The sequence below is a fragment of the Rutidosis leptorrhynchoides genome, chromosome 9, assembly GCF_046630445.1.
Source record: "Rutidosis leptorrhynchoides isolate AG116_Rl617_1_P2 chromosome 9, CSIRO_AGI_Rlap_v1, whole genome shotgun sequence".
In the NCBI taxonomy this organism is placed as follows: Eukaryota; Viridiplantae; Streptophyta; class Magnoliopsida; order Asterales; family Asteraceae; genus Rutidosis; species Rutidosis leptorrhynchoides.
Window position 1 is genome coordinate 161,167,330 of NC_092341.1, and position 72,089 is coordinate 161,239,418.

The following is a 72,089-nucleotide window of genomic DNA, read 5'->3' on the forward strand; positions in this document are numbered from 1 at the left end:
ACCGTCTGATATTACTGGAATTTAAGATAGCACACAATCCAACGATACTTCACTCTTCTTTGACTTAACGCCCTTGTGTTTCTGATAATCGGTCAATTATTATGCAACCCCGAACTATACAACTACGTGTACTATCTCGTTTCTCTTTCAGACTTCAACTTTTGACAACTAGAGGCACGTTATGGCAACCTCGAGATGTAAGCTCATCCTATTCAAAGTCCTCATTTCACTCCCATCCTCATCGCTCGCATTTCCGTTTAAGGAAACTCCTGGTAACATTTCTCCATGGATAGATAAACTCCTCATATTACATTAGTATTCGCCACGAGGGTGAATAGTCCTAACGAACATTTTCAACCCCTAACTGACTTGTTCAAACATATCTTAAGAGATTCTATTCCAACACGGTGTATCTTCGTCATTTATCCTGTATCGAAATACTCGTTTCACTTCTAGTTTTACAAGAAACCTTGGGAACCTGCTTAGACATGAGTACCGCGTACCACCCACAAACAGACGAACCGAACAAACGAACGATTCACGTCTTCAAAAGACATGTTTCAAACTTGCATGGTCGCTTTTAGTAGATCCCTCTTACAACAGTAGTTACCACTCGTGTGTTCACACGCACTTTCCGAAACCCTATATGACCGCTAATGTCATACCCCTATTCGTTGGACCAAAGCATGTGGCAAACAAAACACCGAATCTTAACTCATCCAAGAAACAACAATTGAGATAATCCAAGTCCGAGAAGGGCTCGAGACAACCCATTGTCGCCAGAAGAGTTATACCAAACTTAGAGGAGAACCTCACAAATCCCAGTGTGTAACCGCGTAATATTGAGAACCCGCACCTTGGAAGGGTGTAATCCGTTTCGGGAATCAGGAAAAGTTAAACCCACGACATGTTAACCCTTTTGAAACCTTGGGACGTATTGGAACCGCTCCCTACCGTTTAGAACTTCCGACTCAATTAAGTTTCCGTTTACCCTACATTTCGTGTAACAAACTTAGAAACGTGTCCTGCGGAACAGGAACGTGCAATCCTGCTGGATACATCAACTATCGATGACAAACTTCTCTTCATAGGAAAACCAGTTGAAACTGGGGATCGTAAAAACCGAACCTTAATGCAACGTAAAACCCTGACTATCCAAATTCATGAGAACCCTCAAGAACGTACTTTCACTTATTCATAGCATTGACAACGTAAAGTCTCGAGTAAGAGATATCGACTACTACTTCCAACTAAATTTCGGGACGAAATTTCTTTTGAGTTGTGGATAATGTAACATCCCGCGTTTTTCCGTTAAATTATTTTAACGCCCGTCTTTTTCTTTTTAAATAATACCCTTCGTATCTAGATTCGTATCCTTTGTTATGTAACGTTTTAAATATTCTCGTTATCGGATTTCAATATCTCCCGTACTCCCGTGTAACTTAAAATATTCGATCGGTTAAATCCCGCACCCGCTTTGAAACTCGAGGGACCGGAGTTGCCAAATGGGCAAACTAGTTGACTAGGTCAACTAGTCAACCCATTTCTCATTCCATCATCTCCCTCACCTCTTTTCTCTCCATCTCAAGAACACACACACAAACCCATTCCATTCATTCATCATCTAAATTCAATCTTGGAAGCTCACAACAAATCCGATTACATTTTCGTGATCCTCTCTTCATTCTCTACGATTTGATACTAACTTCATCGATTTTGGGTAACATTTCTAAAACTCTAGATTTCTCAAATTCGTGTTTTAGACTTGATATGTTGATAGTTAGTGTCTATGGCTCGTGTATAACATGAATATATGATTTGTATGCTCGATCTTGATGTTTAGGTGTAACTAGCTTGATAATGAAAAGTGTATGCTTAATCTTTGATTTTGGATGATGAAATGTGTTTAGATGTTAATGTTTGTGTGTTCAAAGTGTTAGTTACTTCAATAGCTTCGTTGTGGTGTGTTGATTGACATGAAAACCTTACATTAACATGATTAGTGATTTTGAGGTTTGGTTAGGGTTTGACAACTCTTAAAACGAACTTTTGATGCGTTGAAAGCTTGTTAATGTTATTGATAAGTGTTTAGTTGTATTACACATTTCATTACCTTCAAAACGGCATATCATATGTATAAATTGGATTCCCGAAACTTGAATTTCAATTGATGAACTTGAAACCTTGTTTTGGAACATTTAACGAACTTTCGACGAGATTTTTGTTGTCTAAAATGATAAATTTGATTTAGGAAATGTATCTAGTTGTGTTCCTTGTCGAAAGAGCTTTCCGGTGATATAAAATACATGTCTTAATTGTTTGCGGATCATAAACTAGGATCGATAGAAGTTTGGCTCGTGTCTTGTGTTTTCTGCAAACAGAGCCTGGAAACCCCCTTGGACGCCGTCTAGCACCTCAGGACGCCGTCCCACCTTTTGAAACGGGACGCCGTCTAGCTCATCAGGACGCCGTCCCACATTTAAAACCTGGACGCCGTCCAGCTATATGGGACGCCGTCCCGTTTGCCTAAAACTGGCTGTTTGCTTTGGTCATTTGACATGAAAATGTTTGCTATGCTACGGACCTCCGATTAACATGAAACTTGGCCTACATGCTCATATATGATTATATAACTTAGAAAAATTGTCGGATATCCAACCCGACCCCGTTGACTTTTCTGTTGACTTTGACCCGACCAAGTTGACTTTTAATCAAACTTAACCAAATAATTGTGCAATCGTTCTAACATGTTTCTATACTTGTACCGTGCATGAAACATGACCATTTGATTCACATGCTATTAGGATCGAGTCTTAACGAGCCATAGGACTAATTGAACATCTTTGACCTATCGTGTTTACCGTTATTGATACAACCTATTTGTTTAGGTCAAGACTAGCATTGTTCTTGCACACATTTACTTGTTGAAGTACTTTACTACTCGTGCATTCAAGGTGAGATCATAGTCCCACCTTTTCAATAACTGTTATTCTTTTAAATCGTGGGCTGAGAAACATATACATTACATATTTATATACATTTCACATGTATATATACTTTTCATACTTTTATACTTTGAACACAAATACGAATACAAAGATACAGACGAGTTAGAACAAAAGTCCTCAATCCAATTATCATTAGTTCCACTTGCAGGGTGTAAGTGTAAGCGAGTGATTATGTTGTGTGGCCATACGGGTTTAACGAACCCTCATTCAGACGGTTCGCTACCGTTAGTGGATGAAATGTAATTTCAACGTGCATAGTGTATGTTCTAACACTATATTCAAAATTCAGAGGGAAGATTCAGTTAAGTTTTGGTAATTGGGTGCTCGTGATACAGACAACATCTTTTGGGATGTATACGCTTGAAATTCACTTTATACTAAATCTTATGGTTTACAAACACATCTTTAGAGATGTATACGCCTTGATACTAAACCTTGTGATTCAAAATATACTTTTACAAATACATTTATGATCTCACCAACGTTTTTCGTTGACAGTTTTCTACATGTTTTCTCAGGTTCATACTTGGCTACTTGATACATGCTTCCGCTCATTAATTGATACTTGCATTGGATGTCGAGTATACATGCATTTCATGGAGCGTCTTTTGACTTTACTTTAACCGTGTCGCCTAGATTTCATTTGTACTTATAATCTTGTAACTTAACTTTTGGTTGAACAATTCTTGTAAACTTTGGAAACAATCTTTATTTTGAAATGAAGGCGACATATTTTGGTCAAACGTTGTCATAAAGACTTATGACCAGGTAAAGGGACCCACGTAGATGACGCCGTCACTTGACGATTTTTCGGGGTCGCTACATGAAGTCATGTACATGGCTCATGGTGGTGTTTAGGTTGATCGAGTCTAACCACCATCACGTGTCATTAGAACTTTGGCATGAATTACCGTAATATAACCACGTTGATCGAGTGTCGTTATATTACGCTAACTCATACCTCCATTCCCACATCACTCCATAGATTCAAGTTCGTGTCATCGTGAAGACCTAAAATGAACAAAATGTAACGATGTCTCAAACGTGACTCGTATTAAATCGAAAGAATTTCTGCAACTCTAAGGAAGCGTTCCCCGAGAGAAGTGTATAAATGATTATTCACGTCAATGCGGTTTGAGTCAGACAAAAATGTACTTAGGTATGAAAAGAGTAACGAGTCATGATAACGAGTAGTACGCAACCGTAGTGATAAATAGTGATGACGATACTCATCTAGAGTAGTGGTGGTAACTTTACAACACTTGTGGATAGTAAGCTGAGACGGGGTGGATAACAACCAAGGAGTCAGAATTCCCGAACTAGAGTGACTAACGAAGTCGTGGTCATCCGTACGCGTATAAACCTTGAATTCACGTGTGTTACCAAAAAGTGGCGGAATACGAGTTCGTATGATGAAGGTTGGGTACCATTAAAAGGTTTGCCTAAGAATGATTCAAGTATAATGCACAAGTAGTCAAGTAAGTGCTATCTATAGCAAATGTATGTCAGAATGTAAATGCTAACTATCCGATTGTAGTCTAGACTCACTAATGCGTCCTAACGACTCTGTTAGACACACTAATGCACGTCCTAGTTCCCTACAACCAACGCTCTGATACCACTTGTAACGACCCGACCAAAACCGTTATTGACGGTGTCGTTAACTTAGGTCCCGTTGCGTGGTCGTAGTCCCTATATGAGACTCGTTTGACCAAAATTATGTCGCGTTCATTTGAAAGGTACAAAGTTTAGTTTAACAAACGGATCGACAAGTTTAAGTTTACAAAGTTATAAAGTATGAATGAAATAACTTGCGACATAATTAGTTTAAAAACACAGTTGCTATAAATAGCGTAAGTATGTAAACAATATGTTTGAATCCAAAGGTGCTATCACTAGCGTATGTATGTATGTATCTTGACTCCAAGCAAATAATCAGAGTGTATGCATGTATGCTTGACCCCAAGCAAGTATGAGTGAACGCGGAAGCATATATCAAAAAGCCAAGTATGAACCTGAGAAAACATAGAAGAATCTGTCAACGAAAACGTTGGTGAAATCATAGGTGTTTGTAATAAACGTTGTTTTTGAACCACAAGATTTAGTATTCCCATAACGTTGATTATCATAATCGTTTGCATTCCAAAAGTATTGTTCGCGAGCACCCAATTATCAAGACTTAACGTTTCCTTCCATAGAACCCCATCACAATAGTGTTAGAACATACACTGTTTCTCGAAAATATATTTCATCCGTAGACGGTAGCGAACCGTCCGTAAGGAGGGTTTGTCAAACCCGTATGGCCACACAATATAAGTTCTCGCTTACACCCTGCAAGTGTAACTAATGATAATCGAATTGAGGATTTTTGTTCTAACTCGCTGTGGAATGTTTGTTTTCCTTGTACTTGTGTTCAAAGTATAAAAGTAAGTAGTACAAAATGTAACAAAGTATATGTTTCTCAGCCCACAAGTTAAAAGTATAAAAAGTTGTTGAAAAGGTGGGACTATGATCTCACCTCGAGTGCACGAGTATAAAAGTACTTCAAAAAGTAACGTATGCATGAAAGTTGCTTAGCCTTGACCTAAACAAGTAAGTTATATCAATTAACCGGTTACGACACAAGGTCGGGCGAAATGTGTTCAATTAGTCCTATGGCTCGTTACGACTCGATTAAGTATAGCATGTGAATCACGTTGTCAAGTTTCATACAAGAAACAAGTATAAAAGCATGTTAGAATGATTGTATAAAAGTTTGGTTAAGTTTGACTAAAAGTCAAACTTGGTCAAAGTCAACGAAAAAGTCAACATGTTCGGGTCGGGTCCCGGACAAATTTTCTATGCTAATTATTCATATACAAGTATATTAAAACAAGTTTCATGTGAATCGGAGGTCGGTAGCTAGTCAAACATTTCACGTGAAATGGGTCCAAGAGGTCAGAATCTGGCCAGGTGATTCTGCGCGCCGCGCGGGGATGTGGCGCGCCGCGCCACTACCTGGGCAGAGAATCCTGGTCAGTTTTTCCAAGTGTGCACGAACCAAAACCTTTTCCAACCCAATTCTTGACCCGCAAACACCCAAAACATGTGTCTTATATCGTTGGAAAGGTATTTTAACAAGGAATACAACTAAACACTTTTCATAGATCATAACCGACAATTTCCAACTCGAAAACATCATCAAAGTTCATCATTTTCAACCAAAAATCAAAGAAACGCATTTTATGATTCGGGAACTTTTAACATACAAATGATATGCCGTTTTGAAGGTAATAACGCATACATTGCAACTAGACGCATATTCCAAGTTTCAATAAACATTTACTACATCAAAATCACTAGTCACGTTGTCGTTTCAAAATCAATTTCGACACAAATGAGACTTATGATTCACTAATCAAACGCTAGCATACATCACACCATTTCGAAGCTATTTACGCATACAATTTAACTAGTTAACTAGCATACATTCAAACAAGTGTCTCAACTAGCATTCAACCGCATCAAGTTCCTACCAAAACGATAATCGATTCACCAAAAACACATTTCATGTTATTGAGCTAGTTTTTCATCATCCAACATATCAAAACGAAGCTAATGAAGTAACTAACACTTTTAACACATACACTTTAACAATCTAACAACATTAACTCATCCAAAATCAAGGATTTAGCACACCCATTTCAAAGTTCATACTAGTTACTCCCAATCAACAAATCGAGCAAACAAAACATATATTCATGTTACACACGAGCCATAGACACTAACTAACACAATTTCAAGTATATAAAACGAATTTAGAGAAATTTAGTGCTTTAGAAATGTTACCCAAACTTGATGAAATTGGTATCAAAATGTAGAGGATGAAGAGAGGATCACGAATATGTAATTTGTTTTGAAGTTTGCTTCCCGATCCGAATTTAGATGATGAATGTTTGAATTGGGTGTTTGTGTGTGTGTTCTTGCTAGAGAGAAAGAGAGAGAGATGGAGGTGATTGAATGGTGAGGAAGGTGGGGAGGTGGTGACTAGTTGCCCCAATTTGGCCAAGTGACGAGATTGGTCCCTCAAGTTTCAACGCGGGTGCGGTAATTAACCAAACGAATATTTTAAAACGCTCGAGTAAACGGGTGATGTCAAAATTAAATAGCGGGAATATAATGAACGTTACTCACGGAAACTATTAATTTAAATACGAAAGATTATGTTTTAAAAAAAAAGACGGTGTTAAAATTAAATTTAACGGAAAAACGCGGGATGTTACAATATTCACAAAAGATAGCTATATTTGAATTCTCGTTCCGTTTCCTCAAGATTTCTATACGTATATCTAGGGTATATGTACCCGTATCATACCCAGCTTCTATACGTATTTACTATTGGTATATACACATCAAATCAACATCCTAATCAACATTATTACTGCCCTAGATATGAGGTAACTAGAATTTGTCAAGTAGTATGAATTATTAGTAAGAAAACAAAATTAGGAATCCTTTTCTTTCTTTATAAACTAAAAACATTTTTATAAATGAACACCATTTCTTCACTCCATTTTCTCATACCTACACCCTCATTTCTCTCTCAAAATACTCCTAACTTCATACTTGATCATCTCCAAGCATTTCCCCCATCATTTAGCTTCAATTACAAGCCTTGAATACCATAATAAAACTCTTTCAAGAACACATCAAAATAACCACCCATTTGAAGAAGTTTACTTCCAACCTTTTGATCTAACTCCACCATTCTTTGATTCCAAAATTATTTCTTATCTTTTGCAGTAACTTTGTCCAAGTAACTTGAGGTAGTAACCTTATTCATAATCTTATTCAATTCATATTCATATAGCTATCTTATTTTGTGGTATAAAATTTTAACAACAAGAACATAGTTTGAATGATTTCAAACTTGTTCGCAAACTAAATAGATCCTTCTAACTTGACTTTTAAAACACTTCAAGACCTGTAATATATTATAATGATATGCTAACCTAACAAGATATAACTTGGTTTTACAAAGAACATCTTAAAAACTGAATCTACGTCGTCGGAGTGCAACCGGGGGCTGTTTTGGGTTGGATAATTAAAAACCATCTTGAACTTTGAATTGGAAGTTCATGTTCTGGAAAAATGATATTTCTTATGAATATGTTAAAACATAAAAATTTCATGGTTTAACTCAAAGTGTAAGTATATTTAGAAAAATGATCATTAAATGTTGTTTTTATGATGAAAAATGATCACTTTCATAAGTTTCACCAAAGTTTGACCTATAACCTATGATTTCGAATACAAACTAAGGTATTTTCAGTTCATATTCTTAAAATTTGACTTGATCCAAGGAAGTGGCAAGTTGAACCAACAAAAACGGAGTTGTAATGAAGAAACTACGACTAAAACAAGATTGGGTATCCGAAGCTAGTTTAGCTACGAAAATATTTGGAGAAAAAGTAAATTAATCATATCTTTCCTAATTAATATGATATTTTATATATAATTACTTATGATTTGATTTTATATATTTCAGGACCACCCGTAAACAACACGAGAAGATTAATCATAAGACCTCATGATTGTACGCAACACGTCATTTGACAACACGGTACTTTATGTACGCAACACGTCATTTGACAACATGGTACCATGGGTTGATATTAATTCTGATCAATATGAATATGATGGGGTCTTTATTTATTTTATTTAAACAACTAATTGTGGACCACTAACATCGGACTGCTAACTACGGACTAAGAAAATATTAAAAGTATTAAAAGTATATATATATGTAACGATTACTTAAAAAGAAAATATGTTGATATATTATATATATGGTTAGGTTCGTGATATCTATCGGAGACCAAGTCGAATTAAATACCTTCAAGGCAAAATGTGAGTTTCATTTGCTCCCTTTTATACATATTTTTGGGACTGAGAATACATGCGCTGTTTTTATAAATGTTTTACGAAATAGACACTAGTACTAAAACTAATTCTACGTGGGTATAAACCAGAAATATACCCTTAGCTTGGTAACATTAAACTACTTGTCTATGTACGGTAGGCGCGAATCCTAAAGATAGATCTATTGGGCCTGACAAACCCCATCCTGAAAGGATCCGAAACTAATCATCCGGACGTTGTCCATATTGATTACAAATGAATTACAATAGTTGATAACATTGCGAGGTACTTGCCCTCTATATGATACATCTTACAAACGTTGCATTTATTCTTAAAAGGCAATCTATAGTTACATCCAGAATTAACATAATCGCCTGACATTTCATAATATTCAAATGACATAAACCGCCATTTACTTAATAATAGTCTCTATGAACTTCAATGACTCGAATGCAACGCCTTATGATATAAGTCCTTAATAGCCTCAAGTAGTATCCTTAGTACGAGCTAATGCACAGCGGAAGACTTAATTCATACCTGAGAATAACATGCTTTAAAATGTCAACATAAAGTTGGTGAGATATAGGTTTAATGCCGGCAGCGATATATATATATATATATATATAGACCACAAGATTTCATATATAAACATTTTCATAAAAATATTCTAAGTGGTTGAGCACTTGGTAACCATACTTAACATTCAATCACGTCGCATATTCCCTTTAATATGAAATCTTACTACACCGTACCAAGTGTAGTCACAAAACGAAGTACTGTGCAACCGTTGAATACTGGTCGTCCAGTCCGGTTGGGGTTGTCAGGCCCGATAGATCTATCAACAGGATTCGCGTTTACAATACCGCTGTAAATATTAGTTACCAAGCTACAGGGAAGTATGCCAGTGGTACAACTCAACGTAGAATATATTTTTCAGTTACTTGTGTCCATAACGTAAATCATTTATAAAAACAGCGCATGTATTCTCAGCCCAAAAATATTTAGAGTTTAAAAGGGACTATATACTCACTTTCGTCTTGAAGATATATATATTTTGACTTGGTCTCCGGTTGATATCACGAACCTATCCATATATAATATATCAATACCTTTTCTTTTTAAACAAACGTCACATATATATACTTGTTATACTTTTAATACTTTTAATAATTCCTTAGTCCGTAGTTAGCAGTTCGATGTTAGTAATTCAATTTTAATGGTTCATTTTTAGATGTTTAATAAACCCCCAACGAAATAATAAAACCCCCATCGTATATGTATTGGTCGAGATTAATCTTGACCCACGGTACCGGTGTTGTCAAATGACGTGTTGCGTACAATCATGGGATCTTATGATTAATCTTCTCGTGTTGTTTACGGGTAATCCTGAACCATATAAAATTGAATTATAAGTACATATATATAAAATATCATGTTATCTTAAAAAGATGTGATTTATTTAATTTTTCCCAATTATTTTCGTGGCTAAACTAGTCTTGGATATCCGATTTTGTTTCGGTCATAGTTTCTTCGTTACAACTCCGTTTTCGTTGATTCAACTTGCCATCTCCTTGGATCGAGTCCCTCTTTAAGACTATGAACTGTAAATACCTTAGTTTGTATTCAAAATCACACGGAATAGGTGAAACTTTAGTGAAACTTATGAAGTTAAACATTTTTGTTACAAAAAATATCATTTAATGACCATTTTTCTAAAAATACTTATACTTTGAATTAAATCATGAAATTTTTATGTGTTAACATATTTATAGTAAAAATCATTTTTCCAGAGAATAAACTTCCAATTCAAAGTTTAAGATGGTTTTTAATTATCCAACCCAAAACAGCCCCCGGTTGCACTCCGACGTCGTAAAAACAGTTTTTAGGGTGTTCTTTGAAAAACCAAGTTATACCTTGTTAAATTAGAATATAATTAAGTTGTATTACAGGTCTTGAAGTATTTTAAAAGTTAATTTAGAAGGATCTATTTAGTTTGCAAACAAGTTTGAAAACTTTCAAACTATGTTCTTGTTGTTAAAATTGTATACCACAAAATATGATAGCTATATATATATGAATCGAATAAAGTTATGAACATAGTTACTACCTCAAGTTCCTTGGACAAGGTTGCTATAAAAGAGGAGTAAAAAGCTAGAACCAAAAGGGTGATGGAATTGGATGAAAGATTGGAAGTAAATTTGTGTTCTTGGAAGGATTTCTTGAAGTGTTTTTGTAAGGTTTTCTTATGAGGTTTAAGTGTTGTTTTTGAAGCTAAATGATGGGGAAAATGCTTAGAGATGATCAAGTATGAAGTTAAGAGTATTTTGAGAGAGAAATGGAAGTGTAAGTATGAGAAAATGGGGTGAAGAAATGGTGTGCATGCATAAAAACGTTTTTAGGTTATAAAGGAAAAAAAAATACCTAACTTTGTTTTCTTGCTAAATAATTCATGCTACTTGACAAATGGTTGGTTCCACATGTTTCTTAATCATTTAAGGCTGCTAAGGAGCAGATTTTTATTGGTATATACCAATAGTAAATACATCTAGAAGCTGCGTATGATACGGGTACATATACCCTAGGTATACGTATAAAAATCTTTGAGAAAACGGAACGAGGATTCAAATATAGCTATCTTTTGTAAATATACTTATATTGTTTTATGTATTTAAGTCTTTAAAAGTGATTAAATACATTACTTATACGATATATGTATAAACATTATAGGTCATAAGTATTTAAGTCAAATAACGTTACGTATGGTTATCGTTTTGAAAACTTAAGTTAGTAGTTTCAAAATATACTTATAACTTATTGTTATTAATACAAAATGAGATATTAAAACATTCTTAGATCATGTTAAATATGTATATATACATATATATACACAAACGTATAATTATCATATATTGTATAGTTCGTGATATCATCGGTCAAACTAGACGGTCAAACGTTGTGTAAAACTCTTTTCGAAAACATAAGTCTCAACAATTTAGATTACTTATCATGTTGGTAAGGTTTAATTTATGTAAATATTAATCTTATAAGTATAGAACGATCGAAAAAGTGCGGGTCAACTTTAGGGTTTTTGCTTATCGTGTCGGAACCATATAGAGATTAGAGTTTAAATTTGGTCGGAAATTTCCGGGTCGTTACAGTACCCACCCGTTAAAGAAATTTCGTCCTCGAAATTTGGTAGAGGTTGTCATAAATAACAATAGGAATGTTTTCATGACGAATATGAGGTAATAATGAAATTTTATCATTATTGAAAGATTTAGATAAAACGATTCGGTTATGTGAGACGCACGAGCGAAGCTATCACAAAAGAGTGAAATGAGTAAATATAGAATTGTTGTAACCGATGACGTGATTAGCATTGATTTCCGGAATTTATGGAAAATCTTACGTAATAAGATTTGGTTCTTTGGCGATCAAGATCTTCTTTGATTTAGTGCGGCGATCTGTTTCGATTTCTTTGTCGAATATTTTGCTATAAATACATTTCCTTCTCTTCCTTATTTCCACAACTCACATCTTCTATCCTCTCTCCTTCAACTCATACCTTAAAGTATTCTTTTAAATGCTCCATCCCGTTCTAATTCTTGTTATACTTCTAACTTTCATATCTTTCATTCTTCTCTTTCATTTATCGCCAGAAGAATCTATTTACTTCTATCCTTTCCTCGGAATTATAATATTTTTAATTCTCCCGTGTCTTTACGTTGCAATACGTATTGATATACACGGTTTGTAAATCCTGGGTGATTTTCGGCCTTTGTATTCTTCATTATTTTTCAAAGCTTCATACTTTCGTTTTCTCTTCCTGACTTCGAGTCAAGCGAGTAATGGTCCGGAATTTGTAGATATGAGATTCGAAATGAGTATAGCTAATGCTCTAAGAAAGAAATGGTAATAGGACAAATTTTGATTTGTCAAATTACCAGAATACCCCGAAAAAGATAGAACTGTCAGGATGACATGTTCCTATTATGTTTGAGAATTGGATAGAATGTAAGAGCCGTGTAACATGGCACATGATGATGGTACTGTGAATCATCACATTTCATTAGAAACTTAACATGACTTACTGTAATATAATGAAGTTGATCAAGTTTCATTATATTATACTAATTCATGCATCAGTTCCCAACACTGCTTCAGAACATTCCTATTTTAAACTTGAAGGTTTTAGAACTTAGAAACTAACACAGTTTCTTTTATGTTGTAACGCAGATATTACGGAGAGATAAATATTCTCAGATAAGAATAGTTGTGAAAATATTTCCAGAAATATGGAGAATATGTATAACGGAAGATATGAAGATATCTTATAATATCTAGGATAAGATGATGATGAAGAATATCATCGGGAAAGGTTTAGGATAAGGGGTAGGGTTTTTACTAATGGTTTCAGCAGGCACTGAATCGTTTGAATCCTTTGAAAGCAGATTCAGTTCTTGTGATTTATCTACATCCTCCTTCATACTTTGCTCAATCCGTTTTCCAGTTCCAACTCTCCTCTTTTTCTAAGCTTTACCAACACAATGTACTTCATCATTAAACTTTTGACTGTTAAAGTCGTTTACAGTTTTTGCTGCTTCTTCAGCATTTCAAGAACTACTTCATAGTCCAGGATTTTTTTTCAGAACTTCACATTCGAAATATGTAATTCTTAGGGATAGTCGTTCTCGGTATAATTGGGAGAATTTCTACGAGATTTTCAAAATACTGATTGCGGATCTCGCCAAAGAGATAACGAGTTGCTGGTACGTCTGCTGATGATGTTGTGAAAAAGGTTCTCCGGTAACAACGGCGAAAGGACAAAGTATAAATATCGAGATTATAATAGGAGTAGTCTCACTGAGAAGTCGAAGTGGAGCTGTGACAAAATTAGCTTCTTGAAAAGGAATCGTATGATTGTTTTTGATAATGAATGATAAGGAATTCGACGCGGATACGTTTTAACTATAACTTCGGTTTCGAAAATTTTTTAGGTGCATCACTGTATGCATAAATCTTTCTTCCGTAAACGAGGTGCGGCTGGTTCAACTTCTCGATCGAGGTGTTTTCAAGAATCATGAAAAGATTTGAATGAGGATTATAATTGTCGAAGTACAAATGAGGTTTAGGATGAAATCAAGTGGCAAACTTGAAGAATTATTTAGTTTCATATGTTATAATCAATATTTTAATTTAATTCATTTTAATTGTCCAAAGTTAGCAGTCCAATAGTCCGATGGTTCAATGATTCATATATAATTTAATATATAATATTCGAATTAAATAATACGTATCGTGACCCGTATACCGGTCTCGGTGTCGATCACAACTCAAAGTATATATATATTTTGAAATCAACTCCGACCCTGTATAGCCAACTCCCGCTTTCACATATAGAGTGTCTACGGTTGTTCCGAAATATATATATAGATGGGTCGATATGATAAGTCGAAACCTTGCATACGTGTCCCGTTATTTAAAGTGCGTAAAAGTAAATAACAGAAATTAAATGATGATAAATAAAATTGCGAGAATGTAAATTGCGATAAATTAAATGTTAATCAGTTAACTGGGAACAGTTAGCCGGAACAGTTAGCGTGAAATCCTATCACAATTTCAATTAATTAATTCGTTTGTTTCTAACACTTTTTATTTTTGTCCAATGTTTTCTTCATTATGCCACTTGTTGGATTCTGATAGATCAAAATCCAAATATGAAATTTGAATAGAAATGGTTATTCTGTGGTGAACGGATACGTATATCGGTAGTTGTAAGTAGGATAGTAAATGATCGTTGAATCAGATTTAGAGAATGTACAACGTAACTTATTAATGTGAATTCTAAATATTCCTCGGGTACTACCCACCCGTTAAAATATTTTCATCATTAACAGTTTGTACGAAAGAATTTTTAATTACAATCTTTATAAAAATATACTTGCATATATATTTTCTTCAGATGTAATCATAGATTCAATGAGTCAATGAAGTATTAAACTCATTTGATTTATCGTTAATACTAGATTACATAACTTCTAAAGCATTAGAGATTACATAATCGCCAGGTCGAACGAAGATAAATGAGGTAAAACGATACGTAAAGCGAAGATAATCGATGTAGAACGATATATAGAACGAAGATCATACTCGAAGTTCCGATGAGGTTTTTGAGGTATGTGATGTTGATATCCGAGATACAGTTTGTGATGTTGAGATTTTGGGGGTGACAAAAGTACTGTCGGCGTTGTTGATAGTGATACAGATTATGCTGCTGGTGCTGCTGCTGGTGTTTGTAACCTTCGCACCGTATTTTCTAAAGCCACTACCCGAGCGCGAAGCTCGTTGACTTCTTCTATTATACCGGGATGATTGACAGTTGGAACGAGCGAATGAACAAGATTCGAAATATGGGATAGTATGTAATCATGACGAGATACTCTAGAAATGAGCGAGAAAATGGTGTTTCGAATAGGTTCGCCGGTAAGTGCTTCAGGTTCATCGTTAAGAGGACAATTTGGTGGATGGAATGGATCACCTTCTTCTTGTCTCCAGAGATTTAGTATATTACGAACCCATCCCCAATTCATCCAAAATAGATGATGGGAAATTGGTTGATCCATTCCGGTGACGCTGTTCTCGGAGCTCGAATGGAAATCCATATCGGCGTAGCTATCGAAGTCGGAGGAATTCGAACTGGATGAAGAATCCATCTTGTATAGTCGGAGAAATGAATTTTTGGTTTGGAATAGATTATAGGAGTTGGGTTTGGTACTCTTCAATACATAATTTACATATGTATATATAATATCAAAATCCCATGAATTACGGAGAATCTTTGAAATACGTCAGGCAATGTCTATAGTAACAGATACGCTAAGATATGAATTTTGTCTATACACTATCGATGCACTAAATGCAGTAAGACGTGTCTAGACTTAAGAATGATAAGCAGGCAGTTCCCTAAGGATGATAAGCAGATGATTTCCGACTAGGATTGATAAGCAAAACTTTTGACAGGCAGACACGGTCAAAGTCCAGACTCACTTAATGTATCCTAACAACTACTAGTTAGACACACTAATGCAAAGCCTGGTTCGCTAAGACCAACGCTCTGATACCAACTGAAAGGATCCGAAACTAATCATCCGGACGTTGTCCATATTGATTACAAACGAATTACAATAGTTGATAACATTGCGAGGTACTTGCCCTCTATATGATACATCTTACAAACGTTGCATTTATTCTTAAAAGGCAATCTATAGTTACATCCAGAATTAACATAATCGCCTGACATTTCATAATATTCAAATGACATAAACCGCCATTTACTTAATAATAGTCTCTATGAACTTCAATGACTCGAATGCAACGCCTTATGATATAAGTCCTTAATAGCCTCAAGTAGTATCCTTAGTACGAGCTAATGCACAGCGGAAGACTTAATTCATACCTGAGAATAACATGCTTTAAAATGTCAACATAAAGTTGGTGAGATATAGGTTTAATGCCGGCAGCGATATATATATATATATAGACCACAAGATTTCATATATAAACATTTTCATAAAAATATTCTAAGTGGTTGAGCACTTGGTAACCATACTTAACATTCAATCACGTCGCATATTCCCTTTAATATGAAATCTTACTACACCGTACCAAGTGTAGTCACAAAACGAAGTACTGTGCAACCGTTGAATACTGGTCGTCCAGTCCGGTTGGGGTTGTCAGGCCCGATAGATCTATCAACAGGATTCGCGTTTACAATACCGCTGTAAATATTAGTTACCAAGCTACAGGGAAGTATGCCAGTGGTACAACTCAACGTAGAATATATTTTTCAGTTACTTGTGTCCATAACGTAAATCATTTATAAAAACAGCGCATGTATTCTCAGCCCAAAAATATTTAGAGTTTAAAAGGGACTATATACTCACTTTCGTCTTGAAGATATATATATTTTGACTTGGTCTCCGGTTGATATCACGAACCTATCCATATATAATATATCAATACCTTTTCTTTTTAAACAAACGTCACATATATATACTTGTTATACTTTTAATACTTTTAATAATTCCTTAGTCCGTAGTTAGCAGTTCGATGTTAGTAATTCAATTTTAATGGTTCATTTTTAGATGTTTAATAAACCCCCAACGAAATAATAAAACCCCCATCGTATATGTATTGGTCGAGATTAATCTTGACCCACGGTACCGGTGTTGTCAAATGACGTGTTGCGTACAATCATGGGATCTTATGATTAATCTTCTCGTGTTGTTTACGGGTAATCCTGAACCATATAAAATTGAATTATAAGTACATATATATAAAATATCATGTTATCTTAAAAAGATGTGATTTATTTAATTTTTCCCAATTATTTTCGTGGCTAAACTAGTCTTGGATATCCGATTTTGTTTCGGTCATAGTTTCTTCGTTACAACTCCGTTTTCGTTGATTCAACTTGCCATCTCCTTGGATCGAGTCCCTCTTTAAGACTATGAACTGTAAATACCTTAGTTTGTATTCAAAATCACACGGAATAGGTGAAACTTTAGTGAAACTTATGAAGTTAAACATTTTTGTTACAAAAAATATCATTTAATGACCATTTTTCTAAAAATACTTATACTTTGAATTAAATCATGAAATTTTTATGTGTTAACATATTTATAGTAAAAATCATTTTTCCAGAGAATAAACTTCCAATTCAAAGTTTAAGATGGTTTTTAATTATCCAACCCAAAACAGCCCCCGGTTGCACTCCGACGTCGTAAAAACAGTTTTTAAGGTGTTCTTTGAAAAACCAAGTTATACCTTGTTAAATTAGCATATACTTAAGTTATATTACAGGTCTTGAAGTATTTTAAAAGTTAAGTTAGAAGGATCTATTTAGTTTGCAAACAAGTTTGAAAACTTTCAAACTATGTTCTTGTTGTTAAAATTGTATACCACAAAATATGATAGCTATATATATATGAATCGAATAAAGTTATGAACATAGTTACTACCTCAAGTTCCTTGGACAAGGTTGCTGTAAAAGAGGAGTAAAAAGCTAGAACCAAAAGGGTGATGGAATTGGATGAAAGATTGGAAGTAAGTTTGTGTTCTTGGAAGGATTTCTTGAAGTGTTTTTGTAAGGTTTTCTTATGAGGTTTAAGTGTTGTTTTTGAAGCTAAATGATGGAAAAAATGCTTAGAGATGATCAAGTATGAAGTTAAGAGTATTTTGAGAGAGAAATGGAAGTGTAAGTATGAGAAAATGGGGTGAAGAAATGGTGTGCATGCATAAAAACGTTTTTAGGTTATAAAGGAAAAAAAATACCTAACTTTGTTTTCTTGCTAAATAATTCATGCTACTTGACAAACGGTTGGTTCCACATGTTTCTTAATCATTTAAGGCTGCTAAGGAGCAGATTTTTATTGGTATATACCAATAGTAAATACATCTAGAAGCTGCGTATGATACGGGTACATATACCCTAGGTATACGTATAAAAATCTTTGAGAAAACGGAACGAGGATTCAAATATAGCTATCTTTTGTAAATATACTTATATTGTTTTATGTATTTAAGTCTTTAAAAGTGATTAAATACATTACTTATACGATATATGTATAAACATTATAGGTCATAAGTATTTAAGTCAAATAACGTTACGTATGGTTATCGTTTTGAAAACTTAAGTTAGTAGTTTCAAAATATACTTATAACTTATTGTTATTAATACAAAATGAGATATTAAAACATTCTTAGATCATGTTAAATATGTATATATACATATATATACACAAACGTATAATTATCATATATTGTATAGTTCGTGATATCATCGGTCAAACTAGACGGTCAAACGTTGTGTAAAACTCTTTTCGAAAACATAAGTCTCAACAATTTGGATTACTTATCATGTTGGTAAGGTTTAATTTATGTAAATATTAATCTTATAAGTATAGAACGATCGAAAAAGTGCGGGTCAACTTTAGGGTTTTTGCTTATCGTGTCGGAACCATATAGAGATTAGAGTTTAAATTTGGTCGGAAATTTCCGGGTCGTTACACATCCTGACTATGGGATGCTTTAGTACTTCGAGGTTATTTTAAACACACCTGATCTGGTGTACTTCAGAGGGTAAAACATGAACGTTAAGGCTTGTTACTGGGTGCCTACAACTTATAGAATACTTTTATACACTTGCGAGTGTACATATATTTATAAACGGAAATCTTGTGGTCTATTAATATATTGAAATGATTGTTATGATAAACCTATGAACTCACTAACCTTTTGGTTGACACTTTAAAGCATGTTTATTCTCAGGTATTAAAGAAATCTTCCGCTGTGCATTAGCTCATTTTAAGGATATTACTTGGAGTCATTCATGGCATATATTGAAAGACGTTGCATTCGAGTCATTGAGTTCATCAAGATTATTATTAAGCCAATTATAGTTGGATGTATTATGAAATGGTGTGCATGGCGTCAACTTTCGTTGTAAAGAAAGTTTGTCATTTAAAAACGAATGCAATGTTTGTAAAATGTATCATATAGAGGTCAAATACCTCGCGATGTAATCAACTATTGTGAATCGTTTATAATGTATATGAACGGGTCCTTTCATTACTACGAAGCAGAAAATTGTCAACGTCCATTAATTTAACCACTTAAATAATTTTTCTTTCCGTTTGAGATATTAGATAAGAAATAGAGAAAATTTCTAAGTCCTAAAAACTAAAGCGTCGAGAAATAAGAAAGAAAAAGAATGCGCGTCGAAAAATAAAAATAAGAAAGTAGCGAGTCGTGACTTAAAAGGCACTAAAATTTTAAAATCGTCGCAAAATTCTAAAGCACCTAAATCTTAGTCTAAAGAAATAGCACTTAAAGGATTTAACGGAAAAGCCTAAAAATCTAAAAATAAAAATAAGCTACGGCAAAATACTAGAACTTAAAACTAGCTACGAACGATAAAGATACAAATATTACACTAAAAAAAATACAAAATATAAAAATAAACTTAAAGTTGTAAAAAGTATAATTTTTATAAAAATATTATTTTTATATTTATATTTTATAAAAGTATTAATTTTTATATATAATAAAACTAATTAAAACTAATTATTACAAATTTAATTAAAACTAAAAATTAAATATTAAATTAATTAAACCTAATTAGGGTTTTAAAATAATAATAATTAATATTATTCCGTAATAAATGCGAAGTAGGGTTCCTGGGTGCGCCTGTCAGGGTGGCTCCGCGAGTCGTGGAGTTTTAAGCCTGCAAACTCCGCGAGTCGTGGAGTTTGAAAAACGTTTTTTTTTTAAATTTTATATTGTTTTTCTAAAAATATATATAAATATATTTATAAAAAAATAAATTAAAAATATAGTGTTTCGCCGAGTTCCCCGGCAGCGGCGCCAAAAACTTGATGTGGTAGCGTGGGGGTACGTGATAGTACTATATTTTACTACGAAATACGTTACAAATTACACAAGTTTTAATTATTTATTTACAAATGGGATATACCTAAACCTTGCTATAACACTATAGGCAGTGTACCTAATCGTACAGTAGTGTAGTTTTTAGTAAGTCCGGTTCATTCCACAGGGAGCGGGCTTATTGCACACTATATTTTTAAACAATTATATTTGTACAAAATATATTATATTAATAATATATAAAAGGGGGTTTTTACCGTTTAATGACCGGTTTGTCGATTTTAAAACTTTAGTCGCAGTTAAAACCGAATGTAAAATAAATATAACTTAATTTAAAACGTAAAATAAATAACAATAATGAAATTTCGATAAATAAAAGTGCGATAATTAAAAAGTACGATAATTAAAAGTGCAATTAAATACAATAACAATAAATAAAAGTACGATAATTAGAAGTGCAATTAAATATAAAAATAAAGGAATTATGCTTATTTAAACTTCCATAATCATGATATTTGACGTGTTGATTTTAGTTTTATGCCCATGGGTTAATTGTCCTTTGTCCTGGATTATTTAATATGTCCATACGGATTTGTCCATAATAGTCAATCAGTCATAAATATAAAGAGCGAAAGCCTTCATCAAATTATTCTTATTCCCGAAGTCAAATATTCCAACTAATTGGGGATTCGAATTGTAACAAGGTTTTAATACTTTGTTTAATGAATACACCAGGTTATCGACTGCGTGTAAACCAAGGTTTTACTACTTTGTTAACAATTACACCAATTACCCTTGAATGTTATTCACCCCTGTTTCAACAAGTCTAGTAACTATTAATCCAGTTCCGTGTCCGATAAAATGAATAATTATTGGTATTTATAGATATCCCGCCCACCGTACCCAGTCAAGTGTATGTGGTTATATATAAATACGTCAAATTATAAGTTTGTATATTAAATTAACAAGGTATTGTTTAGTTAATATAAAACCCATTAATAGCCCATAGTCTAATTTCCACAATTGTTGTTCTTTTATCCAAACCCCAATTATGGTATAATGCCCAATTACCCAATTTTAATATTTTTAGCCCAACATCATGATTATTTCGGTATTAAATAAGCATAATAATAACTTAAGTACGAGACATTAATTTAAAAAGGAGAACATAACTTACATTGAGTATTTATCGCGTAGTGTTACACGGACAGAATTTTGACTTAAAAAACCCATAAAATAACCTTTACATAACCCGAACTAATCTAATATAAAACTACCCTATACTATATATATATATATATATATATATATATATATATATATATATATATATATATATATATATATATATATATATATATATATATATATATATATATATATATATATATATATATATATATATATTATATATTTATTTATTATTTATTACAGAGTATTATTATTATTATTTATTATATTTTTACTCGGCAGAATGCATGGCCTTTTATAGGCGTTTTGATTTCTGACAGCTCCGCGAGTCGTGGAGTTTTAAGCCTGCAAACTCCGCGAGTCGTGGAGTTTGAAAATCCAGCTCACATAATTTTGGAACCTTGCTTGTCGACATAATTTATATATAAATATAAAATATAAATAATTAATATAATTATTTATATATTATATTATATTCTTGTGCATAGTAGACTTGTAATTTTTAGTCCGTTGCGTCGGGCGTTAATAGTTGACTCATGTCCCGATTCTGGATTTTCAAACGTCCTTGCGTACTATTTTATATCGTGTACTTTGCGTTTTGTAACTTGTACTCTTGTCATTTTTAGATGTTTCTCATCAATAAATTGAACCTTTTGAATTGTATCTTGTACATTTGAGCTTTTTGGACGTTTGTGTCTTCAAATCTTCGTTTTCGCCTTTTGTCTTCGCACTTATTTAATATAAACGATTACAACTTACAATAGGAAAATTACAACTAAATAATTTACATATTGGGAGGATATTGCTACTAAATATATGTTCATTTGGAGCACTATCAGGGAAACCTAATACCCGGAGAAGAACGCCGAAGATTGTATTAGGAGCGGCATGGAGTCTTGAAGTTGTCACTTTTGTATTCGGAACTCATTTAATCTACTGGTACTTCTATCCCTTATCTTTATATAATGTCTTCTATCATTATGTTCTATGATATTGTTGCCATGATTAGCGAGTTGTTATCTTTAGTGTATGCTATGATGTAAGCAGTTATAATGCCAAAATAATGTTATGGTATGTGTATGCTGTTGAAATGCTTTTCGATTATGCTTTAAACTCAATCGCTTTTCAAACTAATAGAACGTAGTTATCCGCTCTATTATTGGGAAGTTGCGAACCCCGATTCAGAGTACACTATCTGTGTCACCCCTTGGTAAAAGAAGTCTATCAGATATAAGATCGACTGAGGCACACCGGTTGTAGTAAGTCTATCGAGCTTTGGATTCCAACTGAGGACTCTTTCGTAGTGAAACATCTGACTAGACCCTTAGTACATTGTCGGTCCCATACCATGCTAGTGTAGTCACCAAGCATATAAACTTCGTACGTGCACGCTGAAGCACAGCGGTTGTTGTAAGCTGTACCTCTGCTAAGTAAGGCCATGGAACCCGGTTAGTGTTGATTAGTACACTGCACCATAACGCGGTCTAAAGCATTGCACCCTGCTTGAGGGATTCTTAGATAATTAAGGAACTGTTTGTTTACACACATAAAGGATTGGACCGTTAGGATAACCAAACGTGTTCATGGAAGTCAGTTTGACTTGCCCATGATGTTCTTTATGGTTGAATTCTTTTTAAGTGCCTAACTATCTTTTAAAACCAATCATTAACGAAAGAATTGAAACACATCACGTCTCTCGAATATGGTAAACCATGTATTCTATTATGCTTAAGAAAGTTTAGACCATTGTGGAATGTTAATACGTCACCCAACCGAGTCGCTCAATTGGATGAGCCGTCTGAACGTGTATGCCTGTAGTCAGACTGCACGGGCGTCGGGGGTAAGGGACGTTGCTGTCTATTCAGAATCTTAAAGCCTAACGCAGTACCCAGTGACATGTCTTATGACAGGGGCATTTAGGACCAGTGTAATGAATACAAGGCCTCTGCCTATTCATGAGTCAGCATTCCATAATCTCGGCAGAATAACTTATGAAGTCATAGTATGCACTCACTTTAACCTTATCTAAAATATGAATTTTATCGCATTTACTTTATCTGTCTTGTAAATTAGAAAATCCTAAAATTAAGTAACCACTACTACTTCCTAACTACCTAAGGCTTAAATATAGGTTCGATTCTACTGATATCTCAAAAATACAAATCTAGGTCATACTTCCCTTACTCATACTAAGGAGTAGTACGATTTAGGCACCGCTAAATATAAATTTAAAACAGTACCAACCCCCTTGGTGGTTGATTCTGACGCGATACGGCCCGACGACACCGCACAAACAAAACCGTTCGTTTCGCTCGTATCAAGGGGGCGTCTAGTTTTTGACGCGCGCTGCTGGGGAACTGGTATCAGGCCATACTACTCTTTATCAAACTTATTCACAAGCATTTAGTGGTGTCTAAGAAAGACAATTATACACGGACTTGGTTGTTGGATTTTCCAAATAGTCGCCAATTATATTGGGATCAAAAGGATCCTGCCTCTCCGTAGTCAGCCTGGCCACTTGGTTTGTTGAATAGTTCTTGCGGAGCTCTGTTATCGAAATACCAGGGAATCGGTAGCCAGAACCAAAAACATATTCAACCATAGGATAGTTAGTTAATTAAATTAGATTGCTTTAAATTAGATTGCTTAGATTAGACTACCTTCGACTAGTTTAGTTTACCCTAGATTACTTTAGAAATTTAGTTTATTTACTAAAAATTAAAAACAAAAAGGCATACCCAGTGTATGACCCAAACCCGATCTAGACCAGGGCCGTTGTTATTCGTACCTGATCCAGACGCAATAATCTCTAAAGCACGCAAGGAAGCACGAATCAAAAATCGAATGGCTTTACGCATCACTTTAGCAGAAAATACCAAACACTCGATTGAAGGTCAAGGAGGACCGATCAGATTTCCGGAGATTCAAGGACACTCTTTCGAGTTAAAACATCACATCATCCAGCTCATTCAGAATAGCTTTCAGTTTCATGGATTACCGAATGACGATCCTAATTCTCACCTTGATAAATTCATATCTCTTTTGAACTCCTACAAACAGCCAGGGATAGGACAAGATATAGTTTGGCTATACTTGTTTCCCTATTCTCTCACTCATCATGCTCAAACCTGGTTCGAAGGACTGGAAAAAGATTCCATCACGTCATGGACGGAGAAGGGTACTAAATTCGTAACTAAATATTTTCCTCCTTCTAAACACACCAAGCTTAAGAATGACATCATTAACTTCAAACAAAGTTATGATGAATCTCTTTACACTGCATGGGAGCGATTTAAAACCCTGCTGAAGAAATACCCTAATCAACAGTTAGAATGGTTAGCCCAGATCTGTACCTTTTACAATGGTCTTACGGTAAATCATAGGACGACGATCGATGCAGCAGCTCAAGGGAATCTAATGAACCAAACCGCGGACGAAGCATGGGAATTGCTCGAGAACATGACAATGCATCATCATGACTGGAACAGTGGTGAAACAACTTCATCATATGCCCCACTCTCTGCACTTAACAATCAAACAGAGACCATCAAATCCTTCACAGATAATATGGAATCTCTTGCTAAACAACTCGGAGAACTAAAGACGCAGCCGCAGCAGGTCAACCAAGCTCAGGCTTGTGTTAATTGAACCAACCCGCAACCTACTGAAGAATATCAAGTTAAGTACGAAAACCCTGACAGTTCAGTCTGTTACGTTCAATACCCAGCTAGTCTACCAAATCCCGGATTCAATCAACAACCTAGGGTTAATCAATTTCAGCGAAGCAATCAACCTTTTCGCTATTGTTATCCACCTTATCCAGCCCAACAATCTCAATTGACCTACGATCAACCACTTCCACTCACTGGTACACCAGTTAAGGAAAATTCCCCTACCACCCAGATTACAAAAGCAACTAACCCCACTCTCAGAGCTGATGATCAGTTGACTTAGTTCATTCAAGGACAACAACAACTAAATCAGAGAACTGCAGCCATGCAAGATCAGACAGAGATACTAATGAGAAATCAATTGGCTCTACTCAAAAGTCTAGAGACGCAGCTCGAACAGTTATCACAACGCCTTGAAACCCGACCGCAGGGAAGGTTACCAAGTAATACTATCCAAAATCCCCACATAGAAGAAGCAAAGCAAATAGATTATGTAATTCCAGAAGAAGAACCACGGAGAAGGTCAACTAGGCTCAAGAACAAATCCACATATACTCAGAAGCTGACCATTAAAACTCCAGTTTGTGTACCCTATCCTGGAAGGCTACAAGAGGAACCATACAAGCTTGATTCCTTCAAACTTGATGGAAGTTTCCTGGACACTATGTCCAAAGTCCCCAACCAGAAGAGATACATCCGAAGGCTTCTCTCTACAAAGGAAAGGATACCAGATTCTAAAAAAATTCCACTGAGTGAAGAATGCTCTGCATTACTCAGGAACTCTCTACCCCAGAAGCTAGGAGATACGGGCCGATTTGTATTTCCTTGTTCAATCTACCAATCTGGAACCATTCATGCACTAGCAGATTTAGGAGCAAGTATCAAAATAATCCCCTACTCTCTCTACAAGAGATTAGAGTTAGGAGACTTGTCACCAACTAAAATGACAATCCAACACGCCGATCATACAATTCGATATCCTAAGGGCATAGTTGAGAACATCTTAGTGAAAGTCGACAAATTCTTGTATCCTACGGATTTCGTAGTAATGGATATTAAGGAAGACCTACACACACCATTAGTGTTAGGAAGACCTTTCATGAATATGGCTAGGACTGTCATTGATGTGTACAATCAAACCTTGATCTTACGATCACATGGGGAGAGCTTTATCTTCAAAATTGATCGACCAACTGATCTTTCTGGACAAGCAGGGATGTTTGCTATTTCCACCAGACGGATCACTTCCGATGACGAGTCTTCACCACCGGCCAATGATATCAAGATGGGTGTCGAATCACAGTCTGTAGACGACCCAGAAATGGAAGAAGAGGATCCCAGCGAAGAAATAGAGGAAGAGGAGGAATCTGAAGAGGAAGAGAAAATGGAAGACGTAAAAGAAACTGCGACAATACCCGCTCTAAGCACTAAGCGTCATGATGAATTAATGAGGCTTGAGACGGAAGATCACAGTTTAATCATTCGCTTCAAGAAGAAGACCGACAAGGCTGATGTGACGACCCGGAGATTTCGGACCAAATTTAAACTTAATCTTTATATGACTTCGACACGATAAGCAAAGTATGTAATGTTGAACCTCGAAAATTTTGAAACTATATTCATGTAGTTAATTACCCTTCGACCATCCCCGACGATTCGCGAACCACTATCTGTAAATAAATACATGATATTACTATAGATCTATATATATGAAAAGTATATTGAACATATATGAAAAGTATATTGAACATATATGATTTAGAATTTATTTAATAAACGACAGTAACACTCAATTGTCATTCAATTAATATTAAGCAAGTTAAAATTCAAACTTAAATGATTTTAAAATAAACAGTGATTCGAAAATGAGTTCTATAAACTTTAGGCTTACTAAAAATGTATCTAGGACCTAGTTATTAAATTTTAAAACTTTTTATATTTTACTTGGGGCTGGGAGTAAATAATTAGTGTAATTTTTATTTAATAGTTAATGATCGAATTTCATACCATAATGACCAAAATAAATAAATATAGTTAATTTTAAAATATGAGATTTTTCTGAACACTTTTATTCGCCACTGATTTTGCACGATACACAGTCCGTGAAAACTATCGGTAACTAAATTTCAAGTTTTGTGGCTGCTTACTATTCTTTTCTGTTTCATAATGATTCCAGTGATTGATTACGATTATTATTTTATTATTATATTACTTGTGCACGTTTCTACTGAACTAATCTATCTATTACTATATTTACTTTATCAAACTTTCTGTAATTAAATATACATATACATATCATAGGATGTAAGGATTCAAGCATCAACTATCATCTCCTACTTCCCATTTCTATCTCCTTCTATCACCATGAACGACCACCAAAAATCACCACTTAACCATCCCCAAGAATATCTTTTGGTACTCATCCTGTTCGACCACATAAATCTAGACCTGCTACTATTTTGTATTCTTATTACTAACAAGAACCACCAAGTAATCACCATGCTCAAACAACCTTCTTCAACACCACAACCGAGACCACCACTACCCTACAACCGATGGCCATCTCCTAATCACCATCCTCTAGCCGCCACACGCTTTCTACATTTTTTCATGAATCTTAACAAAACCATCATGCCACTAGTGCTTGATCCAGTTATTGTTCGGTTGCAACTCCAAGTATCATCACCTATCTTCTCTTCATATACATACATACATATACACCGCATATTAAGTTGAAACTTAATCACCACGTTTGTGTGATTATGTTACCAACCCAGAACACCCATTTAAATCACCTCTCCCTCTCATCATCTTCCTCTCCCTCTATATCTCTTTTTCTTTTCTTCTTGAATGATAACCCAAATCAACAATCGCCATTCGAAAAAAACCATCATAAACCGATTGTAACTCACCATTTAACCACATCACCTTCTCCTAACTCCTTCTTACTTGTCGAATTCATCTTCAACAAACTCAAAACCACCACCTCTACACCACCTTACTCTCTCTTTTCTCTCTCTCTTCATTTTTTTTCATTACTTCATGAACAAACAAACTACGACACCATCATACAACCATCATTAAGACTCAAACATCACCACCATAGTCACTATCTTCAACCTTCACGAAACTATCCAACACCTTAGCTCGACATCACTACAAACACAACATTTTCTTTCTTCGATAGAGCAAAGTAACGAAGTAAAAGAAAGATGATATGTCCGCAAATTTAAGTTACAAATGGGATATTATTGATAACCTTATATAATACTTTATCAACCTACCATATAATCAAAATGGTGGGACAGATTTGTATTGACAATTGGGAACAAATGGATTAATGATAGTATGATTTTAGGGATGTTAGTTGAGTAAAAAAAAAACAAATATATGATTGGCTTCCACCTACTGTTTCGAATTCTAAGTTCACATGGGTACCAGCTATTATATTTTGTATTTAAACAAATTTCATTTCGTTCTATACTACTGACCAATTTCCACGTACCAAGTGGGGACTACTCTATATAGAATTCGATTTTTATGTTGGGCCAACATCGAATCATGGGAGGTACACGCGCGTCTGCTAGTTTACCCTATTATGCTTCTAAGGAAGAACACTCAATTAATATAGGGTATTTACAAGAACCGAACTCTCTTATTATATTGCAACATGGGCCACTACGAGACCTATAATCACTGATTATTGCTGCTATATCTATATATTATGTTGAAGATGATCAAAGTTAAAGGGCCGTGATGATTATGATTCACGATAAGAATGATGATGGATAACGATACATGGTGATGATGATGATAGAGGTTACGATGATGATAATACTGGTTTAATGATAATAGATGAGAAAGAAAACTCGCTGCCATGATCTTTTTTGTACTCTAGTCTATTTGTTATGAGGAGAAGAAGAGGGAGAACAGAAATACGGGTTTAAATAAAAATTAAGATTGGAAATAAAATAGAAAATGAGCAGCAGTTCAGATGGTTAAGGGAGTAAGCGGGTGAGCGAGAGGTCTTGGGTTCGAGTCCCGTCTGGAGCACTTTTTTTTAGACAAAAGCTTTAAGGGTATACACAATTACTTTTATTATTATTATTATTATTATTATTATATTATTATTATTATTATTATTATTATTATTATTATTATTATTATTATTATTACTAGTATTATGTGTATTATTGATTATTGCTGTGATTATGATTATTATTATTATGATTGTTAGAATTATAATTATTATTACTAATGTCATATTTATATTTATTAAAGATGTTATTATCATTAGTATTTTTTTAAGTATTATTAAAAATTATTATTAATCTTATCATTTAAGTATTATTATTATTATTATTATGATCATGCTTATTAATGTTATCATTATTTTAATTAATATTAGTATTAGTATCATTTTTTAAACAATAGTATTATTAACCTATTTATAATTAATATTACTAAACTTTTCATTTAAAAACTGTTATTATCATTATAAGATTTATTAATAAAACTATCATTAATATTATTATTATGAGAATCATTAATATTATTATCATTATTATTAATACTAGTATTATCATTATTATCATTATAATCACTACTAATATTATTCTAGTATTGTTATAATTACTATTTAAACAAACAAATGAAATATATATATATATATATATAACACTTAATACATATGATATAACAAAATTCACATTTTTATATAAATATAAATGATGTTAAAGCGAAGGGGTATAAAATACTATTAATTTTTACAAGAAAATACTATTAAATACGATACAATTTTACACAAGTTATTTATTTATTTATAGAGTGGATATACCTAAACATTGCTACAACACTTATAGGCAGTGTACCTAATCGTACAGTAGTGTAGTTTTTAGTAAGTCCGGTTCGTCCACAGGGAACTCTAGCCAAGCTTAACGCTATATTTGTAACTTATAATTGTAAAAATACAAAAATATATAAAACTAGTATTATTATTATAAAAGGGGTTTTTACCGTTTAATGACCGGTTTGTCGATTTTAAAACTTTAGTCGCAGTTAAAACCTAATGTAAAATATTAAATATATAAAAGACTTAATTTAAAGCGTAAAGTAAATAACGATAATGAAATTACGATAAATAAAATTGCGATAAATAAAATGACAATAAATAAAAGTGCGATAATTAAAAGTGTAATTAAATATGAAATAAAGGAAATTAAATATGAAATAAAGGAATTATGCTTATTTAAACTTCCGTAATCATGATGTTTGACGTGTTGATTTTAGTTTTATTACCCTGGGTTAATTGTACTTTGTCCTGGATTATTCGATATGTCCATACGGATTTGTCCATAATAGTCCATCAGTCATAATCATAAAGTGTGAAAGTCTTCGTCAAATTATTCTTATTCCTGAAGTCAAATATTCCAACTAATTGGGGATTCGAATTGTAACAAGGTCTTAATACTTTATTTAATGAATACACGAGGTTATCGACTGCGTGTAAACCAAGGTTTTAATACTTTGTTAACAATTACACCAATTACCCTTGAATGTAATCCACCCCTGTTTCAACAAGTCTATTAACTATTAATCCAGTTCCGTGTCCGGTCAAATGAATAATTATTAGTATTTATAGATATCCCGCCCACCGTACCCAGTCAAGCGTATGTGGTTATATATAAATACGTCAAATTATAAGTCTATATATTAAATTAACGAGCTATCATTTAGTTAATATAAAGCCCATTAATAGCCCATAGTCTAATTTCCACAAGTGTCGTTCTTTTATCCAAACCCCAATTATGGTACAAAGCCCAATTACCCAATTTTAATATTTAACCCAACATCACGATTACTTCGGCATTAAATAAGCATAATAATAACTTAGCTACGAGACATTAAATTAAAAAGGTTGAACATAACTTACAATGATTAAAAATAGCGTAGCGTTACACGGACAGAATTTCGACTTACACCCTTACAACATTCACTAACATACCCTTATTATTAGAATTAAAATTAAAATTAAAATTATAATATTATATAAATATATATATATATATATATATATATATATATATATATATATATATATATATATATATATATATATATATATATATATATATATATATATATATATATATATATATATATATCGTTGAGTGATGGAAGAGAAAAAGATGTTATATGATCAACCAAAATTGCGAAATTTATAAGCATGTGGCCACAAAAAGTGGCCCATGCGATCGCATGGAAAACAAGCCTATAGGCCATGCGATTGCATGGAGGTAGGTACCAGCTCACATATTTTTGCTTTCAAGCTTGTCGACGTTTTAATAAATAAATATAATATATAAATAATTTTAAGAATTATTTAAATATTATATTATATTTATGTGCATAGTTGACTTGTAATTTTTAGTCCGTTGCGTCGAGCGTTGAGAGTTGACTCTGGTCCCGGTTTCGGATTTTCGAACGTCCTTGCGTACAATTTAATATCTTGTATTTTGCGTTTCGCGTCTTGTACTCTTGTAATTTTGAGACTTTTCTCATCAATAATTTGAACCACTTTGATTGTACTTTGTACTTTTGAGCTTTTTGGTCATTTGCATCTTCAATTCGTCGAATCTGTCTTTTGTCTTCACCTTTTATTATTTAAACGAATATCACTTGTAAATAGAACAATTGCAACTAAATGCTTGTCTTTCTTGAGGGATAATACTATGAAATATTTGTTCGTTTTTAGCATTATCAAATATTCCCACACTTGAGCCTTGCTTGTCCTCAAGCAATATAGTCTTGAAATAAAAACATACTAGAATCACTTCTTTATTCTTCACACTTTGTACATCAGTGATTTCTATACGGCGGTATGAACAATGGTAGTAACCATGTGGTTTACAGTCCCACATGACTATAAAAATTTAGATCCTTAAGGAAATTGGATCTTTATGAAAACATTTGATATTTTTGAAAATTAAATCTAGCTTTTACCCTAGATAAGTTTTCCGGAATAACCCTTCACCGGTGTTTGCAAAATGTTTTTGTGGGTTTGGTGGGTTTTAGAATTGAAAATTTTAGCTCAAAACTTATGGTTTTGTGTCACCCACTTGCTAACCTTGTATTAGGAAAGCAACACGTCCGGTTGTAAAGGAAAGCGATGAACAAGCAACTGTTAAGGCAATGTCTAATGACATGCTTTTGATTATGGTCTATATCATGTCGGATGCAATCACTATCCTTTGTAGGAGCAATAGTAAAGATCACCCTATAGTTTTTCGGTCTGGCACAAGGTCCTGTCTTCGACCATGCTATGAAACCATCGTTCTTACGGTTGACACCCGATTTGGTTTAGGTGACCTAATGAATTTCAGGTGAATTCCTAGGATTTTACGTTCAATGGCAATGAACGCATTAAAAATGAGTTTTCAGAAAACAAATAGGTTTGTAATTTGATCAAAATATTTTCTCGTTCAAGCTCGAGTTTAGATATCATCGAATTTCATGAGTTTGTAATTCTCAATCTTTAAAGTCAATCTCTAGGATTGAGTAATATCAGGCTTAAAAGCTGATTTTTGATCTTTAAGGAGATTATCCTTTTCTGGGGGTCTGATTCATTAGTCTTATCAAGCTAATTTGCATGGCGCCCTCCCCATTTTACGAGACAGATCCTCTCATGGTTAGGAAAAGTCTGACCACTTGGCGACCCTGTTTGATGCTGAGGTCCGTGGATTTCCTGCTGATTTTAGAGATGACTTTTCTAGATTTTTCGTCAACCTATAGCTGGTCTGGAAGACAACTTCTTGACCTAAATCAAGAAGCGCGTGTCTTTTTCAGAAGACTTTACTTCCTTATAATGATGGAATTGATTCGTTGTGTAGATCCATCTTTCTTTCAAAAGTATTACAATAAATAGAGTAAAACTGATTAGTTTAGTCCAAAACAAAAGTACCTGCAATAAGCTTGTACAGATATGTGATATATGTTTTAAAGAACTTGGTGAATTCTTCCCACACTCAGCTTTTATTTATTTCTTTCTTTGCCTTTTTATTCTCCTCTATTTCATTTTAAATGAATTCAAGCATTTTGGGTTGTTTCTCAATTTATGTCCTTTCCAAGGTAACAATAATTTCGGTAGTATCACCTAGTTTTATCGTTCATAAATATGTATAAACATGATTTTGAATTCATTTAGTTGAAAATTTTTCAAATTTTCACAAAATTTGGCAATTAAACCAAGCGTAAACCCGAGAGAATTTATAACCCTTCCCCACACTTGAGATCTTGCAATGCCCTCATTTGCAAGAAATTAGTAAAAATTTAAATTCATGAGGGTGATTAGTGTAGAAAAATGATTAAAAATACCGAGTTTGCAAACATACTGTTTTATATCATATTTGATATTTTACGTCTTATTGTTAAAATTAGTAGCTTTTGATGAACTTAATGTCAGTCTTTGAAAGTGCGATGTTTTACCCTGTTTTGTACATAAGATAAACTACAAACATATATATACATATTTTTTTATTTATAACAACCTTAACTTAATAAAACAAATAATTGAGTAATTTAAAATTTTGTTTTCCTTTTTATTTAGGAGGATGTTGTTTCGGTACGTTTACCTAGTCCGTCCCTCGACAAAATTTTTAAAATTTGTCATTTTAAAGCGATTGTTTTAAAAGCAAAGATTTTGGTTTTTTTTTTATGTTTTTGGTATACTTTAATTCAATAAGATTAAAAATAATGATTATAAAATTTCTCGTCCCTCCCTTGGGTAGAGCAATTTCGGTTCAACGACCTAGTCTTCAATTCACGAAGAATTTTAGAAATTATATTTTTAACTTAATGATCTAAAGTAAATTTTGTTTTTAAATTCACACCAAACTTAAATTTAAAATGCATAAAATTAAAAATTCATATTAATATTATTAATATTTTCATATTTTAGTTTTACAAACCTATTTTAAAAATATTAGTTTTTCAAATATTTACAAACTTAAATATATTGATTTTGAAAGCTCACAATAATAATTTAATATTAATATATTAATTTTAAAAACAAAGTATTAATTTTAAAAACAAAGTAAAAATAAAATTAAAAATATTTTTGGTTTTTTATCCCACTTTAATCAATCAAATATTATCAAAAATAAACGCCTCTCTTTTCGGTAAAGTAATTTTGGCTATATTACCTAGTTTTACTCCTGACGAATTTTTAAAATATTTTGAGTTGATTGATTAAATATATTTATACCTTAAGAATAAACGGTAAATTTCGCAGTGATGTAATAAATTTTTGTATGATATCAATAATTTCGGTTACGCATACCTAATTTTATTGAATACCAATTTAATACTTTATAGCGAACAATTTAGCGTTTATTATCAAAAGGTTAAAAGCAATAAAATAAAAATAAAAACTGTACATACTTACCTGTAAGATAGAATTCTCAGTGACCTGCTTTAGCCCACTCATAAGATAGTCGGACTAATTGGTTTTCCGTAGCTACATAGGCATAACCTCGAGCATTCAACGATTTTTCTTCAAACATATGAACGGTCCTTCTCTGCATAAAGTAACAAACTTGGTATTGGAATATGTCTGATTCGTCGAGCATTTTCCTTTGTGTGACCATTTTCCGCATTTGTGACATCTTTCAAGGTGTCGTGCTCTTCTTTTTACTGCGGATTTTGATTTTCCTTTACCAAAAAGTAACTTATTATGATCGTTCCTGAGTTCTTTTCTTACTCCGTCCAATTTGGCTCTTATTACTGATACCAGGTCACTCGGGAGTGTATCATTATTACGTTTAGTGATCAAAGCGTGTAGCATTAGACCATGGTTTAGTTCACAGGAATTCTTCAACTCATAAAACCTAAAAAAAATAAAAATTCAGAATGGGGGGAGAAGACTAGTTCTTTAGGGTCTGATAGGGAAAGACCATTCGGATTCCATTCTCGAGAACTACACGAAAACATAAATCTAACTCTAACAGAAATATATATTACCCTAAAAAGATTCGAACCTCCCCACACTTAGTTAGCTGTGGTGTTGAAATTGTGATTAACTTCGTTGTCAACTTCCATCGGATCATGTACGTAATGTTTAACTCTGTGACCATTAACTTTAAATTCAATCCCATTTGAATTTATTAACTCTATTGTTCCATATGGGAAAACTCTTTTGACTATGAATGGTCCAGACCATCTTGATTTCAATTTTCCAGGAAATAGCTTGAATCGTGAATTGAAAAGAAGAACTCGGTCTCCTTCCTTAAATTCTTTTGAACTTCTGATTCTTTTATCATGCCATTTCTTCGTTCTTTCTTTATAGATTAACGAATTTTCGTATGCTTCATGTCTTAATTCTTCTAATTCGTTTAGTTGACTTAATCGTAGACGTCCAGCATCATGTAAATCAAGATTACATGTCTTCAAAGCCCAAAATATTTTGTGTTCAATTTCTACTGGAAGATGACATGCTTTTTCGTAAACGAGTTTAAAAGGTGTTGTTCCAATTGGAGTTTTGTAGACTGTTCTAAAAGCCCAGAGTGCATCCTCCAATTTCATGGACCATTCCTTCGGATTTAATCCTACGGTTTTCTCTAGAATACGTTTTAATGCTCGGTTGGTATTTTCAACTTGTCCACTTGTTTGTGGATGATAAGCAGTGGAGATTTTATGAGTTACTCCATATCTTTTAAGAACTTTCTCAAGTTGATTGTTATAAAAATGAGTACCCTGATCACTTATTAAAGCTTTCGGTGTTCCGAACCTTGCAAAAAGACGTTTTAAAAAGTTGACTACAACTCATGCATTGTTAGTTGGGAGAGCTTGTGCTTCCGCCCATTTAGATACATAATCAATGGCAACGAGAATGTAGAGATTATTATGAGATTTTGGTAATGGACCCATAAAGTTAATACCCCAGATGTCAAATACTTCACATACTTAAATGACATTTTGTGGCATTTCATCATGTTGACTTATTTTTACGGCCCTTTGACAAGCATCACAGGATTTGCAAAGAAGGTGTGCGTCTTTGAAAATTGTAGGCCAATAGAATCCAGCATCGTAAACTTTTCTTGCTGTGAGCTGAGGCCCATAATGCCCTCCTGTTGGTCATGTGTGACAATGGTTTAAGATTTGACTGGTTTCATCTCTGAATACACATCGGCGTATTATTCCATCGAGACAACTTTTAAACAAATGTGGATCTTCCCAGAAATAGTGTTTTAAATCACTAAAGAATTTCTTTCGTTTTTGGTACGATAATCCTTTTTCAAGGAATCCACATACTAAGTAGTTTGCATAGTCTGCAAGCCATGGAATTTCATTATAATCTATCTTCAATAGATATTCATCAGGAAAGTTGTCTTGTATGGCCGATTCATTTAGAACTTCTAATTCAGGATTTTCAAGACGAGAAAGATGATCAGTGGCGAGATTTTCTGCTCCCTTTTTATCTCGGATTTCAATATCGAACTCTTGTAAGAGTAAGATCCAACGGATTACTTGTGGTTTGGCATCTTGTTTCGAAAATAGGTATCTAAGAGCAGAATGGTCGGTATAGACCACCGTTTTAGCTAGAACGAGATATGAACGAAATTTGTGAAAAGCAAAGACAATAGCAAGGAGTTCTTTTTCAGTAGTTGTGTAATTCATTTGTGCTCCTGGTAACGTCTTACTAGCATAATATATAGGTTGAAATCGTTTTTCAATTCTTTGTCCTAAAACGGCTCCCATTGCAAAATCACTTGCATCGCACATTAGTTCAAATGGTAGATTTCAATTTGGAGTTATCATGATCGGCGCATTAGTGAGTTTTTCTTTAAGAATATTAAAAGATTTGATGCATTCATCTGAAAAGATGAATGGAGCATCCTTTTCTAGGAGTTTATTCATAGGAGTGGCAATTTTAGAAAACTCTTTTATGAAACGTCGGTAAAAACCGGCATGCCCTAGAAAACTCCTAACTCCTCTAACATTGGTGGGATGTGGAAGTTTAGCAATTACATCTACTTTAGCTCTATCCACTTCAATTCCTTCCTTTGAAATTTTATGTCCAAGAACGATGCCTTCTTTAACCATGAAATGGCATTTCTCCCAATTAAGTACTAGATTTGATTGTTCGCATTTAATAAGCATTCGTTCAACATTAACTAGACATGATTCAAATGTATCATCGAAGACTGAAAAGTCATCCATGAAAACTTCCATGCATTCTTTTATCATGTCGTGAAAAATTGCCATCATGCACCTTTGAACGGTTGCAGGGGCGTTGCAAAGTCCAAATGGCATGCGTTTGTAAGAAAAAGTACCATAAGGGCACGTGAATGTGGTTTTCTCTTGATCTTCGGGTGCTATTGGAATTTGAAAATATCCGGAAAAACCATCAAGAAAACAATAGTAACTATTTCCGGCTAATCTTTCTAACATTTGATCAATGAAAGGTAAGGGAAAGTGATCTTTTCTGGTGGCATCATTTAATTTTCTATAATCAATACAAACACGCCATCATGTTACAGTCCTAGTAGGAATAAGCTCATTTTTCTCATTTGTGATGACAGTCATGCCACCTTTCTTAGGTACGCATTGAACTGGGCTTACCCATGGACTATCAGAGATTGAATAAATTAAACCTGCATCTAGAAGTTTAATAATTTCTTTCTTAACAACATCTTGCATATTAGGATTTAATCTTCGTTGGCGTTGTACATACGTTTTATGACCTTTTTCCATAAGGATTTTATGTGTACAATACGAAGGACTTATTCCTTTAATATCATGAATTTTCCATGCAATAGCTGATTTATGAGCTTTTAGCACAGAAATGAGTTGAGATTTTTCATTTTCTGTAAGAGAAGACGATATTATTACAGGTAATTCAGATTCACCATGTAAATAAGCGTATTCCAAATGGTTTGGAAGTGGCTTTAACTCTAATGTCGGTGGTTCTTCTATCGATGATTTATATCGATATTTGTCTTCCTCTTTTAGCATTTGAATTTCTTCTGTTGTTAGTTCATATCCATTAGCCATAAGTGTAGCTAACATTTCAGTTTCATCAATTGGTTCAGTTCCTTCTCCTAAAGAACATTCTCCTGTTTCTTGTAATTCTGGAAATTCTTCTAACAATTCTGCATGTGAATCTATAGTTTGAATATAATAACATGTATCATCTGCAGATTGCGGTTGTTGCATTGCTCTATCAACTGAAAAGGTAACACTCTCGTCCTCTATACTTAGGGTCAGTTTTTTACCAAACACGTCTATTATTGCTTTAGCCGTGTTTAAGAATGGCCTTCCTAATATGAGAGGAACTCGAGAATCTTCTTCCTTGTCCAGAATAATAAAATCTACTGGAAATACTAAAGTACCAACTTTAACTAGCATGTTCTCCATTATCCCTCTAGGATATTTTACTGATCGATCGGCTAGTTGTATGCTTATTCATGTTGGTTTCAATTCTCCAAGGTCTAGTTTAGCGTATAGTGAATACGGCATTAGATTTATACTAGCACCTAAGTCTACCAATGCTTCTATTGAACTAAGACTACCTAGAAAACATGGAATTGTGAAACTTCCCGGATCAGATAATTTTTCTGGTATCTTATTCAATAGTACTGCAGAACAATTTGCATTCATAGTAACAGCTGAGAGTTCTTCCATTTTCTTTCTATTTGTGATTAGATCTTTTAGAAATTTAGCATATCTAGGTATTCCTGAAATTACATCAATGAAAGGAAGATTGACATTTATTTGTTTAAACATATCCAAGAATTTGGATTGCTAGGCTTCAAGTCTCTCTTTTCTCATTTTACTCGGGTAAGGAAGTGGTGGTTGGTATGGTTTAACATAAGGTTTAGCCTTAATTGTGTTATCTTCATTAACCTTTTCAACTAGTGGTTCTATTTCCTTATCTTGCTCAGACTGTGGTTCTTGAGGAGTAGGAATAGCTTCATCAGAAATTACAAGCATTTCAGGTGGTTTAAGTGTAACACCACTTCTTGTGGTAATGGCTTTAGCTATTTCATTCCGGGGGTTAGCATTTGTATCACTAGGTAGACTTCCCGGCTTTCTTTCACCTATCAACCTTGCTAGGTTGCTTACTTCTTGTTCAAGATTTTGAATAGAAGCTTGTTTATTTTTAAATGCTTGAGCATTTTGTTCATTGGTTTATTTCTGAGATGTGAAAAACTAAGTTTGAGATTCAACTAGCTTTGACATCATGTCTTCTAAATTTGGCTTTTTATCATCGGTTTGTGGTGGTTTATTTTGAAAATTAGGTCTCTGCTGATTGTAAGTATTATTAGATACTTGTTGGTTGTTAGGACCTTGTTGGTTGTTGTATGGAACATTTCGGTTATAATTTTGATTTTGATTGTAGATTGGCCTTGGCGGTTGATAATTATTCTGATAATTATTTCCAGGCCTTTGGTTTATGTATGAAACATTCTCTCTTTGTTCCATTGTTAGTTCAATACTGATACAATCTTTTGTTAAATGTGGTCCTCCACACTGCTCACAATTAATTCGTATTGAGTGAATATCCTTAGTCATCTTTTCCATTCGTCTCTCGACAACATCTATGTTTGCAGAAATGGAATCGAATTCATGGCTAGAATCGGCTCTAGCTGCTTTAGATGATCTAACGATATCTTTTTCTTGGTGCCACTCATGTGATTGGGAAGCAGTGTTATCAATAATTTTGTAAGCATCAGTTGCATTTTCTTCATAATGGAACCACCAGCTGCTATATCGATGTCTTTCCTTGTAGTGATGTCGCATCCTTGGTAGAATATGTGTACTATTTGACAGGTGTCTAAACCATGTTGCGGACATCCTCTTAATAACTTTCCAAATCTTGTCCACGCCTCATATAGAGTTTCATTTGGCTTTTGTGTGAACGTAACAATTTCTCCTTGAAGTCTTACGGCTTTAGATGCCGGAAAAAATTGTTTAAGAAATTTTTCAACTAAAACGTCCCATGTATCAATCGCCCCTTCAGGTAACGATTCTAACCAATCTTTGGCTTCTCCCTTTAAAGTCCAGGGAAAGAACATGAGATATATCTGTTCATCCTCCACTTCTCGGATTTTAAATAGTGTACAGATCTTATTAAAGGTACGAAGATGTCATTTGGATCTTCCTTTGGTGCACCACTAAATTGGCATTGATTAGTTGCCATGTGTAGGATTTGTCCTTTGATTTCATAATCTGGCACATTAATGTCTGGTTGAGTAATTGCGTGACCTTGGCCAGTGCGTTTAGCTCTCATTCGGTCTTCCATACTTAGAGGTTCCAGATTCTCCATGATTGAATTTATTGAATCTGAATCACAAGATGATTCTGATTTAATGGTTGGTTCCTCAACAATCTCCGTTTGAATGATTGGTGGTTCCGGAGGAAAGATTAATGGTTCAGGATCTCTGAATTGTCCCTGAATATCCTCCGGATTCTCAATTGTGAGGTCTGTGACGACCCGAGAATTTCCGACCAAATTTAAACTTTAATCTTTATATGATTCCGACACGATAAGCAAAGTCTATTAAACCGAGTCTCAAAATGTTGGAACTATTTTTTCATAAATGCATTTGATCTTTAACTATTCCCGCTGATTCACGAACATCGGTGTGTAAATAAATATATATGTTATGAGTAATATTAGTAATATTATTAGATAATTTTATTACCATTACAATTACGAATCATTAATATAAAAGTAATACAATTTGTTTTGATTATCATTAATAATTTCACTTTTAAAATTATTATAAGTAGTGTTATTACTAATACTAGTTATAATATTAGTGATATCATTTTATTATGATTATTATTAAACTTACTAACATCATCATTTTAATATCGTTATTATTTATTATTATTAATTATTATTATTATTATTATTAATATTATCATTATAATTATAAAACTAGTATTGTTATTATTAAGAATATTAAGAATATTATTATTATTAATATACTTATTAATTACAAGAATTAATTAGGATATATATATTAACCAATTATGTAAACGTGTATCTGTTATCCATCATTATTATTTGAGAATTTTTTTTCCTTCTTTACGCTATTCGTTTGTCTCTGATCTTACCAAATCAATTGTACAAATCCGATTCAAAGTCACACTAGCAAACAAATCCGTTAGACATCACAATCATTTGCCATTCTATTTTCCTGAATTTCTGTTGCCTGTGATTGAACGTTGACATATATTGCTATTGCACAGTTGTCACTTTTTTTTTTTTTGTGTCAACATCTTATATCAATCAATCTAATGTATCTATATCTATATACATGAATATATGATACAAGTATTCACAAGAACCACAAACCATTACTTCAATCTGTTTCATATTCGGTACATCACCATTTAACCACCATCTTGTCTTTCTTCTCTAAACCATCGACAACGATCACCCTTTGATCACCGTCACTTCCAATCTTAAGCTTGTTTCTTCTATCAAACGCAAACCCATAAACCCACCATCTTAATTCACTTACATGCTGCAATGATCAACCGTGAACCGCTCAAAATAACATCTTATTGCTTCTACAATTACTTATTACTATCTGTTTTTCTCCATTTCTGTTTCGAACCACAACAAGACCCACCACCATAACATCACCTTGAACCATCATCATGATCACTATAAATTAGCTGCAAAAGTCGAAGAGCAAACGAACACCATCACTTTCTTTCTTCCTCTCTATCTCTCTCTAAATTATGTATATACATATACATAGATATACATCGGATGTAACCACAACAACCACCTCCGGTTACACCTTCACCACCTTCATGACCCACTTTTTGTACTCGATTTCTTCTATTTCTGCTGGAACCCAATTAAACCACCATATGCAACCATCGAATACTCAAATCTACTATAAACAGTCACCACAACCACCACGACCACCCTATATTTCTCCCTCGTTAACAATCCATCATCACCTTCTTTCGCTACCATTAATCACCACTTCACAATCACCTCCATGAATAACACCTTGAGATAACCACTACCGAATTTTGGTTGCTCCGGTTACTGTTGTCTGGTTTCATTTCCAATCGCTAACAAACACCCACACCTATCGAATGTATATTTTTTTTTTTTTGAAAAAGGTTAACATGGAAGGTTATAATAATAAGATGATGGAATAAGTGGGGGACATATTGGCCGACAAAAGAAAAAGGGTAACCAATTGAAGTATCTAACGCCATACTGCAATATTTTTTTCATATATATGATTTCATTTTTTAAACCCCACTTGCGAATAAACTATACTGCAGCTAAAGTTTATCATATTTCTTAATATGTCCCATGCATGTATTTGTATGGTTGGACCGGAGATCACAAAATTTGTTTACTAACGGGCTTGAGTTAATTGTTGGGCCGATTGAAGAATATAATTGGGCCGTGAACCGAAGGCCCGTTTAGGTTCCTGTTTTGGCCGAGAGTCTTGTTCAGGTAGAGCCATGTACGTATATATATTTTTTTTTGATGATGGTGTTAGCGAGATCGTGATAATGGTTAGGATCATAGAAGCATGTGATTATCATGAAGTGTTAGGCCGAGTTCCAATGATTGTTTCCTAATGAACCGAAACCCACCACATGCCCATTTCAAAACTTAGATGAGGAAGATTAGATTATGAGTATGATTAGGATAATCGGGTACAATATGACGATAATGAAGTTAGGATAATAAAATGGTTAACCGTAAGGATGATGATGAATGAGATTAAATGGGTTAGTTTTTGAAGGAGGAGAAACAAAAACAATACGGGTTAAAGATACTTAAATCGGGATATTGATCAGGAAAAGCAAAGATAGAAGGACGGTTCAAGGTGTTTGTGTTATATGAGAGGTCGGGGGTTCGAACCTAGACTTTGACAATTTTTTTGGCAAAAGAATGAGAAGGGGAAACAGTGTTATACAGGTTAAAATAAAATAATATAAGAAGCTAAAACAGAAAAATGAGTTAGATTGAATGGTTTGGTTGTATATTTGGGTAACTAGAGGTCAAGGGTTCGAGACTTGGGAGCAACATTTTTTTTAGAGATATAGTTAAGGCTGGAAAGATGGGTTAAATAAAATAAATATGGGGTTTAAACCAAGATTGAGCTAGTAGTTAAATGGTTAAGGATATTAGTCGGATATCGCGGGTTCAAACCCAGACTTGGGCATCATTTTTAAGGAATACTTATTTGAGGTAGTTATTTATTATTTATTTATTTTTATTATTATTATTTTATTATTATTATCCTTATTATCATTATTATTATCATTATTATTATTATCATTATTATTATTATTATTACCAATAAATAATACCTATATAAAAAGATATATATTTATTTCATATATCATAACTAAATTAATGTTACATACTAATTTTTAAATAAAATGATATTATCTATAAAAAATATGAAATAGTTATAATTAATCTAGTTATTACAATAACATATAAATTATCAAGATAACAAGTATATTAATATTAATAAATAAATTTGTGTGAATATTACATACTAAATTTATATAACTAATATAGGTTCGTGAATCTGAGGCCAACCCTGCATTGTTCAGTTGTTCAATATAGTCATATGTATTTTTACTACAAAATACATTAGGTGAGTTCATTTGATTCCCTTTTTCTCTTTACGTTTTTGGGACTGAGAATACATGCACTGTTTTTATAACTGCTTTATTAAATGCTTTTGAAATATATTTTGAACTGTGATTACATGAAATGCTTTTATAAATGTTTGATGAGATAGGCACAAGCAAAACATTCCTCGAATGAATTATGTGGACATGATAATTGCCACCATTAAATTATGTGGAGTGCCACCATTGAATTATGTGGACATGATAATTGCCACCATTGAATTATGTGGACATGATAATTGCCACCAATTGATGTGAATGTTATGTATCGAGAGAATGATTTTTATACACAGGTTTTGTGTATGATATTTTGTACACGAGATATGTGTACGGATTACTAAGATTTATGAAAAATGTTTTCGTACACGAGAAAGGTGTACTGTATTTAAAAGATATCGTATGTACATTACAGGTGGGTATAGGATTCGGGCCCATTTGTACCATGCTGCATTTAAATCTTGTGGTCTATCAAAATTACAGAATTTTATTATTTTATGATAAACTTATGAACTCACCAACCTTTTGGTTGGCACTTTAAAGCATGTTTATTCTCAAGTATTAAAGAAACCTTCCGCTGTGCATTTGCTCATATTACATGGAGTCGTTCATGGCATATAGAGGTCAGAACCTCGCAATGCGACCAACTGTTGAAGACTTCGTCCAAATGGATTAGGACGGGGCATTTCAGTTGGTATCAGAGCGGTGGTCTTAGCGAACCAGGTCTTGCATTAGTGTGTCTAACTGGTAGTCGTTAGGATGCATTAGAAAGTCTGGACTTCGACCGTGTCTGCATGTCAAAAGTTTTGCTTATCATTTTTGTCGGAAATCATCTGCTTATTATCCTTAGGAGATTACCTGCTCATTATTCTTAGTCTGGACACATTTTACTGCATTGACTGCATGAATAGTGTATAGACAAAAATTCATATCTTAGGGTATCTGTTACTGTAGATCTTGCCTGATATCTCTCGTAAATTTCTCCGCAATTTAAGGGATCCTGGTATTATATATATCTATGCATTTTATGCATTGAGAATACATCCAACTATCAATTGCTGTCACTAAACTCTTCATACCAAAAAAAAAAAATCTTTTCTGTGATCGCGTATGATGGCCTCTACGAATCGACCACATTCCTCTGACTCTGAAGACAGCATGACAGGAGCACACCAACCAATCAACTACCGTGATTACTGGATAAAATGGGGGTGGGTTCGCGACATACTCAACCTATGGAGAAGGGAAGAAGGTACTCCATATCATGAATCGAATCTACCACCTAACCTTGGAGTACTTGACCCGCTCACCGGCGAACCCGTTCGCAACACCGTTTATACCCTATTTGCAACAATTTTTCATCTTGAAGCTACCATTAATGGAACTAGAGAAGATATCCGACCCCTACCTCACACTGATAATCAACCAGTGTTAGTAGAAGAAATTAGAGAACTCCGATCTCGAGTATTAACTTTAGAGAGCACGAAATACAATTTGCAAGCACCAGCAGTATCACCTACACTGGTAACATCACCAGCCTCAGCACCAATGGCACCAGTACCACCAACAACCCAAGTTTCAACAATCCATGCCTCAACATCTCATTCTGTACCTCGAGTATAATCATCGTTCTACGAATCGTTCTACATCGATTATCTTCGTTCTTCATGGCGATTAAGTAATCTCTAAATGTTTTAGAGATTATGTATTCTAGTTCTAATGGTAAACCAAATGATTTTAATATCATATTAACTCAATGAATCCATGATTACGTCTGAAGAAAATATATATATATGTATATATGTTTTCATAAAGATTGTAATTAAAAATTCTTTCGTACAAAGTGTTAATTGTGAAAATATTTTAACGGGTAGGTAATACCCGAGGAATATTCAGATTTCACATTAATAAGTTATAAAGTACATTCTTCGAAGCTGATTCAACAGTCATTTACTATCCTACTTACATCCACCGATATACAAATCCGTTCACCACAGAATAACCATATTCATCCAAATTCATACTTGGATTTTGACCTATCAGAATCCAACAAGTGGCATAATGAAGAAAACATCGGACAAAATAAAATTTATTAGAAACAAACAAATTAACTATGAGAAATTCTGTTAAGAATCCACGATAACAAAATCCTAGCTAACTGTTCCTAGCTAACTGATTACATTTTATTTGTCGCAATTTATTTTATCGCAATTTAATTCTCGCAATTTTATTTATCGTTATTTAATTTCTGTTATTTATTTTACGCACTTTAAATATTGGGACACGTATACAAGGTTTTGACATATCATATCGACGCATCTATATATATTATTTGGAATAACCATAGACACTCTATATGCAGTAATGCAGGAGTTAGCTATACAAGGTTGAGGTTGATTCTACAATAATATATATAGTTTGAGTTGTGATCAAGTCTGAGACATGTACACGGGTCACGATACGTATTAATTAATTCGAATATTATATATTAAACTATATATGAATTATTGGACTAATAATTTGAAATGTCCCGTTCTTATTGATTAAAAACGTTCCATATTAATTGATTTCGTTGCGAGGTTTTGACCTCTATATGAGACGTTTTTCAAAGACTGCATTCATTTTTAAACAAACCATAACCTTTATTTCATCAATAAAGGTTTAAAAAACTTTACGTAGATTATCAAATAATGATAATCTTAAATATCCTGTTTACACACGACCATTACATAATGGTTTACAATACAAATATGTTACAACAAAATAAGTTTCTTGAATGCAGTTTTTACACAATATCATACAAGCATGGACTCCAAATCTTGTCCTTATTTAAGTATGCGACAGCGGAAGCTCTTAATAATCACCTGAGAATAAACATGCTTAAAACGTCAACAAAAATGTTGGTGAGTTATAGGTTTAACCTATATATATCAAATCGTAACAATAGACCACAAGATTTCATATTTCAATACACATCCCATACATAGAGATAAAAATCATTCATATGGTGAACACCTGGTAACCGACAATAACAAGATGCATATATAAGAATATCCCCATCATTCCGGGACACCCTTCGGATATGATATAAATTTCGAAGTACTAAAGCATCCGGTACTTTGGATGGGGTTTGTTAGGCCCAATAGATCTATCTTTAGGATTCGCGTCAATTAGGGTGTCTGTTCCCTAATTCTTAGATTACCAGACTTAATAAAAAGGGGCATATTCGATTTCGATAATTCAACCATAGAATGTAGTTTCACGTACTTGTGTCTATTTTGTAAATCATTTATAAAACCTGCATGTATTCTCATCCCAAAAATATTAGATTTTAAAAGTGGGACTATAACTCACTTTCACATATTTTTACTTCGTCGGGAAGTAAGACTTGGCCACTGGTTGATTCACGAACCTATAACAATATATACATATATATCAAAGTATGTTCAAAATATATTTACAACACTTTTAATATATTTTGATGTTTTAAGTTTATTAAGTCAGCTGTCCTCGTTAGTAACCTACAACTAGTTGTCCACAGTTAGATGTACAGAAATAAATCGATAAATATTATCTTGAATCAATCCACGACCCAGTGTATACGTATCTCAGTATTGATCACAACTCAAACTATATATATTTTGGAATCAACCTCAACCCTGTATAGCTAACTCCAACATTCACATATAGAGTGTCTATGGTTGTTCCGAAATATATATAGATGTGTCGACATGATAGGTCGAAACATTGTATACGTGTCTATGGTATCTCAAGATTACATAATATATAATACAAGTTGATTAAGTTATGGTTGGAATAGATTTGTTACCAATTTTCACGTAGCTAAAATGAGAAAAATTATCCAATCTTGTTTTACCCATAACTTCTTCATTTTAAATCCGTTTTGAGTGAATCAAATTGCTATGGTTTCATATTGAACTCTATTTTATGAATCTAAACAAAAAAAGTATAGGTTTCTAGTCGGAAAAATAAGTTACAAGTCGTTTTTGTAAAGGTAGTCATTTCAGTCGAAAGAACGACGTCTAGATGACCATTTTAGAAAACATACTTCCACTTTGAGTTTAACCATAATTTTTGGATATAGTTTCATGTTCATAATAAAAATCATTTTCTCAGAATAACAACTTTTAAATCAAAGTTTATCATAGTTTTTAATTAACTAACCCAAAACAGCCCGCGGTGTTACTACGACGGCGTAAATCCGGTTTTACGGTGTTTTTCGTGTTTCCAGGTTTTAAATCATTAATTTAGCATATCATATAGATATAGAACATGTGTTTAGTTGATTTTAAAAGTCAAGTTAGAAGGATTAACTTTTGTTTGCGAACAAGTTTAGAATTAACTAAACTATGTTCTAGTGATTACAATTTTAAACCTTCGAATAAGATAGCTTTATATGTATGAATCGAATGATGTTATGAACATCATTACTACCTTAAGTTCCTTGGATGAACCTACTGGAAAAGAGAAAAATGGATCCAGCTTCAATGGATCCTTGGATGGCTCAAAGTTCTTGAAGCAAAATCATGACACGAAAACAAGTTCAAGTAAGATCATCACTTGAAATAAGATTGTTATAGTTATAGAAATTGAACCAAAGTTTGAATATGATTATTACCTTGTATTAGAATAATAACCTACTGTAAGAAACAAAGATTTCTTGAGGTTGGCTGATCACCTTACAAGATTGGAAGTGAGCTAGCAAACTTGAAAGTATTCTTGATTTTATGAAACTAGAACTTTTGGAATTTATGAAGAACACTTAGAACTTGAAGATAGAACTTGAGAGAGTTCAATTAGATGAAGAAAATTGAAGAATGAAAGTGTTTGTAGGTGTTTTTGGTCGTTGGTGTATGGATTAGATATAAAGGATATGTAATTTTGTTTTCATGTAAATAAGTCATGAATGATTACTCATATTTTTGTAATCTTATGAGATATTTCATGCTAGTTGCCAAATGATGGTTCCCACATGTGTTAGGTGACTCACATGGGCTGCTAAGAGCTGATCATTAGAGTGTATATACCAATAGTACATACATCTAAAAGCTGTGTATTGTACGAGTACGAATACGGGTGCATACGAGTAGAATTGTTGATGAAACTGAACGAGAATGTAATTGTAAGAATTTTTGTTAAGTAGAAGTATTTTGATAAGTGTATTGAAGTCTTTCAAAAGTGTATAAATACATATTAAAACACTACATGTATATACATTTTAACTGAGTCGTTAAGTCATCGTTAGTCGTTACATGTAAGTGTTGTTTTGAAACCTTTAGGTTAACGATCTTGTTAAATGTTGTTAACCCAATGTTTATAATATCAAAAGAGATTTTAAATTATTATATTATCATGATATTATGATGTACGAATATCTCTTAATATGATATATATACATTAAATGTCGTTACAACGATAAACGTTACATATACGTCTCGTTTCAAAATCATTAAGTTAGTAGTCTTGTTTTTACATATGTAGTTCATTGTTAATATAATTAATGATATGTTTACTTATCATAATATCATGTTAACTATATATATAACCATATATATGTCATCATATAGTTTTTTTACAAGTTTTAACGTTCGTGAATCACCGGTCAACTTGGGTGGTCAATTGTCTATATGAAACCTATTTCAATTAATCAAGTCTTAACAAGTTTGATTGCTTAACATGTTGGAAACATTTAATCATGTAAACATCAATCTCAATTAATATATATAAACATGGAAAAGTTCGGGTCACTACAGTACCTACCCGTTAAATAAATTTCGTCCCGAAATTTTAAGCTGTTGAAGGTGTTGACGAATCTTCTGGAAATAGATGCGGGTATTTCTTCTTCATCTGATCTTCACGCTCCCAGGTGAACTCGGGTCCTCTACGAGCATTCCATCGAACCTTAACAATTGGTATCTTGTTTTGCTTAAGTCTTTTAACCTCACGATCCATTATTTCGACGGGTTCTTCGATGAATTGGAGTTTTTCGTTGATTTGGATTTCATCTAACGGAATAGTGAGATCTTCTTTAGCAAAACATTTCTTCAAATTCGAGACGTGGAACGTGTTATGTATAGCCGCGAGTTGTTGAGGTAACTCAAGTCGGTAAGCTACTGGTCCGACACGATCAATAATCTTGAATGGTCCAATATACCTTGGATTTAATTTCCCTCGTTTACCAAATCGAACAACGCCTTTCCAAGGTGAAACTTTAAGCATGACCATCTCTCCAATTTCAAATTCTATATCTTTTCTTTTAATGTCAGCGTAGCTCTTTTGTCGACTTTGGGCGGTTTTCAACCGTTGTTGAATTTGGATGATCTTCTCGGTAGTTTCTTGTATAATCTCCGGACCCGTAATCTGTCTATCCCCCACCTCACTCCAACAAATCGGAGACCTGCACTTTCTACCATAAAGTGCTTCAAACGGCGCCATCTCAATGCTTGAATGGTAGCTGTTGTTGTAGGAAAATTCTGCTAACGGTAGATGTCGATCCCAACTGTTTCCGAAATCAATAACACATGCTCGTAGCATGTCTTCAAGCGTTTGTATCGTCCTTTCGCTCTGCCCATCAGTTTGTGGATGATAGGCAGTACTCATGTCTAGACGAGTTCCTAATGCTTGCTGTAATGTCTGCCAGAATCTTGAAATAAATCTGCCATCCCTATCAGAGATAATAGAGATTGGTATTCCATGTCTGGAGACGACTTCCTTCAAATACAGTCGTGCTAACTTCTCCATCTTGTCATCTTCTCTTATTGGTAGGAAGTGTGCTGATTTGGTGAGACGATCAACTATTACCCAAATAGTATCAAAACCACTTGCAGTCCTTGGCAATTTAGTGATGAAATCCATGGTAATGTTTTCCCATTTCCATTCCGGGATTTCGGGTTGTTGAAGTAGACCTGATGGTTTCTGATGCTCAGCTTTGACCTTAGAACACGTCAAACATTCTCCTACGTATTTAGCAACATCGGCTTTCATACCCGGCCACCAAAAATGTTTCTTGAGATCCTTGTACATCTTCCCCGTTCCAGGATGTATTGAGTATCTGGTTTTATGAGCTTCTCTAAGTACCATTTCTCTCATATCTCCAAATTTTGGTACCCAAATCCTTTCAGCCCTATACCGGGTTCCGTCTTCCCGAATATTAAGATGCTTCTCCGATCCTTTGGGTATTTCATCCTTTAAATTTCCCTCTTTTAAAACTCCTTGTTGCGCCTCCTTTATTTGAGTAGTAATGTTATTATGAATCATTATATTCATAGATTTTACTCGAATGGGTTCTCTATCCTTCCTGCTCAAGGCATCGGCTACCACATTTTCCTTCCCCGGGTGGTAACGAATCTCAAAATCGTAATCATTCAATAATTCAATCCACCTACGCTGCCTCATATTCAGTTGTTTCTGATTAAATATGTGTTGAAGACTTTTGTGGTCGGTATATATAATACTTTTGACCCCATATAAGTAGTGCCTCCAAGTCTTTAATGCAAAAACAACCGCGCCTAATTCCAAATCATGCGTCGTATAATTTTGTTCGTGAATCTTCAATTGTCTAGACGAATAAGCAATCACCTTCGTTCGTTGCATTAATACACAACCGAGACCTTGCTTTGATGCGTCACAATAAATCACAAAATCATCATTCCCTTCAGGCAATGACAATATAGGTGCCGTAGTTAGCTTTTTCTTCAATAACTGAAACGCTTTCTCTTGTTCATCATTCCATTCAAATTTCTTCCCTTTATGCGTTAATGCAGTCAAGGGTTTTGCTATTCTGGAAAAGTCTTGGATGAACCTTCTGTAGTAACCAGCTAGTCCTAAAAACTGGCGTATGTGTTTCGGAGTTTTCGGGGTTTCCCACTTTTCAACAGTTTCTATCTTTGCCGGATCCACCTTAATACCTTCTTTGTTCACTATGTGACCGAGGAATTGAACTTCTTCCAACCAAAATGCACACTTTGAAAACTTAGCGTACAATTATTCCTTCCTCAATACTTCTAACACCTTTCTCAAATGTTCACCGTGTTCTTGGTCATTCTTTGAGTAAATAAGTATGTCATCAATGAAAACAATGACAAACTTGTCAAGGTATGGTCCACACACTCGGTTCATAAGGTCCATGAACACAGCTGGTGCATTAGTTAAACCAAACGGCATGACCATAAACTCATAATGACCGTAACGTGTTCTGAAAGCAGTCTTTGGAATATCATCTTCTTTCACCCGCATTTGATGATACCCGGAACGTAAGTCAATCTTTGAATAAACAGACGAGCCTTGTAGTTGATCAAATAAGTCGTCGATTCTCGGTAGTGGGTAGCGGTTCTTGATGGTAAGTTTGTTCAACTCTCGGTAGTCGATACACAACCTGAATGTACCATCTTTCTTCTTGACAAACAAAACAGGAGCTCCCCACGGTGATGTGCTTGGTCGAATGAAACCACGCTCTAAAAGTTCTTGTAATTGGCTTTGCAGTTCTTTCATCTCGCTGGGTGTGAGTCTGTAAGGAGCACGAGCTATTGGTGCAGCTCCTGGTACAAGATCTATTTGAAATTCAACGGATCGATGTGGGGGTAATCCCGGTAATTCTTTCGGAAATACATCGGGAAATTCTTTTGCAATGGGAACATCATTGATGCTCTTTTCTTCAGTTTGTACTTTCTCGACGTGTGCTAGAACAGCATAGCAACCTTTTCTTATTAGTTTTTGTGCCTTCAAATTACTAATAAGATGTAGCTTCGTGTTGCCCTTTTCTCCGTACACCATTAAGGGTTTTCCTTTTTCTCGTATAATGCGAATTGCATTTTTGTAACAAACGATCTCCGCTTTCACTTCTTTCAACCAGTCCATACCGATTATCACATCAAAACTCCCTAACTCTACTGGTATCAAATCAATCTTAAATGTTTCGCTAACCAGTTTAATTTCTCGATTCCGACATATATTATCTGCTGAAATTAATTTACCATTTGCTAATTCGAGTAAAAATTTACTATCCAAAGGCGTCAATGGACAACTTAATTTAGCACAAAAATCTCTACTCATATAGCTTCTATCCGCACCCGAATCAAATAAAACGTAAGCAGATTTATTGTCAATAAGAAACGTACCCGTAACAAGCTCCGGGTCTTCCTGTGCCTCTACCGCATTAATATTGAAAACTCTTCCACGGCCTTGTCCATTCGTGTTCTCCTGGTTCGGGCAATTTCTAATAATGTGGCCTGGTTTTCCACATTTATAACAAACTACATTGGCATAACTTGCTCCGACACTACTTGCTCCTCCATTGCTCGTTCCGACACCATGTGTTCCTTTCGTTCTATTAACCCCTGGTCCGTAGACCTCACACTTCGCCGCGCTATGACCATTTCTTTTACACTTGTTGCAAAATTTGGTGCAGAACCCCGAGTGATTCTTTTCACACCTTTGGCATAGTTGCTTCTGATTGTTGTTGTTGTTGCGGTTATTATTGTTGTTGGGATGATTGTTGTAGTTGCTGTTATTGTTGTTGTTGTTGTTGTTGTTGTTGGGCCATTTGTTGTAGTTGCGATTGATGTTGCGATTGTTGGGATAATTGTTGCGATTATTGTTGTAATTGCTGTTGTTGTTATATTGGTGATTCTTATCACCGTTTTCCTCCCACTTTCTTTTGACTTGCTTCACATTGGCCTCTTCAGCAGTCTGTTCTTTAATTCTTTCTTCAATCTGGTTCACTAGTTTGTGAGCCATTCTACATGCCTGTTGTATGGAGGCGGGCTCGTGTGAACTTATATCTTCTTGGATTCTTTCCGGTAATCCTTTCACAAACGCGTCGATCTTCTCTTCCTCATCTTCGAATCCTCCCGGACACAATAGGCACAATTCTGTGAATCGTCTTTCGTAAGTGGTAATATCAAATCCTTGGGTTCGTAACCCTCTAAGTTCTGTCTTGAGCTTATTGACCTCGGTTCTGGGACGGTACTTCTCATTCATCAAGTGCTTGAATGCTGACCACGGTAGTGCGTACGCATCATCTTGTCCCACTTGCTCTAGATAGGTATTCCACCATGTTAACGCAGAACCTGTGAAGGTATGCGTAGCGTACTTCACTTTGTCCTCTTCAGTACACTTACTTATGGCAAACACCGATTCAACCTTCTCGGTCCACCGTTTCAATCCGATCGGTCCTTCGGTTCCATCAAATTCCAAAGGTTTGCAGGCAGTGAATTCTTTGTAGGTGCATCCTACACGATTTCCTATACTGCTAGATCCAAGGTTATTGTTGGTATGTAGCGCAGCCTGTACTGCGGCTATGTTTGAAGCTAGAAAAGTACGGAATTCCTCTTCATTCATATTCACGGTGTGTCGAGTAGTCGGTGCCATTTCCTTCAAAATAGTTAAATGGAACAAGTTAATCATACAGAATATTAAGAGTAGTTAATAGTATTTCGTAGCATAATATGAACTCATTTATAAAAGCTTTTTCTTCATATTAGCGTTTTATAAGTTTAAATTCGGGTAGTACCTACCCGTTAAGTTCATACTTAGTAGCTAATATACAATTCAACTACTACAATTCTATATGAAAAACTGATTATAATAATATTTCGCGTTCAAACTTTTATACAATATTTTACAAACTTACAATACCGCTTATTTTACATAAAGCATGAAATATAGCACACAATAACTTTGATACAAGATAGTTGTGAAGACAATTCTAGCTAGTACACAAGTCGTTCAGCAAAGGCAATAAAGACACGTAATTCATACGTCCAGAAACAAGTCATGCATTCTGGTTTTACTAGGACTACTTCCCATCCTTGGTCTTGTGCAACATAACCGTTATGGCCGTTGATAAGACAGCGTGTTGTAACGTCATCAAAGGGACGAGGGTTACGTAATGTCCAACAGTCCCGTAATAATCTAAAAACCTCATTTCTTACCCCAATTACCGACTCCGTCACTTGTGGAAACGTTTTGTTTAATAGTTGTAGCCCGATGTTCTTGTTCTCACTTTGGTGAGAAGCGAACATTACTAATCCGTAAGCATAACATGCTTCTTTATGTTGCATGTTAGCCGCTTTTTCTAAATCACGAAGTCCAATATTCGGATATATTGAGTCAAAATAATTTCTTAACCCGTTGCGTAAAATAGCATTTGGGTTTCCCGCAATATATGCGTCAAAGTAAACACATCGTAACTTATGGGTTTCCCAATGTGATATCCCCCATCTTTCAAACGAAAGTCTCTTATAAACCAAGACATTCTTGGAACGTTCTTCGAATGTCTTACAAACTGATCTCGCCTTAAATAGTTGTGCCGAAGAATTCTGGCCGACTCTAGACAAGATTTCATCAATCATGTCTCCGGGTAGGTCTCTTAAAATATTGGGTTGTCTATCCATTTTGTGTTTTTAAACTGTAAAATAGACAAGAGTTAGATTCATAAAAAAAATACTTATTAATACAAGCAATTTTTACATATATCATAAAGCATAAGAACACTATATTCCATATATTACACCACACGAATACAACTATCTTATTCCGACTCGCTCGTTTCTTCTTCTTCGGTTTTGGTTCGTTTTGCCAAGTTTCTAGGGATATATGATGTTCCCCTAATACGAGCCGTCGTTGTCCACATTGGTTTAGAAAAACCTGGTGGTTTAGAGGTTCCCGGGTCATTGTTACAACTTAAGGACTTCGGGGGTTGACGATACATATAAAGTTCATCGGGGTTGGAATTAGATTTCTCTATTTTTATGCCCTTTCCCTTATTATTTTCTTTTGCCTTTTTAAATTCAGTTGAGGTAATTTCTATAACATCATCGGAATTCTCGTCGGAATCCGATTCATCGGAGAATTGGTAATCCTCCCAATATTTTGCTTCCTTGGCGGAAACACCATTGACCATAATTAACTTTGGTCGGTTGGTTGAGGATTTTCTTTTACTTAACCGTTTTATTATTTCCCCCACCGGTTCTATTTCTTCATCCGGTTCCGATTCTTCTTCCGGTTCCGATTCTTCTTCCGGTTCCGACTCTTCTTCCGGTTCCTCTTCGGGAACTTGTGAATCAGTCCACAAATCATTCCAATTTACATTTGACTCTTCATTATTATTAGGTGAGTCAATGGGACTTGTTCTAGAGGTAGACATCTATCACATAATATCAAACACGTTAAAAGATTAATATATCACATAATATTCATATGTTAAAAATATATAGTTTCCAACAAAAATGTTAAGCAATCATTTTTAAAGAAAACACGGTCGAAGTCCAGACTCACTAATGCATCCTAACAAACTCGATAAGACACACTAATGCAAATTTTCTGGTTCTCTAAGACCAACGCTCTGATACCAACTGAAATGTCCCGTTCTTATTGATTAAAAACGTTCCATATTAATTGATTTCGTTGCGAGGTTTTGACCTCTATATGAGACGTTTTTCAAAGACTGCATTCATTTTTAAACAAACCATAACCTTTATTTCATCAATAAAGGTTTAAAAAACTTTACGTAGATTATCAAATAATGATAATCTTAAATATCCTGTTTACACACGACCATTACATAATGGTTTACAATACAAATATGTTACAACAAAATAAGTTTCTTGAATGCAGTTTTTACACAATATCATACAAGCATGGACTCCAAATCTTGTCCTTATTTAAGTATGCGACAGCGGAAGCTCTTAATAATCACCTGAGAATAAACATGCTTAAAACGTCAACAAAAATGTTGGTGAGTTATAGGTTTAACCTATATATATCAAATCGTAACAATAGACCACAAGATTTCATATTTCAATACACATCCCATACATAGAGATAAAAATCATTCATATGGTGAACACCTGGTAACCGACAATAACAAGATGCATATATAAGAATATCCCCATCATTCCGGGACACCCTTCGGATATGATATAAATTTCGAAGTACTAAAGCATCCGGTACTTTGGATGGGGTTTGTTAGGCCCAATAGATCTATCTTTAGGATTCGCGTCAATTAGGGTGTCTGTTCCCTAATTCTTAGATTACCAGACTTAATAAAAAGGGGCATATTCGATTTCGATAATTCAACCATAGAATGTAGTTTCACGTACTTGTGTCTATTTTGTAAATCATTTATAAAACCTGCATGTATTCTCATCCCAAAAATATTAGATTTTAAAAGTGGGACTATAACTCACTTTCACAGATTTTTACTTCGTCGGGAAGTAAGAATTGGCCACTGGTTGATTCACGAACCTATAACAATATATACATATATATCAAAGTATGTTCAAAATATATTTACAACACTTTTAATATATTTTGATGTTTTAAGTTTATTAAGTCAGCTGTCCTCGTTAGTAACCTACAACTAGTTGTCCACAGTTAGATGTACAGAAATAAATCGATAAATATTATCTTGAATCAATCCACGACCCAGTGTATACGTATCTCAGTATTGATCACAACTCAAACTATATATATTTTGGAATCAACCTCAACTCTGTATAGCTAACTCCAACATTCACATATAGAGTGTCTATGGTTGTTCCGAAATATATATAGATGTGTCGACATGATAGGTCGAAACATTGTATACGTGTCTATGGTATCTCAAGATTACATAATATATAATACAAGTTGATTAAGTTATGGTTGGAATAGATTTGTTACCAATTTTCACGTAGCTAAAATGAGAAAAATTATCCAATCTTGTTTTACCCATAACTTCTTCATTTTAAATCCGTTTTGAGTGAATCAAATTGCTATGGTTTCATATTGAACTCTATTTTATGAATCTAAACAAAAAAAGTATAGGTTTCTAGTCGGAAAAATAAGTTACAAGTCGTTTTTGTAAAGGTAGTCATTTCAGTCGAAAGAACGACGTCTAGATGACCATTTTAGAAAACATACTTCCACTTTGAGTTTAACCATAATTTTTGGATATAGTTTCATGTTCATAATAAAAATCATTTTCTCAGAATAACAACTTTTAAATCAAAGTTTATCATAGTTTTTAATTAACTAACCCAAAACAGCCCGCGGTGTTACTACGACGGCGTAAATCCGGTTTTACGGTGTTTTTCGTGTTTCCAGGTTTTAAATCATTAAGTTAGCATATCATATAGATATAGAACATGTGTTTAGTTGATTTTAAAAGTCAAGTTAGAAGGATTAACTTTTGTTTGCGAACAAGTTTAGAATTAACTAAACTATGTTCTAGTGATTACAATTTTAAACCTTCGAATAAGATAGCTTTATATGTATGAATCGAATGATGTTATGAACATCATTACTACCTTAAGTTCCTTGGATGAACCTACTGGAAAAGAGAAAAATGGATCTAGCTTCAATGGATCCTTGGATGGCTCAAAGTTCTTGAAGCAAAATCATGACACGAAAACAAGTTCAAGTAAGATCATCACTTGAAATAAGATTGTTATAGTTATAGAAATTGAACCAAAGTTTGAATATGATTATTACCTTGTATTAGAATGATAACCTACTGTAAGAAACAAAGATTTCTTGAGGTTGGATGATCACCTTACAAGATTGGAAGTGAGCTAGCAAACTTGAAAGTATTCTTGATTTTATGAAACTAGAACTTTTGGAATTTATGAAGAACACTTAGAACTTGAAGATAGAACTTGAGAGAGTTCAATTAGATGAAGAAAATTGAAGAATGAAAGTGTTTGTAGGTGTTTTTGGTCGTTGGTGTATGGATTAGATATAAAGGATATGTAATTTTGTTTTCATGTAAATAAGTCATGAATGATTACTCATATTTTTGTAATCTTATGAGATATTTCATGCTTGTTGCCAAATGATGGTTCCCACATGTGTTAGGTGACTCACATGGGCTGCTAAGAGCTGATCATTAGAGTGTATATACCAATAGTACATACATCTAAAAGCTGTGTATTGTACGAGTACGAATACGGGTGCATACGAGTAGAATTGTTGATGAAACTGAACGAGAATGTAATTGTAAGCATTTTTGTTAAGTAGAAGTATTTTGATAAGTGTATTGAAGTCTTTCAAAAGTGTATAAATACATATTAAAACACTACATGTATATACATTTTAACTGAGTCGTTAAGTCATCGTTAGTCGTTACATGTAAGTGTTGTTTTGAAACCTTTAGGTTAACGATCTTGTTAAATGTTGTTAACCCAATGTTTATAATATCAAAAGAGATTTTAAATTATTATATTATCATGATATTATGATGTACGAATATCTCTTAATATGATATATATACATTAAATGTCGTTACAACGATAAACGTTACATATACGTCTCGTTTCAAAATCATTAAGTTAGTAGTCTTGTTTTTACATATGTAGTTCATTGTTAATATAATTAATGATATGTTTACTTATCATAATATCATGTTAACTATATATATAACCATATATATGTCATCATATAGTTTTTTTACAAGTTTTAACGTTCGTGAATCACCGGTCAACTTGGGTGGTCAATTGTCTATATGAAACCTATTTCAATTAATCCAGTCTTAACAAGTTTGATTGCTTAACATGTTGGAAACATTTAATCATGTAAACATCAATCTCAATTAATATATATAAACATGGAAAAGTTCGGGTCACTACATAATTGTTGACTATCAATTGAGGACTACCAACATTGGACAATTAAAATGAATTAAAATATTGAATATAACATATGAAACTAAACAATTCTTCAAGTTTGCAACTTGATTTCATCTTAAACCTCATTTGTATCTTGACGATTACAATCTGCGTTCAAACCTTTCATGATTCTTGAAAACACCTCAATCGATAGGATGAATCAACCGCACTTCATCTACGGAAGGAAAGATTTATGCATATAGTTATGCACCTGAGGAACTCTCAGCAACTGAGTAAACGTTTAACACGTATCTGTGCTAATTCCTTTAGTGTTATTATTACCCAAAATAACTTGGTGATTCCTTTCAAAGTAGCAAATTTTGTCACAGCTCCAGCAAGTTAATTTCGACTTTTCGTTCGAAACAACCTTATTAACACCTTGATATATATGTGTGCTCTTTTATTGTTACCGGGGAACCTTTTATATTCCACCATACTATCATTAGCGTTTAATCATCTAAAAACACAATTCTTCTGAAAACACCTTGGATTGATAACCGACGATTCAGATATGGCTGCATTAAATGCAGAGGAAACAGTAAAATTGTAGAGGGCCTAAATGGCCAAAAGTTTGATGATAAAGAATGGAGTGTTGGGAACGCTCGATAGAATATTTGGTACTGAAAAATAGATTGAGTTAACCATAGAGGAGACCAAGGACAAAGACAAGGATCAAACCCTATATTCAAAGAATCCAGGTAATTCTGGATCCGCCGAAATCTTTAGAGAATATCTTGCTCCGAAGTCATGTTAAAATCTTGCGAAAAATCTTTCTTCATCAACTATCGAACTTAGAAATTCTAAAATATCATCAAAAATATCTTCGATATTTCTGAAGATATTTTCATAAATATTCTTGTCCGAAATTATCTACCTCTTCGTGTTTTCTGTATTTCATTATATTGGAAACTTCTATAAAATCTAAGTATAAACTATGAATGAATTGTGGAGAAGTGTTGGGAATTGAAGCATGAGTTAGTATAATATAATGGCGCTCAGCCAACGTGATTATATTATAGTAAGTCATGCTGAGTTTCTAATGGAATGTGATGATTCACATGTTATATCGTCATCATGTGCCATGTTACACGACTCTTTCATTCTACTTAATCTCTAAGCATATCATGGAAATATTTTCCTTGATATTTCCGTTCTTTCGCAATTCCGACAGTTTGCTAATAAATCGTATGATTACATTTCCTTTCTGATTAGAAGACTTCTTTAAATTCTTGGAATTCCGGAATTCAACTGAGACAACTACGAACCTGATTTTTTAAATTCAAACGTGACTACGTCAAAAGTTAAGACATCATTGCATCATTTCGTTCTTTTATGCTAGCTTCAGCCGTACGCTTCGAGTATCGAGTTATTTTATCCATGATACACAATGTTGATAAAAATCTTATTTTCAACTTATATTCGTCATGAAAACAATTCTATTGTTATCCATGACAATCCCACTCAAATTTCGGGACGAAATTTCTTTAACGGGTAGGTACTGTGACGACCCAGGAATTTCCGACCAAATTTAAACTTTAATCTTTATATGATTCCGACACGATAAGCAAAGTCTATTAAACCGAGCCTCAAAATGTTGGAACTATTTTTTCATAAATGCATTTGATCTTTAACTATTCCCGATGATTCACGAACATCGGTGTGTAAATAAATATATATGTTATGAGTAATATTAGTAATATTATTAGATAATTTTATTACCATTACAATTACGAATCATTAATATAAAAGTAATACAATTTGTTTTGATTATCATTAATAATATCACTTTTAAAATTATTATAAGTAGTGTTATTACTAATACTAGTTATAATATTAGTGATATCATTTTATTATGATTATTATTAAACTTACTAACATCATCATTTTAATATCGTTATTATTTATTATTATTAATTATTAATTATTATTATTATTATTAATATTATCATTATAATTATAAAACTAGTATTGTTATTATTAAGAATATTAAGAATATTATTATTATTAATATACTTATTAATTACAAGAATTAATTAGGATATATATATTAACCAATTATGTAAACGTGTATCTGTTATCCATCATTATCATTTGAGAATTTTTTTCCTTCTTTACGCTATTCGTTTGTCTCTGATCTTACCAAATCAATTGTACAAATCCGATTCAAAGTCACACTAGCAAACAAATCCGTTAGACATCACAATCATTTGCCATTCTATTTTCCTGAATTTCTGTTGCCTGTGATTGAACATTGACATATATTACTATTGCACAGTTGTCACTTTTTTTTTTTTTTTTTGTGTCAACATCTTATATCAATCAATCTAATGTATCTATATCTATATACATGAATATATGATACAAATATTCACAAGAACCACAAACCATTACTTCAATCTGTTTCATATTCGGTACATCACCATTTAACCACCATCTTGTCTTTCTTCTCTAAACCATCGACAACAATCACCCTTTGATCACCGTCACTTCCAATCTTAAGCTTGTTTCTTCTATCAAACGCAAACCCATAAACCCACCATCTTAATTCACTTACATGCTGCAATGATCAACCGTGAACCGCTCAAAATACCATCTTATTGCTTCTACAATTACTTATTACTATCTGTTTTTCTCCATTTCTGTTTCGAACCACAACATGACCCACCACCATAACATCACCTTGGACCATCATCATGATAACTATAAATCAGCTACAAAAGTCGAAGAGCAAACGAACACCATCACTTTCTTTCTTCCTCTCTATCTCTCTCTAAATTACGTATATACATATACATAGATATACATCGGATGTAACCACAACAACCACCTCCGGTTACACCTTCACCACCTTCGTGACCCACTTTTTGTACTCGATTTCTTCTATTTCTGCTGGAACCCAATTAAACCACCATATGCAACCATCGAATACTCAAATCCACTACAAACCGTCACCACAACCACCACGACCACCTTATATTTCTCCCTCGTTAACAATCCATCATCACCTTCTTTCGCTACCATTAATCACCACTTCACAATCACCTCCATGAATACCACCTTGAGATAACCACTACCGAATTTTGGTTGCTTCGGTTACTGTTGTCTGGTTTCAGTTCCAATCGCTAACAAACACCCACACCTATTGAATGTATATTTTTTTTTTTTTTGAAAAAGGTTAACATGGAAGGTTATAATAATAAGATGATGGAACAAGTGGGGTACATATTGGCCAACAAAAGAAAAAGGGTAACCAATTGAAGTATCTAACGCCATACTGCAATTTTTTTCATATATATGATTTCATTTTTTAAACCCCACTTGCGAATAAACTATACTGCAGCTAAAGTTTATCATATTTCTTAATATGTCCCATGCATGTATTTGTATGGTTGGACCGGAGATCACAAAATTTGTTTACTGACGGGCTTGAGTTAATTGTTGGGCCGATTGAAGAATATAATTGGGCCGTGAACCGAAGGCCCGTTTAGGTTCCTGTTTTGGCCGAGAGTCTTGTTCAGGTTGAGCCATGTACGTATATTTTTTTTTTGGTTGATGATGGTGTTAGCGAGATCGTGATAATGGTTAGGATCATAGAAGCATGTGATTATCATGAAGTGTTAGGCTGAGTTCCAATGATTGTTTCCTAATGAACCGAAACCCACCACATGCCCATTTCAAAACTTAGATGAGGAAGATTAGATTAGATTATGAAGTTAGGATAATAAAATGGTTAACCGTAAGGATGATGATGAATGAGATTAAATGGGTTAGTTTTTGAAGGAGGAGAAACAAAAACAATACGGGTTAACGATACTTAAATCGGGATATTGATCAGGAAAAGCAAAGATAGAAGGACGTTTCAAGGTGTTTGTGTTATATGAGAGGTCGGGGGTTCGAACCTAGACTTTGACAATTTTTTTGGAAAAAGAAGGAGAAGGGGAAACAGTGTTATACAGGTTAAAATAAAATAATATAAGAAGCTAAAACAGAAAAACGAGTTAGATTGAATGGTTTGGTTGTATATTTGGGTAACTAGAGGTCAAGGGTTCGAGACTTGGGAGCAACATTTTTTTTTAGAGATATAGTTAAGGCTGGAAAGATGGGTTAAATAAAATAAATATGGGGTTTAAACCAAGATTGAGCTAGTAGTTAAATGGTTAAGGATATTAGCCGGATATCGCGGGTTCAAACCCGGACTTGGGCATCATTTTTAAGGACTACTTATTTGAGGTAGTTATTTATTATTTATTTATTTTTATTATTATTATTTTATTATTATTATCCTTATTATCATTATTATTATCATTATTATTATTATCATTATTATTATTATTATTACCAATAAATAATACCTATATAAAAAGATATATATTTATTTCATATATCATAACTAAATTAATATTACATACTAATTTTTAAATAAAATGTTATTATCTATAAAAATATGAAATAGTTATAATTAATCTAGTTATTACAATAACATATAAATTATCAAGATAACAAGTATATTAATATTAATAAATAAATTTGTGTGAATATTACATACTAAATTTATATAACTAATATAGGTTCGTGAATCCGAGGCCAACCCTGCATTGTTCAGTTGTTCAATATAGTCATATGTATTTTTACTACAAAATACATTAGGTGAGTTCATTTGATTCCTTTTTTCTCTTTACATTTTTGGGACTGAGAATACATGCACTGTTTTTATAACTGCTTTATTAAATGCTTTTGAAATATATTTTGAACTGTGAATACATGAAATGCTTTTATAAATGTTTGACGAGATAGGCACAAGCAAAACATTCCTCGAATGAATTATGTGGACATGATAATTGCCACCATTGAATTATGTGGACATGATAATTTCCACCATTGAATTATGTGGACATGATAATTGCCACCAATTGATGTGAATGTTATGTATCGAGAGAATGATTTTTATACACAGGTTATGTGTATGATATTTTGTACACGAGATATGTGTACGGATTACTAAGATTTATGAAAAATGTTTTCGTACACGAGAAAGGTGTATTGTATTTAAAAGATATCACATGTACATTACAGGTGGGTATAGGATTCAGGCCCATTTGTACCATGCTGCATTTAAATCTTGTGGTCTATCAAAATTACAGAATTTTATTGTTTTATGATAAACTTATGAACTCACCAACCTTTTGGTTGACACTTTAAAGCATGTTTATTCTCAGGTATTAAAGAAACCTTCAGCTGTGCATTTGCTCATATTACATGGAGTCGTTCATGGCATATAGAGGTCAGAACCTCGCAATGGGACCAAATGTTGAAGACTTCGTCTAAATGGATTAGGACGGGGCATTTCAAGGTCGGGTTCAAAAAATGGATTATCGAAAATTTGAATTGGAGTACTTGGTCGACTGGATGACGATTCTAAAGAAAAATCAACGGCGACAATATTTGCTAGATGTCTTGATCGAGTTACAGGTGGTGAACGTACAAAAGGTGGTGAACGTTTTGCTCGATGCATTCACTGAATATCCTATTAGTTATAAAAAAATATATAAGTTATCAAATTAATAGACTTTTCTGCTTTTGCCCACGTTTTGAATAGCCAATAGATGCAGCAAGGAGCCAGAACCCTTTAAATCGGAAGCTCACAACTCAGCCACTAACAAATCCAATTATTACTACGAAGCAGAAAATTTGGATGTCTATCAATTTAACCACTTAAAATAATTTTTCGTTGAAATTTAAAGAAATTTAGAGAGAAGAAATAGAAAATTCTATGTCCTAAAAACTAGAGCGGCGAAAAATAAGAAAGAAAAAGAACGCGTCGAAAAATGTTGAAAAATAAAAGGTCGAAAAATAATAGGAAGAACGTAGCGCGTCTAAACTTAAAAGTCTAAAAACTAAGAATTAAAAGTTGCATCTAAATATATTAAAGCTTAAAAGGAATTCTATATCCAAAACGGCAATAACTTAAAAAGGTACTAAAAACTTAAAACGGCGTCGCAAAATTCTAAAGCACCTAAATCTTAGTCTAAAGAAAAAGCACTTAAGTGATTTTACGGCAAAGCCTAAAAATCTAGAAATAAAAAATAACTATGGCAAAAACTATGATTTAAAAGTAATTACGAGCGAAAAATGCAAAAATTACGCTAAAACAAATAAAAATATACAAAATATAAAAATAAACTTAAAGTTGTAAAATGTACAATTTTTAAAAAAAATATTATTTTTATATTATTTATTTTATAAAACTATTAATTTTATATATTAATAAAACTAATTAAACTAAAAATACAAATTAATAATAAAAACTAAAACTAATTAATTTAAAATTAAACCCTAATTAGGGATTTAATAATAATAATAAATAATACACCGTAATTAATGCAGATTTAGGTCAAATGTGGCGTGTCAGACAGGGCCATGCGATCGCATGGATATCCCGTTATAATTCCATGCGATAGGATGGAGTAGGATTTCGGGCCAGAAATTGGGCTTCAACAGTACTCGGCCCGAGTGGTTTTATATATATATTTTTTTCTGTTTTAATTTTCTGTTTTAAAATTTATAAAAAGTATTTATATAAATTAAATAAAACTTATATTTTTACAAACTAAAAATAGAAATAGAAATATTTTATATTTTTGAACAACTCTTAAATATATATATATATATCTATATATATATATATATATATATATATATATATTGTTTTTCTTTTTATATTTTTGTATATATTTTTGTATATATTTTTAAAAACGTATATTATTAATAAAAACTTAATAAAAAATCATTTTTTTAGATAGTGTTTCGCTTCCGACGTTTAAGCTTTCCCCGGCAGCGGCGCCAAAAATACTTGATGTTAAAACGAAGGGGTATAAAATACTATTAATTTTTACAAGAAAATACTATTAAATACGATACAATTTTACACAAGTTATTTATTTATTTATAGAGTGGATATACCTAAACCTTTCTACAACACTTATAGGCAGTGTACCTAATCGTACAGTAGTGTAGTTTTTAGTAAGTCCGGTTCGTCCACAGGGAACTCTAGTCAAGCTTAACGCTATATTTGTAACTTATAATTGTAAAAATACAAAAATATATTATTATAAAAGGGGGTTTTTACCGTTACCGTTTAAAACTTTAGTCACAGTTAAAACCTAATGTAAAATATTAAATATATAAAAGACTTAATTTAAAGCGTAAAGTAAATAACGATAATGAAATTACAATAAATAAAATTGCTATAAATAAATTGACAATAAATAAAAGTGCGATAATTAAAAGTGCAATTAAATATGAAATAAAGGAAATTAAATATGAAATAAAGGAATTATGCTTATTTAAACTTCCGTAATCATGATGTTTGACGTGTTGATTTTAGTTTTATTACCCTGGGTTAATTGTCCTTTGTCCTGGATTATTCGATATGTCCATACGGATTTGTCCATAATAGTCCATCAGTCATAATCATAAAGTGCGAAAGTCTTCGTCAAATTATTCTTATTCCCGAAGTCAAATATTCTAACTAATTGGGTATTCGAATTGTAACAAGGTCTTAATACTTTGTTTAATGAATACACAAGGTTATCGACTGCGTGTAAACCAAGGTTTTAATACTTTGTTAACAATTACACCAATTACCCTTGAATGTAATCCACCCCTGTTTCAACAAGTCTATTAACTATTAATCCAGTTTCGTGTCCGGTCAAATGAATAATTATTGGTATTTATAGATATCCCGCCCATCGTACCCAGTCAAGCGTATGTGGTTATATATAAATACGTCAAATTATAAGTCTATATATTAAATTAACGAGGTATCATTTAGTTAATATAAAGCCCATTAATAGCCCATAGTCTAATTTCCACAAGTGTCGTTCTTTTATCCAAACCCCAATTATGGTACAAAGCCCAATTACCCAATTTTAATATTTAGCCCAACATCACGATTACTTTGGCATTAAATAAGCATAATAATAACTTAGCTACGAGACATTAAATTAAAAAGGTTGAACATAACTTACAATGATTAAAAATAGCGTAGCGTTACACGGACAGGATTTCGACTTACACCCTTACAACATTCGCTAACATACCCTTATTATTAGAATTAAAATTAAAATTAAAATTAAAATTATAATATTATATATATATATATATATATATATATATATATATATATATATATATATATATATATATATATATATATATATCGTTGAGTGATGGACGAGAAAAAGATGTTATATGATCAACCAAAACCGCGAAATTTTTAGGCATGTGGCCACAAAAAGTGGCCCATGCGATCGCATGGAAAACAAGCCTACAGGCCATGCGATCGCATGGAGGTAGGTACCAGCTCACATATTTTTGTTTTCAAGCTTGTCGACATTTTAATAAATAAATATAATATATAAATAATTTTAAGAATTATTTAAATATTATATTATATTTATGTGCATAGTTGACTTGTAATTTTTAGTCCGTTGCGTCGAGCGTTGAGAGTTAACTCTGCTCCAGGTTCCAGATTTTCGAACGTCCTTGCGTACAATTTAATATCTTGTATTTTGCGTTTCGCGTCTTGTACTCTTGTAATTTTGAGACGTTTCTCATCAATAATTTGAACCACTTTGATTGTACTTTGTACTTTTGAGCTTTTTGGTCGTTTGCATCTTCAATTCGTCGAATCTGTCTTTTGTCTTCACCTTTTATTATTTAAACGAATATCACTTGTAAATAGAACAATTGCAACTAAAAGCTTGTCTTTCTTGAGGGATAATGAAATGAAATATATGTTCGTTTTTAGCATTATCAATAAAGTTAATATATATTAATAATGAAATATAAAAGTTACTAATATAAAAATTATATCACTAATAATAATATATATATTCGTTCTATTACGATTATACGTTTTGATATATACACAAATGATATAGGTTCGTGAATCCAAGGCCAACCCTACAATGTTCAATGTCGTCATATGTATTTTTACTACAAAATACAATATTGTGAGTTTCATTTGCTTTTTTACCCTTTATATTTTTGGCCTGAGAATACATGCGCAATTTTTATAACTGTTTTACGAAATAGACACAAGTAATCAAAACTACATTATATGGGTGAATGATCGAAGCCGAATATGCCCCTTTTGCTTGGTAACCTAAGAATTAGTAAACCGATCTACTAATTAACGTGAATCCTAAAGATAGATCTATTGGGCCTAACGAACCCCATCCAAAGTACCGGATGCTTTAGTACTTCGATGTTGTTTTATCATGTCCAAAGGATTTCCCGGAATGATAGGGGATATTCTTATATGCATCTTGTTAATGTCGGTTACCAGGTGTTCACCATATGAATTATTTTTGTCTCTATGCATGGGATTATATTTATGAGAACTGGAAATGAAATTCTTGTAGTCTATTAAAATGATGAAAATGATCCATTATGATAAACTAATGAACTCACCAACCTTTTAGTTGACACTTTAAAGTATGTTTATTCTCATCTATGAAAGAAATCTTCCGCTATGCATTTGCTCATTTTAGAGACATTACTTGGAGTCATTTATGGCATATTTCAAAAGACGTTGCATTCAATTCGTTGAGTTTAATGGAGATTATTATTAAGTAAATGTCAGATTAGGTCATTTATAGTTAGATATTATGAAATGGTATGCATGCCTGTCAATTTTCAATGTAAAGAAAGTTTATCTTTTAAAAACGAATGCAATATTTGAAAAATGTATCATATAGAGGTCAAGTACCTCGCGATGAAATCGGCTATTGAGAATCGTTTATAATGTATATGAACGAGTCCTTTCAGTTGGTATCAGAGCGGTGGTCTTAGCGATCCAGGTCTTACATTAGTGTGTCTAACTGATAGTTGTTTAGATTCATTAGTGGGTCTGGACTTCGACCGTGTCTGCATGTCAAAAGTTTTGCTTATCATTTAGTGTCGAAAATTATTTGCTTATCATCCTTAAAGTCTAGACACATCTTACTACCTCTATTGCATAGACAGTGTATAGATAAATTCATATCTTAGCGTATCTGTTATTGTTACCTTTGCCTGACAGCTTCCATAGATTCCTCCGTAACTTATGGGATTTTAGTATTATATATGCATATGTAAATTATGTATTGTAGGGTACTAATCTACATCCTATAATCTATTTCTTATCAAAAATCCTTCATCTGATCGTACGAGATGAATCCCTCAACCAGTTCGAGTCCCTCAGATTTCGATAGCTATTTCGATAGTTATTCCGACAGCTATTCCGACATGGATGTTCACCTAAACTCCGAAAGCAGCGTCACTAGAATGAATCAACCAATCAGCCATCCCCAATTTATCTGATGGGTTCATGATCGACTTAATCAATGGAGACGCGAAGAAGGCGATCCCTTCCACCAGCCGAATTTACCTCTTGGCGATGAACATGAAGCATTTACCGGCGCACCCATTTGAAACACCATTTTCACACTCATTTCCAGAGTATCTCGCCACGATTATATTCTATCAAAAATTCTAAACCCTATTCATCCATTCGTTCTGACTGACAATCATCCCGGAATAATGGAAGAAGTCAACGAGCTTCACGCTCAAGTAATCAATTTAGAAAAAATGGTGCAAAATTTACCAGCTTCAACAACATCAGCAGCACCAACATCAATACCAGTACCACCAACAACCCAAGTTCAGCATCACACACCTCAACATCTCATTATGTACCTCGAGCATAATCATCAATATGCAAATCATTCTACATCATTTATCTTCGTTCGACATGGTGATTATGTAATCTCTAATGTTTTAGAGATTATATATTCTTGTTCTAACGGTAAATCAAATGAGTTTAATATCATATTGACTCATTAAATCCATGATTACATCTGAAGAAAATATATATGTATATATATTTTCATAAAGATTGTAATTAAAAAATTTCTTTCGTACGAACTGTTAATAGTGAAAATATTTTAACGGGTAGGTAATACCCGAGGAATATTTTGATTTCACATTAATAAGTTACACTTTACATTCTTCGAATCTGAATCAACAGTCATTTACTATTCTACTTACATCCACAGATATACGTATCTGTTCATCGCAGAATAACCATTTTCTTTCAATTTCATATTTGGATTTTGACTTATCAGAATCCAACAAGTGGCATAATGAAGAAAACATTGGACAAAATAAAATTTGTTAGAAACAAACAAATTAACTATGAGAAATTTTGTTAAGAATCCACGCTAACAAAATCCTAGCTAACTATTCCTAGCTAACTATTAATTCCTTGTTACATTTTATTTATCGCAATTTAATTATCGCAATTTTTAATTCTCGCAATTTTATTTATTGTCATTTAATTTCTGTTATTTATTTTACGCACTTTATTTATCGTCATTTAAATATGGTTATTTACGCATTTAAATATCGGGACACGTACACAAGGTTTTGACATATCATAACGACGCATCTATATATATTATTTGGAATAACCATAGACACTCTATATGCTGTAATGCATGAGTTCGCTATAAAGGGTTGAGGTTGATTCTACAATAATATATATACTTTGAGTTGTGATCGATTCTGAGACATGTATACAATGGGTCACGATACGTATTAATTAATTCGAATATTATATATTAAACTATATATGAATTATTGGACTGTTAACTGTGGACTATCGACTGTGGACTAATAACATTGGACAGTTAAAATGAATTAAAATATTGATTATAACATATGAAACTAAACATTTCTTCAAGTTGCCACTTGATTTCATCTTAAACTTCATTTGTATCTTGACGATTACGATATGCGTTCAAACCTTTCATGATTCTTGAAAACACCTCAATCGAGATGATGATCCAACCACATGTTATCCACAGTCATGCACCTGGGAGAACGTCCGGAACCCAAGTAGAAGTTTAACACGTATCTGTGATAGCTCCTTTGGCATTGTTATTGCCGAAAATAACATTACAATTCTTTTTCAAATTTGCCAATTTTGTCACAGCTCTAGCAAATCAACTTCAATTTTTCATTCGAATGAGCCTTATTATAACAATTACCCCTTCATCATCGTTACCGGGAAACCGTTTATATCTCACCACATTAGCAGAAACTTACTAGCAACTTCATTACTCATTGGCTTAAGTCTCTTCGAAGAACCATTACATTTGTTCATTAAAACCTCATCATATACTCATCCACATCTTATAACAAAAATTTACCATACCAATTATCGGGAATTAATAATCGGTATTTTGAATCTCGCAACGTTTCTACATCAACAGTTATATGTATACATATAACCTTTACCTCTTAGAATTATGATTTCCAATTCTGAAATTCTGAAAAATACTCAGCCTGCGAATCAATTCTGAGTATCAAAAGAACTGATAAAGCAGCAAAATCTATAGATGACTTTAACAGTTAAAAGTTTGATGATAAAGAAGGATATGTTGGAGAAGCTCAAAAGAAAGTTTTAATAC